The sequence below is a fragment of the Adiantum capillus-veneris genome, chromosome 5 (genome assembly GCF_014529385.1).
Source record: "Adiantum capillus-veneris isolate H3 chromosome 5, ASM1452938v2, whole genome shotgun sequence".
NCBI classification, from domain to species: Eukaryota; Viridiplantae; Streptophyta; class Polypodiopsida; order Polypodiales; family Pteridaceae; genus Adiantum; species Adiantum capillus-veneris.
The window spans coordinates 19850991-19923079 of record NC_140935.1 but is presented as its reverse complement, the minus strand read 5'-3'; the positions used below and the strand labels follow the sequence as shown (position 1 = coordinate 19923079).

At 42.7% G+C, this 72089-nt stretch overlaps 3 protein-coding genes across 3 annotated transcripts; all 3 read right to left on the bottom strand.

The window, feature by feature from the left end:
- Positions 1-25138: 25138 nt before the first annotated feature.
- LOC147456968 (uncharacterized) lies at positions 25139-25516 on the bottom strand. Its single transcript, XM_086513257.1, has one exon. It carries the CDS (start codon positions 25514-25516, stop codon positions 25139-25141), a length of 378 nt encoding a protein of 125 aa, XP_086369383.1.
- A 668-nt stretch (positions 25517-26184) lies between these two features.
- Positions 26185-26649, bottom strand: LOC147456967 (uncharacterized). Its single transcript, XM_086513256.1, has one exon. It carries the CDS (start codon positions 26647-26649, stop codon positions 26185-26187), a length of 465 nt encoding a protein of 154 aa, XP_086369382.1.
- Positions 26650-55893: 29244 nt separating this feature from the next.
- LOC147456966 (peroxidase 29-like) lies at positions 55894-59676 on the bottom strand. The gene is made up of 4 exons (XM_086512030.1): positions 59534-59676; positions 58982-59445; positions 58269-58623; positions 55894-56456 (listed from the first exon to the last, which is right to left on the bottom strand). Exons 2-4 carry the CDS (start codon positions 59204-59206, stop codon positions 56068-56070), a joined length of 969 nt encoding a protein of 322 aa, XP_086368156.1. The 5' UTR covers positions 59207-59445; positions 59534-59676; the 3' UTR covers positions 55894-56067.
- Between the last annotated feature and the right edge of the window lie 12413 nt (positions 59677-72089).

The following is a 72089-nucleotide window of genomic DNA, read 5'->3' as shown; positions in this document are numbered from 1 at the left end:
GAACCTGGTCTAAGATGGTCAGCACCAGGAGGGCTAAGGCAAAGTCAGTTGGGTCTATTAGTGCAAGAGGCATGAAGGATATCGTGCCAGTCTTTGATGCAGAGATTAAGAGTCAGCGAGTCTCCAATGTGTACGTAGATGGTGGAGCCGAGATTTGTGTTATGACAGAGAAATTAATGCACAGGTTGGGTTTGGAAGTAAACGAGCAAACTTCCTTACAAGCTAAGATGGCAAATAATGTAAGGGTGGCTTGTGTGGGAAAGGTTAATGGAGTGAAGGTTTCAGCTTTTGGTGTGGCAATCTCAATTGATGCTTATGTGATCCCAACTAAGGGGGAGGGCTATCCGCTAATCCTTGGAAGACCTTGGCTTATGGCTATGAAAGCTAGGCAAGATTGGGAGACAGGTTCCCTTGAGTTGCGACCAAATCATAAGGTAGGTGGCAAGCAACAAAAAATTGTGTATGACATGAAGCAGGGTAGACAACAAGACCTAGAGATGGAGACTTCTATGGATGAATGGAGCACAAGCAGTTGCTCTTCATCTGAGGATGAGTCATCTGAGGAGGATGCTAGCTCTTTGGAAGTCATGGGTATAATACTGCGAAACCCAGAAGGAGAAGGTGGTCAAGACTCTCTAAACAAGGAAGAAGCCACAGGCTTAGAGGAGATGCTAGCTAAGGACCTACTAGAAGAAGAGAGAGAACCCTATTTGCAGGTACTAAAGAAGCATGCTGGCCTCTTTATGACTGATTACGAGCACATTAAAGGAGTAACGGTAACCCAACACCATATCCAATTAAAGGAAGGTGCCAAACCACTGGTGCAAAGACTAAGGATATTAGGGCTAGTGCAACAAGATGCACTCTTAAAAGAAGTAAAAAGATTACTCAAGGCAGGATTTATCTACCCAGTGGAAGATTCTGAGTGGGTGTCTCCAGTTGTGGTAGCACCAAAGAAACATGGGAAGTGGAGGGTATGTGTGGATTACAAGCCTCTAAACGTAGCCACAAAAAGGGACCATTTTCCTTTTCCTTTTCAAGATGAAATACTAAATGAAGTGGCTGGTCATGAAAGGTACACAGTGTGTGATGGGTACTCAGGCTACTTCCAAATCAGAATTGCAGATGAAGACCAAAGAAAGACTACCTTCATAACACCTTGGGGGTGTTTTGCTTATAGAGTTATGCCTTTTGGTTTAACTAATGCCCCAGCTACTTTCCACAGGTTTATGAACTTGGTGTTTCAACCTTACTTTGGTAAGTCCATACAAGTCTTCATTGATTATTTTTGCATTTACAGATCTAGGGAAGTACATCTGTCCAAGGTTGATGAAGGTTTCACCCGTCTGGCCCAATTGGGTGGGCAATTGAATAAAGACAAGTGCCACATAGGTGAGAGCAAGGTCACTCTACTAGTCCATGTTGTGTCTCAAGATGGTATTGAGGTTGACCCTGAAAAGGTAAAGACATTGTTAGCTTTACCTACTCCTTCAAACGTGAAGCAACTAGTCTCCTTCATTCAAAAGGTTCGCTACATGGGACGATTCATACATCTCCTTTCTCAGGCAATCTATCCTTTGCAGCAGCTCACTAAACACACTACATTGACATGGAGTGAGGAGGGTGAAAGGTGCTTTCAAGAAGTTAAAACCATTTTGAGTTCATTGCCTGTCGTCCTACAACCCACATGGGGTGAATTATTCTATGTAAATCCTAGTGTAAGTCCAGAAGCTCTAGGAGCTGTCTTGATGCAAAAAGACCCAAAGACATCTCTCATGAGACCAGTCTACTTCTCTAGTAGAGTGATGACAGCTGTTGAAAAGGGTTTCAGTGCAACTGAGAAATTGGTGCTAGCTCTTAAGTTTGCAGTGGAGAAGTTTCGGGCTTACTTACTTCCGAGACAATTTGTGGTGATCACAACTGAGGAGGTTTTTCCATATGCCCTACAACACATGGAATTGTCTCAAAGAATAGCAAAGTGGGTGGTGCAGCTTCAAGAGTTTGACTACACACTACAAGTAGAGGATTCCACCCGTGCTTGTTTGGCAGATGTCCTCACACAAAGGTGTTATGAGAAGGCCAAGAAAGAGGCACCTAGTAAGGTATCGCCTATCCCGGAGCCTGAAGTTCTACTGGGAGCACACAGTCTGTATTTTGATGGGGCTTACAAGAGGACCAAAGACAAAGGACCAAAGACAAGGCATCAGCAGGCATAGTAATATTAGGTCCAGAGAAGGAGAAGATCTTTCCAAAAGGGTTTCATCTAAAAGAGGTTCATTCTAACAATGAGGCAGAGTACCATGCCCTTGTTTTAGGGTTGCAATGTTGTCTTTCTCAGGGCATCACAAAGCTAAATGTTTTTGGTGACTCCATGTTGATTGTTAAGCAAATGGTTGGTGTATGGGCCTGTAAAAATGACAAATTGTCTGTTAAGATGAGGGAAGCAAAGGCCTTGTTGAAGGGTTTTAAAGAAGTTCGAGTGCACTTTGTACCTAGAGATCAAAATCGAGAAGCAGATGCCTTAGCAAGTGAAGAACTACAAACTCTCATAGTAGGTGCTATCCTTGTGAAAAGTCCTTTATACCAGGGAAAGGAGGAGCTGCATGATTTACTTTACTTTCTTGAGCATTGTGAAGCACCCTCTAGTATGAGTAAAAGTGAACGTAGGTGGTTGGCAAAAAAGGCTACCAGCTATAGCTTAGTGAATGAGGACTTGTATTGTAGAGGGAAAGATGCTGTCTTAAGGAGAGTTCCTGCATCCCAAGAGATAAAGGATATTTTGTTTAGTTGTCATGAAGGTGTGTGTGGTGGCCACTTTGCACAAGAGATTACTAGCAGAAAGATTTTACAAGCAGGGTTCACGTGGCCAAGCCTCCATCGAGATGTACAACATTGGTGCCGCACATGTGAGGTTTGCCAAAAAGCTGGACCAAGGCGTCTTCCCCATGAAAATCAGCATCCAATCAAAACCTATGGGCCATTTGAAAAATGGGGGATAGATGCAATAGGGCCACTACCTTGCACTCAATCAGGGAAGGAATACATCATTATGGGGGTGGAGTACATGACCAGATGGGCAGAAGCTCGTCCCACAAAGCGCATCACAGCCAAGGACGTGAGTGATTTCATTTTTGAATGCCTTTGTTGCCTTTTTGGCACACCTTTGGAGATTCTCTCGGATAGGGGACCGGGATTTCGAGCTGATTTAGTCGGGCAATTGATGAGCAAGTTAAAAATCAAGCGCAGGCACTCTACACCATACTACCCTCAGTGCAATGGTCTTGTGGAAAAGGTAAATGGTCTTATATGTAAAATCATCACTAAGCAAGTGCATTTACATCCTAAGGCATGGGACAAACACCTAGATGCAGCACTTTGGGCCTACAGAACATCCTTTAAAACATCCTTGGGGTATACACCTTTTCACTTGGTTTACGGGCAAGAGGCAGTATTGCCTATAGAAGTGGAGCTAGCGAGCCTCCGAGTTCTAAAAGCACATCAAGAGGATAGTCAAGAGAAGCAGGTGGAAGGAAGAATCATCGATTTGGAGAGGTTAGGGCTAGATCGAGAGTCAGCAGTGAAGTACTATGCAGCCCAGGTAGAGAAGAAACGAAAGAAGTTCAATCGCAACCTTGTCAAGAAGGGTATCAAGGAAGGTTCTTTAGTGCTCAAATACGACAATCGCTTTGATCGCAGGAAGGATGGTAAGTTCTTGCTTAAGTGAGAAGGCCCTTTTGTAGTGATACAGAGGTTCTCAAATGGTAGTTACCAACTAGGTGACCTAGATGGTAAGGTACATCAGACCCCGGTAAATGGTTGGCGATTGAAGGCCTACCAATGTCGTCTTTCACAGCCATATGCTGGTGAAATCAATGCTAAGGATGGTTCGGAGGAGAGCTCATCATATTCGAGCTCCAACTAAGGTAACAATCATGTACATAGTCGTTTCAAAAAAAAAAAAAAAGAGAAGACAAAAAAAAGAAAAAGAAAAGAAAAAAAGAAAAAAAGAAAAAAAAAGAGAAGACAAAAAAAAAAGAGAAGAAAAAAAGAAAAAAAGAGAATGCTACCAGTGAAAGCGGATATTGACAATGGATGGGGTATGGCTTTCAAGGGTCTAGGAGACCAGTTGTTAGTCATGGATGGATACAATTATTCATCAGAAAGGACTTAACAGGGTGCATCAGCCAAGAAAGCAGTAACATGGCAAATTCAATTGGTACCAGGTGGGTAAGTATTCAAGAGAACCCTATTGTAGCACAACCTACAGCTAGAGGCATCAAATACCTCTAGCTTAAGGGGGAGGGCTATATGATGCATGGTTTTTAGGACCCCTTCTGAAGATGCAATAAAGGCACAGTCAGTTGTTGGGGAGATGAAGATACTCTAGTCCAAGGGATCTCGAAAGAGAAGAAAAATCTACTTCATAAGCACCAAAGAGTAAAAAGTGCCATGGACAGAAGATACGTGGGAACGAGCTCTTATGCATGCCTACAATCTATATCTTACAGAATAGCCCATTCTAGGTGTGAATTTCTAGTGAAATTTACACGAGGATGTTCGTGTGGACTCACAGCACAGCATACTCCGTTTTCACTTTTTTACCGATAGTAAATATTTTTTACCTACAGTAAATATTTTTCACCTACATGGTAAATACAAATCACTTTTTACCTACAGTAACTTTTTTTACTCATGGTAAATATTTTTTACTGCACCATAAGTATTTGGTAGGTAACAGTTCACTGTTACTAGAAGCAGTGATTGGGCATCAACAATGCAGTTACAGGAGGAGAAAAGGGGAAAATCTTATGGTAAAGGTGAGTCAACAGGGATAAAGACTTTTGAGTTGAAAAGAGACATGCTGATTTTTTCAAAGAACACATGTCAAAAGAAGCCATGGTTGAGGATTTTTCAAGAATTTGATATTCAGGAGGACCCAGCTGCCACCTCCCCCCCGCAAGTCCCCCCCTGACATGTGCAGAACCTCCAGTTTAACCAGCCACCTTACCTGCTCTTAAATGCTGGTCAAGGCCTTATCCCCATGTGTCACAATCAGAAAAATCATCATTTACCCTCCCCTCTCACATCACTCTAGAGAATATCTTGATGGTGACATATCAGGTGACCTCAATCTGTTGATCACCCTAAGCAAAAAGTAACCCCAATCAGCGGATTTAAGCATGTTTATCCCTAATCCTAAACCCTCTCAGAAACCTATATAAGGAGGCCTTCTCTCACTCAAAACCAACACTTCACCCACTTCACCAAGCAATGAAGCTATGACGACATTGCTCACAACGAGGAGCTATGGATGGAGCTCTACTCTCTCTCCCTCTCTCTCTCTCTCCCTCTAGTATGCTACATTACTAGCCCTAAAACCTAAATAAGGAGTCTTCTCTCATGCTCCATGGCCACCATCCTCGCCATCATTCTCTAAGGTATTGATGTGTTGCTAGTAGGATCATACCTACTTGCTGGGTTGATTGTTTTTGACAAGGGATTATGCCATCCTTGGCTTGCTTCTCTATATCCTTGTTATGTATGATCAGATACCGTTGTATTGTTAAGCTGATGTCTTGTGTATATATATGCTACATAAGGTCCCTAAGCTTCGTTTCTATGTGTTTTGCCATATGTTTTGATGCCATCATAATGCCAGAAGTCTCACTTGCCTATGTGCACTATGTGTGAGGTCCCTAAACCTCTTAATTTAGGGTGGTGCCCCCTTTGTTTTGTTCTTTGCTTGTTTGCATGAGGCGTGGTTTGTGGAGTGTGCACGAGTACAGAGGCCACCCGATTGCACTGCTCTTTTTACCGCTATCACTTTGGACATCAAATGGAGAGAACTGCTAGAGTGACTTAGGATGAACTACGGGAACTGGACCTGAACACCCAGAAGGAACCACAAACAGTGAAGTTATCAGACGATATGGATGAGGAATTTAAATTGAAACTGAAAGAATTGTTGTTAGAATTCAAAGATTTTTTTGCATGAAATACATACATATGAAAGGAGTAGATGCTAGCTTCTATCAACACTAAATAAATTTAAAAACAGGTAAATTCCAGTTGTACAACAAAGATACAAGATGAATCCTAGTGATAGCCGTTTTTCGGCTCTTTGTAATAGCCACAGTGAGTTACCTCACCCTACCAAAATCACCCAAACACTGTGGCTATCCCTACCATTTCACTGTACATAGGCGTCCGTGAGTCACGGGACTTTTCCCATATCTTCTTAAAAAAACCCTCAATTAGCTAGTCATTGGGCTAGTTGAGCCAAAAAAAAATTAAAAAAATAAAAATAAAAAATATAAGTATATTATGGCCCATGCGTATGTAAATATTTCTTTGTATATAGGGCTTAAATAAAAGATTTTTTCATAATTATTTTGGTATTTATTTAAATATTTCTACCGAGGTGTGTGTTATTTATGCTCTGTACATTGCCTCACTATTACCACAATTTTTCTTACCATTTTTCATACTCTTTATTCCATATAGAAATATTTTCATGTAAGCTTCTCTTATATTTGGTGTAACTCCACCCCAATCCAAAAAAACTAGTTTTTTTTATGTGTATATTTTTTCACTATTGTGATTTTTCCCTTCCTACTTCTACTTTGTTTTTTTTCTAAAAAATTAGAACACCAAGAATATTTATCTTTTTATGGTAGCCTCATAATGAGAGAGATATCTTTTGAACCCTTTATATTTTTTCCACTTATATTATTTATATTTGACATGTACATATTTTTTAGACCCCTCAATATTTGATTTCCTTAGTTGTACTATTCACTTATATCATAATCTCAACAATATCTTCAATTATAGACCTACCAAATAAGGTCAAGGGTAGGTGGCATGCATACATGCACTATGGAGGGCTCACTCTTGGAGGTATTCAAAAGAATCATCCAAAGAAGGACCCCACAAGGACCTTGTGCAGTGGAAAAAAACGGTCGGTTTTGCTGAATTTTTAAAGTTCACTTGCTCTCCGAATTTGAAAAGGTCATACAAACAAAAGTTGTAGCTCGTGGGCTGAACTTTTGCCTCAAATTTTTTCATATTTTTTTGAGCTACGAGCTGTGAGCTATGATTTTATTAGTGGACCCCAGTTTTCCCATGCTATGCAGCCACACTTTCTCTTCCACTTTATCATTTTCCTCTTTCACACACACTTCTCCACTCATCATCCCCACCTCTCTCACCACTCCTCTCTGCACCCTACTCACCTTCTCCTCAACCTTGAAGAATAAGAGAAACCATGGTGAACTCATACCTCCCACACACAATTTCATTCCAAAATTGACCACCTAGTCTCATTTTTCCTCCTCCAAATTACCCATATCTATCAAAAAAACCGCAAAATTCAGCCTCTTCTCTTAAAAGACAGCATCATGGTGGTTGATTACTCAGCTTCAATTACCTTGTCTCTCAAGGAAGGTCAAGAGTGGAGAAAAAATGTACCGTCAAAGCTAGTGGACCGTCAACAAGCGTCAAAATTGGCCCTACTCAAGACACTTGGAGCATCAACCTTGTAAGAAATCCACCTTTTCTTACCTCTTAAGAGTTTTTCTTCCTTATTTGTATCCTACATGGATACTCCCATTGTAAATATCCAATTCCATTTGTAAATTAATACTAACTATACTAACACTAACCCACTATGAAAAGTCCTATCACCTCCATTTCTCTCCTCTCTCTTTCCCCACCAACTTCTTGATAATTCCAAGCAAAAGAAATTAGATAAATTGCTGAAAATCTAACCCAACCATGGTTAGAGGAGTAACCCTAGCCTTCAAAATTGCTATAAAAGGAGGGTGTAGCTAGCACAAAAGGGGGGAGCCATAAGCAAGAGCACTATGCTATAGCTTGAGAAGCCAAGCTCAACCTCTCTAGAAGGAGCTCTTGAGTGGAAGCTCATTGTCTTATGCACGTGCATGTGTTGTAATAGGGGATGAGCAAGGGAACTCTATGCCATTGTAAGAGAGAGAGTGATCATTCAATTGAGAGTAGGAAATCTATCATTTCTCCTACTAGTGTAAGCCCAACATTTGCTGAATCAAGGAGGGTGGATTTGGACTAAGCTTGGATACTTTGTCTCCCTTCCAACGTGAAGTAATGGACAACAATGATGCGTAAGTGTCTTGGTGTTTTTTGTTAAGTTCTTGATAGCTTGTCTCTGGTGTTGTCATCAATCTAGCCATAAATCCCACATACTGTAAGAGGGCGACAGGGTGGAGAGGACTCCCCTGGCCTTAAGACAGTGATTGGGGTGGCTTTTCTTGTGATGTGTTGTGGTGAAATTTACGCAAGCTATGTTGAACAAATACTAATCTCACTTTGATTTGTCATAACAGATTTGTAAGAAGGTATTAATGCAACAAGCACCCCCTCCCCCTTTCTCTCTCTTTCTTAAATATATAGTTGTGTTTGCTTGATCATTGCCGATACGTTTCAAAGCAGCCCGAGCACTATCTCTCTCCCTCTCCCTCTCTCTCTCTCTCTCCCTCTCTCGTGTTTTAGTGTGTGAGAGTGTTCCATTGGTGTTAGGGTTAGTGTAAATTCCTTGCTTGTTTGTGGGTTGCTCTAACGATTCTCCTCTTTTGCGTCCTAGTTCGCTCTTAAACTAGGTGGTGCCCCTTGTGTAGTTGGGATTTGGCTGTGGGTTTGTTGTTTTGGTTTGTGTTGTGTTGTGCCCCAGCCCCATTGAGCAGCACGGGAGCCTTGAAGGGTGTCTAGAGGTTGCTCTTCTTGTTGCCCGCCCCGGACCGCCTCAAATTGGTGCCCCCACTGAGGACGGCTTGTGTATTTTTGTGTAGAATCAACCTTTAGCATAGTCAAGTAGTTTGCATGAATCACGAAAATTTGTATGATCCCTTCATTCCCATTGCAAGGCAAAAGGTACACATAATTGTTAGTACTAAGTTGCAATTTCAACGTGTCATTCGTAGAATTTTAGGTCCTCTTAGGTTGGCCGAGATAAACGCTTCAGTAAATCCTTCTATTTTGCCTCTCATTAGGTACGACCTTAGTTTGGACGTCTATATTTTTGTTTTGTTTTAAGCATTAGGTCATGCATAGACCATGGATAATGGCCCAGGAATAGAGGTTTTCCCCTTCCATTTCACTCCACACATTAGAATAAACATTGCAATTAGTAGGAAAATCCATTTTCAACAACGTATGGTGTTCATGTTTGGTGCCCAAAGAGTAGGAGAAATTCTTGCATCACCAAACCCTGTCATTCTACCTCTCATCAACTACCACACTTCTTTTGATGTACATGTGTTCATTTTATTTTAAAATGAAGTGCAGCCTGGCAAAATAGTGTGTATGTTTGTTTTTCTTTGTCCAAGTTGTTACAAGAAACAAAAAAACAATCATTTGTTCTAACTGGGAATGTGTGTGCAGTGAAAGTTCAATCCTTAGAGATCTAGCTCTATTACCAATTGAGTTGCAGGAGCAAGTAGTAAGGCGTCTCCCTCATAACAAGAGGGTGGTGAAGTTAAGACGAAAGGTCCTACGCGTGGATTCCATTTTCCTCTTGTTGTTGGGCACTAAGGAAGACCGCGCATTCATCCAACTAGTGTGTGCCCTAAGATTGGTAAATAGAGTGAAATTTGGCGTTTGGCGAGTGCATTTCACCATTGAGGAAGACTCTTCAGGAAACTTGCGGCCAAAGTTCATGCTTCATAGACTCACATTTGGTGAATTTTTCCCTCATTTGCGTCTTATTAATAGTCTTCCTTTCGCTTTCAACAAAGGAGATAGGGAGCTATTCAGAGCTTGTCTTAATAAAGAGAGCATAGAGAAGATTGCAAATTTGTATAAATTCTCATCCTTCTCTACTTTCTATGACACTTTGTTCATAGAGACATTGTAAATCTCTTTATGCTTTTGAATGATTTAACCATAATCCTAAGGAGTTTTTGTCCAGAAATTTTGTAGCACAAGTGGAGTCTTTAAATCTTGCAAACTTGATTGGACTTGATGAGGATGTTCTTTATGAAATTGTGAGAAGGTTGCCTCACTCCGACTGTGTGGAACTCGAAGGAAAGGAGCTCCTAGTCAATTGCTACTTTCTCACGGCCTTCGGCGAGCATGAAGATCTAGTTATTATACAAACCGCGCTTGTGCGTTGGGAATTGTAGAGCAAGTGCAATTTATCACTTGGGACGTGGTTGCTCTTTTGGATCTAGAAAATGAAGTTCTAGAGATTTCTGTTTATCGCCTTAGCTTTGAAGAATTTCAACCCTTCTTAGAGCTCATCAATAGTCTACCTTTTGTTTTGATCAAACAAATCGAGACCTTATTGAAGCTTGGATAGCTGAAGAAGAAAACCTAGAGTGGTATTTTCTTACTTCTTTATTTGCAGGCGAGTGGTTCTAAATCTCTATTGTATCCCTTATCGTAACTCGTGTTGTAATCTTTCATAATAATGGAGAGCCAATGCCAAATGTCTGGATATCCTCTTTTCTTTGGAGAGCCTGGAGAGGATGCAGAATTATTTTTAGCAAATTTCAAGATGTCTTGCCGTATCAAGAGGATAGTAACCGATCAAGAACGTGTAGAAATATTTGAGGTGGTCCTTAGGAAAGATGCTAGTACTTGGTTTGACTCTTTGCTTGAGGAAGTTAAGGGGAATTACACAGAAGTTTTGAATCGTTTTAAGAGATAATTCTTTTATCCCCAAAACACTCAAAACTATGGCAAGACATTGTTTCTCATAAGCAAAAAGACTTAGATGACTACTACTTGTACAAGCAAGAGTTTCTACGTCTTTGGGCTCTATGGATACGAAATGTTGCTAACCCTGGTGATGGTGCAGAGTTTTTAAAGAAGGAGAGGTTCATAGCCGGACTCTTTCCTGACCTTAAGGTAAAAGTTGAGGCGGGTGCACCTACTACTTTTGATGCAGCGGAAACTAGGGCTGCTGAGAAGTATAGGAAACTCAAGTGCTTAAGGGGAGAGGTTCCAATAGAAGGTCTTAGACCCAAAGGTAAGTCACAAGCATCAACATCTAGGGAGCTCCCTGAGGTAACGGCTGAAGTGATTGAGAAGTTAAATGAATCTTTAAGCAGCCTGTCAATTCACCTTGCACAAGCTGTAGGTCCAAAGGGACAAGCAAAGAAGTCAGAAGAGAGAGAGCCATGAACTAGGAGAGTCTTGCAATGTTGGAATTGCGGAGAGTCTGGACATGGGATGTATAATTGTCCTTGGCCCCGTGGAGAGCCAGGGAGACCTAACTTGAATTACCCAGTGATGAATGCAGGAGAAGGAGCTGGTCAACAACCAAGGCTTCTACAAAGGCCAAATGGACCAAGACCACCTCCACAAGGGGTAGAAGGAGTTCCACCTTTGCCAGATCCAAATGTGCATGTGGTAGAGGTGACAAATTCAAATGAGGTTGACATGGAAGCCAATGGCATTAAGGGTGGCCGAGGGAAAGGTAAAGAGAAAGAAGGAGTCACATCACAGAGTGACCATGGACAAGGCAAAAAGGCAAAGGAGACCAAGGAAACCAAGAGGACTCGACGTCGTATCAACCTCCAAGACTTCCCTCTTGGACATGGTATGGCTCCGTACAACTTGTTGGAAGACATGAGAGGTAAGGGTCCTGATATTTCATGGCCTCAATTTCTTGCATTATGTCCACAAGTAAGGAGGGATTTAACAAGGGCAGTTAGCACTAGGAGAAAGGTAAAAGAGAGTGTGCCTGTTGTAAAAATTGCACAAGCTGAAATGAATGAGGACATTACACCGGTGCTAGACTGTTACATCAAAGGAAGATTGGTTAGGAAAGGTCTAGTGGATGGGGGTGCACAAATTTGCATCATGACAGAGGGACTCATGCAAAGACTAGGCATGCACATCCATGAGACACCTGAAATCAAAGTCAAGATGGCAAACAATAGCAAGGCTAGGTGTGTAGGCATTTGTAAAAATGTCTTTGTAGAGGCCTTTGGCATTAAGAAAGCGGTGGATTTTTATGTTATGTCGACCAAGGGAAGTGGTTATCCATTTATCCTAGGAAGACCATGGCTAATGAAAATGCGAGCTTTGCAAGATTGGGAGAGTGGGAAATTAATTTGCAGGAATGACAATCATAAGAAGGTTGTCTTTGACATGAAGGAGCAACGCCAAGAGGAGCTCCATGAAGAATCATCTCAAAGTGAGACGGAAGAAGGTTGGACCGATAGCACTTCAGAAGAAGAAAGTAGCGGCAGCATTATTGAAGAGGAGTCTTCCATCGAAGTCATGGGGGTAAGGTTTAAGCAAAGCAACCAAGAGACCTCTTGTCAAGGCTTGGAGGAGGTAGGTCCTCAAGAGAACGAAGGTGTTCAAGATGAAGGGATGCTGGAAGGTATTCTATCAACAACACTTACAAAGGATGAAAGAGAGGAGTTCAAATGTGTACTAAGGAAATTTCCTAGGATTTTTGCTAAAGACTACACCGATGTGCGTGGAGTAGATGCTGTTCAACACAAAATTGAGTTGAATCCAAAGGCCACACCTAAGGCTCAGAAGCTACGAAGGCTAGGAGTCATCAAGGAGCAGGCTTTACTCAAGGAGGTAAGAAAGCTTCTAGCAGCAGGTTTCATTTATCCAGTGGAGAATTCAGAGTGGGTCTCTCCTGTTGTTGTCACTCCTAAGAAAAATGGCAACTAGAGGGTGTGTGTGGATTACCGTCCCCTCAATGAGGCAACAAAAAGAGATCACTTTCCCCTCCCATTCCAGGATGAGATACTAAATGAGGTAGATGGTCATGAGAAGTACACTGTGTGCGATGGTTACTCAGGTTACTTTCAAATAGGGATTGCATTGGAGGATCAATTGAAAACAACCTTTATCACTCCTTGGGGTTGTTATGCTTTTAGAGTCATGCCATTTGGTCTGACAAATGCTCCTGCAACATTCCAACGTTTCATGAATATGGTGTTTCAAGCATTCTTTGGAAAGTCAATTAGGGTGTTCATTGATGATTTCTGTATTTATAGATCAAAATCATTGCATCTACAAAGGGTAGAAGAAGGTTTAAAGAAGCTCTACGACATGGGAGGTCAACTCAACCCCGATAAGTGCCATATAGGTGAGGATGAAGTAATCTTGCTTGGTCATAAAGTTTCTTATAAAGGCATTGAAGTGGATCCTTCAAAGGCAAAGGCTCTTATTGAGCTACCATCACCCAAGAGTCTTAAGGAGGTCATCTCATTCATTCAAAAGGTGAAGTATATGTCACGCTTCATTCACTTAGCCTCGGAGTTGCTTCATCCTTTGCAAAAGTTGACACAACAAGTAGAATTTGCATGGTCTAATGAGCTTGAAGAGTATTTTTGTAACATTAAAGTCATTTTGTCAGAGCTACCAACACTCATGCCTCCTTGTTGGGAGTACACATTCTTTGTTAGCTCTAGTGTTGGAAGGGAAACAATTGGTGTTGTGTTGCTACAACAAGATCCCCACAGTACAAGGATGCGACCCATCTACTTTGCTAGTAGGGTCATGAATGCTTTGGAGAGAGACTACACAGAAGCAGAACTCATGATGCTTTCTCTCATGTTTGCGGTGAGAAAGTTTAGATCCTACCTGCTACCAAAACCTTTTGTAATTCTCACTGCAGAAAATTTGTTCCCTTGGGTGTCATCTCAAATGAATCTTAGTACTAGGATCTCAAAGTGGATTATGGAGTTGCAAGAGTTCCAATACTCTTTCAAGGTAGAAGATAGTGTGCGTGCACAATTGGTAGGGATTCTCACTTATAGGGTACATGAGAAGGAAATTAAGGTGCCTCAAGTAAAGACCCTACCATTGCCACCACCAAAAAGTATTCCTAATGCTTTGACCTTGTTCTTTGATGGAGCTTTTCGTCGAGCCACAGGGAAAGCAGGGGGAGGGCTAGTGTTGCTCAACCCAAGTGGAGAGGTGGTCATGAAAGAGAAGTTCAATCTACCAAGTTCAGCTAGCAACAATGAAGCAGAATACGACACACTAATTCATGGTTTGAAGATGTGCATTGGCCAAGGGATAAAACGTCTCATGGTAAAGGGAGATGCACTTCTCATTGTTAAACAGATTTTAGGCATTTGGGCATGCAAGAATGAAAGCTTAAGGACAAAAGTTCATGCCATTCGTAAGATGTTTAATCAGTTTGAAGAAGTGCAACTATATCATATTCCGAGGAAACAAAATGAAAATGCCGATTTACTTGCACAACAAGCAGTTACATGTGTTGAGAGAGAAGTGCAGGTCATCATGGTGGCAGCAGCTGTCAAGCAACCGAGATACCAGGGATTGGAGTCATTGGCTCCCATTATTGGCTACATTTTGGAGGGTGAGTTTCCACAAGACTTCACGAAGGCTCAGAAGAGGAGACTCACGAAGAAGGCAAGCGCATATCTCTTCCTAGAAGGCTCCCTCTATCAAAGAGGGAGGGATCAAGTATGCAGAAGAGTACCAACTATTGAGGAAATTCCAGCCATTCTAAAAGGATTGCATGAAGAAGCATGTGGTGGTCATTTTGCCCAAGAATTAACTGTGAAGAAGATTTTGCTTGCGGGGTATGTTTGGCCAAGTCTGCATGTGGATGTCCAACATTGGTGTAAAAGTTGTCACAATTGTCAGGTAAATGAGAATAGAAGATTGGTTTATGGTCCAAGGCAAATCGTGCTTGCAAATGGACCGTTTGAAAAGTGGGGCATTGATGCTATGGGTCCTCTGCCTAGGACAAAAAATGGTAAACTCTACATTCTAGTGGCTGTAGACTATATGACTAGGTGGGTGGAAGCACAAAGTGTGGCAAAGGTAAATGAGAAGACAGTGAGCAAATTCGTCTACACTCACATTTGTTGTAGATTTGGCACACCTTTGGAGATTGTTTCTGATAATGGTCCAAGGTTTAGAAAGGGATTGCTCACAGAAGTCTGTGAAGAACTTCACATTCTACATCGTCACAGTACACCCTACTATCCCCAATCAAATGGTTTGGTAGAAAAGGCTAATGGTGTCATTGCAGGCATCATTAGAAAGATGGTGAAAAACAAGACAAAGTTGTGGGATGACTTCTTGGATGGTGCCTTGTGGGCGTATCGAACCACATATAGGGAAGCCACGGAGTTCACACCATTTCACTTGGTCTATGGTCAAGAGGCTTTACAGCCAATTGAGCTAAACATTCCAACAATGCGACTTCATGGCAAATCAGCACAAGATGATCAAGAAGCATGGATGGATCGACTTCTTACCTTAGCTGAGCTTGAGTGGAAAAGAGAAGCAGCATACGAGTGCTATAAGAGGAAAGCCACACAGACAAAGGACAAGCTTGACAAGAAACTGAAGGACAAAGGCATCAATGAAGGAGATCTTGTGCTAAGGTATGACAATCGACTCGATAATCGTTTTGATGCCAAATTTGAAACAAGATGGCAGGGGCCATACATAGTCAAGAAGGCTTTCAATTCAAGTTACTATCAACTTATGGACTTGAATGGGAAAGAGCACTCCAGGAAGGTAAACGGCTATCGCTTGAAGCCTTACTTGAGTCGCCTTCTACCAAAGGATCTACCAGAGAAAAAGGCAACTATCCCATGTAAGTATTGTTACATGAAGCATGAGTGTAACTCTAGCTAAAATTCTGAGGGGCCAAAAAATAAAAATCTCGTCAAGGACTCTGAAGCACTCTATTTGGAAAAGATGCTCTATGATGGTACATGAATATACCATCATCCAGGGGGAGGGCTAATGATAGCCGTTTTTCGGCTCTTTGTAATTGCCACAGTGAGTTATCTCACCCTACCAAAATCACCCAAACACTGTGGCTATCCCTACCATTTCACTGTACATAGGCGTGCGTGAGTCACGGGACTTTTCCCATATCTTCTTTAAAAAACCCTCAATTAGCTAGTCATTGGGCTAGTTGAGCGAAAAATAAATAAATAAATAAATAAAAATAAAAATTATAAGTATATTATGGCCCATGCGTATGTAAATATTGCTTTGTATATAGGGCCTAAATAAAAGATTTTTTCATAATTATTTTGGTATTTATTTAAATATTTCTACCTAGGTGTGTGTTATTTATGCTCTGTACATTGCCTCACCATTACCACAATTTTTCTTACCATTTTTCATACTCTTTATTCCATATAGAAATATTTTCATGTAAGCTTCTCTTATATTTGGTGTAACTCCACCCCAATCCAAAAAAACTAGTTTTATTTATGTGTATATTTTTTCACTATTGTGATTTTTCCCTTCCTACATCTACTTTGTTTTTTTTCTAAAAAATTAGAACACCAAGAATATTTATCTTTTTATGGTAGCCTCATAATGAGAGAGATTTCTTTTGACCCCTTTATATTTTTTCCACTTATATTATTTATATTTGACATGTACATATTTTTTAGACCCCTCAATATTTGATTTTCTTAGTTGTACTATTCACTTATATCATAATCTCAACAATATCTTCAATTATAGACCTACCAAATAAGGTCAAGGGTAGGTGGCATGCATACATGCGCTATGGAGGGCTCACTCTTGGAGGTATTCAAAAGAATCATCCAAAGAAGGACCCCACAAGGACCTTGTGCAGTGGAAAAAAACGGTCGGTTTTGCTGAATTTTTAAAGTTCACTTGCTCTCCGAATTTGAAAAGGTCATACAAACAAAAGTTGTAGCTCGTGGGCTGAACTTTTGCCTCAAATTTTTTCATATTGTTTTGAGCTACGAGCTGTGAGCTATGATTTTATTAGTGGACCCCAGTTTTCCCATGCTATGCGGCCACACTTTCTCTTTCACTTTATCATTTTCCTCTTTCACACACACTTCTCCACTCATCATCCCCACCTCTCTCACCACTCCTCTCTGCACCCTACTCACCTTCTCCTCAACCTTGAAGAATAAGAGAAACCATGGTGAACTCATACCTCCCACACACAATTTCATTCCAAAATTGACCACCTAGTCTCATTTTTCCTCCTCCAAATTACCCATATCTATCAAAAAAACCGCAAAATTCAGCCTCTTCTCTTAAAAGACAGCATCATGGTGGTTGATTACTCAGCTTCAATTACCTTGTCTCTCAAGGAAGGTCAAGAGTGGAGAAAAAATGTACCGTCAAAGCTAGTGGACCGTCAACAAGCGTCAAAATTGGCCCTACTCAAGACACTTGGAGCATCAACCTTGTAAGAAATCCACCTTTTCTTACCTCTTAAGAGTTTTTCTTCCTTATTTGTATCCTACATGGATACTCCCATTGTAAATATCCAATTCCATTTGTAAATTAATACTAACTATACTAACACTAACCCACTATGAAAAGTCCTATCACCTCCATTTCTCTCCTCTCTCTTTCCCCACCAACTTCTTGATAATTCCAAGCAAAAGAAATTAGATAAATTGCTGAAAATCTAACCCAACCATGGTTAGAGGAGTAACCCTAGCCTTCAAAATTGCTATAAAAGGAGGGTGTAGCTAGCACAAAAGGGGGGAGCCATAAGCAAGAGCACTATGCTATAGCTTGAGAAGCCAAGCTCAACCTCTCTAGAAGGAGCTCTTGAGTGGAAGCTCATTGTCTTATGCACGTGCATGTGTTGTAATAGGGGATGAGCAAGGGAACTCTATGCCATTGTAAGAGAGAGAGTGATCATTCAATTGAGAGTAGGAAATCTATCATTTCTCCTACTAGTGTAAGCCCAACATTTGCTGAATCAAGGAGGGTGGATTTGGACTAAGCTTGGATACTTTGTCTCCCTTCCAACGTGAAGTAATGGACAACAATGATGCGTAAGTGTCTTGGTGTTTTTTGTTAAGTTCTTGATAGCTTGTCTCTGGTGTTGTCATCAATCTAGCCATAAATCCCACATACTGTAAGAGGGCGACAGGGTGGAGAGGACTCCCCTGGCCTTAAGACAGTGATTGGGGTGGCTTTTCTTGTGATGTGTTGTGGTGAAATTTACGCAAGCTATGTTGAACAAATACTAATCTCACTTTGATTTGTCATAACAGATTTGTAAGAAGGTATTAATGCAACAAGCACCCCCTCCCCCTTTCTCTCTCTTTCTTAAATATATAGTTGTGTTTGCTTGATCATTGCCGATTCGTTTCAAAGCAACCCGAGCACTATCTCTCTCCCTCTCCCTCTCTCTCTCTCTCTCCCTCTCTCGTGTTTTAGTGTGTGAGAGTGTTCCATTGGTGTTAGGGTTAGTGTAAATTCCTTGCTTGTTTGTGGGTTGCTCTAACGATTCTCCTCTTTTGCGTCCTAGTTCGCTCTTAAACTAGGTGGTGCCCCTTGTGTAGTTGGGATTTGGCTGTGGGTTTGTTGTTTTGGTTTGTGTTGTGTTGTGCCCCAGCCCCATTGAGCAGCACGGGAGACTTGAAGGGTGTCTAGAGGTTGCTCTTCTTGTTGCCCGCCCCGGACCGCCTCACTAGTTATTCCAAACAGGTTAAAGAAGAGATTGACAAATTGCTGGTTTCATTTATCCTTTGGAGGAAGTTACTTGGTATCACCAATTGTTGTAGTTCCAAAGAAGAATGGAAAGATCAAGGTGTTTGTGGATTACAAGAAACTAAATGCTGCTACAGTAACTCATCCATTTCCCTTACCTTTTTGTGATACACTACTGGATGCAGTAGCTAGACATGAGATTTATAGTTTTTTGGATGGTTTTAGTGGTTACAACCAAATTTCAATGGCATTTGAAGACAGGGAAAAAATCGCTTTTGGGATTGAATGGGGGAGTTTATGATAGCAATGTGATGACATTTGGCTTGAAGATGCTCCACCAACATTTTAGAAAGCAATACATCATGTGTTTTTTGAATTCCTTACAACATTTATGAGGGTTTTCTTGGATGATTTTAGTGTTTTTGGAAAGAAGCAAGAGCATCTTGAACACTTGAGGTTGTGTTTTCATAAATGGAGGGAACTCAAATTGTCATTAAATCCATCCAAATGTGCTTTTGTAGTGAAAAGAGGAGTTCTTTTAGGGCTTGTGATTTCTGAAGAAGGGGTTTCTATTGATCCAAGAAAGGTGGAAGCTAAGAGAAAGGCACCAGAACCGCAAACAATTAAACAATTGAGCAGATTTTTGGGGCAAGTCAAGTGGCATAATAGATTCTTGAGGTACTTGGATCATGTGTGCACCCCATTAACAAAGCTTACAAAGAAGAATATTGTATTTGAATTGGGAGAAGAGCAGAGCAAGACATTCAAGATTTTGAAGAACATGTTGATTGTAGCACTAGTGTTGATTGTTCCTGATTGGAAGTTACCATTTCACATCTTTATGGATGCATCTCATGTAGCAGTGGGTGCAACATTAATGCAAGAAACCCGTAAAGGTTTGTTCAGACCTATTTACTATGCAAGCAGGGTATTTACACCTATAGAGAAGAATTACAGAGTTACAGAGAGGGAGTGCTTGGGAATGGTTTGTATACTGCAAAAGTTTAGACATTACCTATTGACAAATAGGGTAACTTTTCATGTGGATCACCAGGAATTGATCTACTTGGTGAATAAACCACACCTTTTAAGGAGGTTGGCAAGATGGATACTATTATTGCAGGAATTTAATTATGTAGTGATACATACTCCAGGCAGACTTCATGTATTAGCTAATTATTTGAGTAGATTGGAAACAAGAGAGGAAGATTCTGGAGGTGTATCTGATCAATTGCCTGATGCAGAGTTGTTTCTAGTTCAGGTGACTGGCCAGTCAGGGGACTCCTATGAAGGCATGCTTCAGATTTGACTGAAGGGGGGTTACCTGGAGCAATGACTAAAGATCAAAGAAAGAGATTAGCACTAAGAAGAAAGCCTTTTGCAGTTATTGCAGGGGTTCCATACAAAAGAACTGTTTGTTATGTCAAAGAGAGGGTAGACCATTGAATGTAGAGATGATGCCCTTGCAACTCATATTAACTTAGGAACCATTTCAAAGTGCGGATTAGATTTTTTTGGTCCTATCAATCCACTTGCAAGGTTTACACAGAGCGTGTACATCTTGGTTGCAACTAATTATTGCACAAAATGGGTAAAAATTGTGGCTTTGAGAGAGAACACAGCAAGGAGTGTGGCAAATGTTTTGTATAAAAATATTATGACTAGGTTTGGATGTCCTATTGGGTTGGTTTCTGATTAGGGATGACATTTTATTAACAAAGTGATCAGTAAACTGACTGAACTGCATATGATCTTGCATAAGAAATCAACGGTGTACTATCCTTAGGCAAATGGACAAGCAGAAAGTAACAATAAGATCTTGATCAAGATAATCAGGAAGTTGGTGATTTAGAACATGATAGATTGGGATGAGAAGTTGGATTCAGCACTTTGGGCTTTTAGAACTGCATTGAAGGTGACAGCAGGCATGACACCATTATAGTTGGTGTATGGATTTTAGTACCAATCCTCAGGGGTGCAGTTGAAGGGTCAATTAACTGCAGAGGAGAAGCATTGCTTAAACTTGAAGAGGATAGAATTTAGAGCATGTATATTGCAGAGGTTATTCAACAAAGAAGGCAAACTTGGATCAACAGGAACATAAAGTTCAAAATTTTCTCTACAGGAGATTGGGTGAAGGTTTACAATAGCAAGCTGGGACACAAACCTAGAAAATTGAAACTCGGGTTTGTAGGACCATTCCAAATAGTTAGGCTTGTGGGACCTAATACATTTATTTTGGCCGATGAGTCAAGACAGGTAACTGCTAAGCCAATAAATGGTTTTTGACTTAAACCATTTTTCGGAGAAATAAATGGTACTCAAGTTGAGCATCAAAGTAATAATGTTAGTGGGATAGAGATGTCTTATGCATGTGAGGCAGTGGACAAAGGCATCATTTCAAGGGATGCGGAAAATTCTACTTCATGGCTTTTTTCTTCCTTGCTGCACTTTCTTGCTTGTTTCAGTATGTCGAGTCTTCGCAACACACCTGTGGGGCTATGGGGTTTGACTCGAGGATAGAGGAAAAAGAGCCCTTTGTCACGTTGAGACCTCTACGCAAAACTCGTTACGAGAGGATGGTGGTGGATGACTCCAATGAGGAGGATGAGTCAGAGATGCTTACACCCATCAAGGCTTTACCACCTCCAAAAGAGGAAGTAGTCCCAGAGTACATTTTCTTGGACTTCATGTATGATTTAGTGGCAAATAGGGAAAATATTTTATGGTTGAAGAAGATAGGGTTACTAAATTTTGCAAGGTTACCCTGGATGAGTTGGAGGCAAAATAAAATGCCATTGGTATACTTAAAGCATATGCAGGAAAATGATGGACATATCTTTGCAGAAGATTATTTGATTGAAGAATTGATTGCACAGGTCTTTGATATAGCTACTACAGATGACAATGATGTCAACAAAGCAGCTGAAAAGGAAATGAAAAAGGCTTTTGGATAGTCTCAAGGTGGGAGGCAATACTATCAGCTATCAGGAATGAAGAACCTCTCCCTACTTGATTTGCTACAGAGCAACCCCCTCAAAGAAACTCCCTCTCTCTCTGTTGCTTCGACCTCTTGTAGAGAAGTGATGATGATAATGTTAAAAACAATCTTGATGGGAGTAACAGTGTCCCTTTTTCAAGGAAGAGACGACACACTTTAATCAATGGGACTCAAAAGCGAGAGTAGCATCAACTTCTACCTTTAATCTATCAACTGATTCAATTCAAAGGGTTTCATTCATTGATTGATGTGGACAAAAAATTTGTGAGTTTGCAGATTGTGATATGGTGACAGGGTTACGAAAATAATTTCGGGGATAGTCTCAAAAAGCACATACTAATTATGTTTATGATGTTCTTTCTATTTGCTTTCAGCACGATGAGAAGATTTGATACCAATTCAGGCTAAATGGTTGTATTGTTTATTGTAGAGCATGGTATGAGCTACATGGAATACCAAAGACATCATTTTACCACTACAAGGAAAATTTTGAAAATGGTGTGCACCAATATGTGCATAGGAACACATGTACATTGAGAGGAAGACTTAGACATACTAGTTTATCAAGAGCATTGCTAAATGAGTTTGTGTAGAACAACTTTGAGAAGATGCCACATAGAAGTAGAACGCTTCTAGATGGCTCAAGAGAGACTCAATTAGTAACTCCATCAACATACAAACAAGTAGATATTCTAAGCAAAATCAACACGACACTTGACCAAATGGGCTATGAGAAGAAGTTATCCCACTCTTCTTTTGGTAAAATTTAGAGCAAAGACTACCCACATGTCATTTTCACAAAGATGAGTGAGTTCTCTAAGTGTAATATTTGTAGTTCAATCAAACCAAGGTTAGAAGATAAACCTTCTCTTGAAGAGAGAGCTTCTCTCTAGAGAGAGAGAGAGAGAGAGAGAGAGAGAGAGAGAGAGAGAGAGAGAGAGAGAGAAATTCACATGCACAACAAAAGAGATGTAGGAGCTTATATTGTGCATGGCGCACATATTCATACTCATCCACAACAATATGTGTCATGATAAGATGGATCAAAAGAAGAGTGCCAATCCTCAATTACGTATTGTTCCTAAGGGTGTGGATTCAGGATACAATTTTTTGGTGGCATTGATAGGTATGATAACTCATGGATATGGAGAAGCTCATTGCGGATACTTTGCCTTGAATGGTTTGTGCGCATATCCAAATATTACAATTGAAGAAGGTTATTACAGACAAATTGTCTTGAATAGTTTGTGGGTACATCCAAATATTACAATTGGCTCCGTTATTAATTGTTTACATAACCTAGAGAGGATAGATACACATCCTCTTGGTGGTCTAGTAGCAAATGAACTTCCAAGGAGTAGTGTTTCACTACTACATGATTTGAACTCCAGGGATGCTTTGGACTACCACAACTTGTGTGATGGAACAGAGCCCATTGTGCAATGATCAAAAACTGCAAAAGAGGAATTAAGGTCAACATTTCAAAATTTATCGGAGGACTTGATACTACAGCTAGATAATTGTGCAATGGAAAACAAAAATCGATATCTATTTGCCTAATTGTCAGTGCTTGTTTCAAGAAGGGTTTCCAAAACCATCCATCTAGGATTTTTGATGGTTGTGCATACACATGAGAACATAGATGCCATGTTCGATAGGTTTCAAAGAAGTTTAGAGTAACCCAAACATATAATTTTCCGCATTTGATGGATACATTACAAAAAAAGCTCATCTTCATCTCCAGCTCCATTTTTGCTTACAAAGGTCCCTGATTTCAAGCAATATTGTGATGGATAAGACATACTTGTTGGCCATTACAAACCACTTCAATTTAGGTTTTTTATGCAAGATGAGACACCATTGATGCAATATAAATCACATGCAGTTGTGTCAAGTTGGAGTGGAAGTATTTGTCTTTGGAAAATAGAAACAGAAGGCAAACCAATGTTACCACATGGAGATCCACCTTTGGTACCAATGGTGGAGTATGGCAAGGCTCATGAAGAAGTGATTTCAGGATTGAATAATGATATAAGGTTCTAGAAAATTTAGGGAATGGTTCAAGTGTGCCACAATATTATAGACCTGTGATAGATTATTGGAGTAAGGTAATTGATGAGATTGAAAAAGCAATTATATCAGAGGGAGTCTTATATGGAATTTTTTGGCCAAAAACTCAAGAATCTTATCTCTTACAAAGCACTACAGCAAATTTACAATAGGAAGCAGAAATATTCCTTTTCCCTTGAATGATCATTGTTGTGGTTCTCAATGAGATAGACCAAGGGAAGATTTTGACACTATGACTGATGTTCATCAAGGTGACTTTGTTATGTTAGTTCCAAGTGACACAAAAATCTATCCTGTTTGGCTTGCAATGGCTTTATCGAACATTGATAATGATCCTACATCACCAAACTAAAGAAAAAATTTGATTCAATATTGGGTACCTTGCGCCAGAAGAGTGGGATGACAGATGCTCAAGCTTACACTAACTAATAGAAAGGTTTTTGGGTTGTCAACTATAAGGACCCACAAGTGTGGGAAACTGTAGGTGCAATTATTTGGTCCTAGAGACCCAGCAAAGAAGGACCATTTGTCCTCATTCTTGGCTAAGGAAGGCACCAAGTTCTCACCTTATCTCTCGCTTTGAAGGAGCTCTCAAAGGTAATTTTTGGAAGCTCAATCAGAGAAGTTTTAGAGAGTTGTGAAGGAATTTAAGGCGGTCAAAAGCAAATAGAGGAGGAAGTTTGAAGACTTCTTGATGAGAATTGAAACATGAATAATGACACAAAGACCAAGAATTAAGTTTGTAGAGTTCAAGGGAAATTGAAGCGATTAGAGCGACATGGACGAGATCTCGATCATCATCAGCTTAAACTTGATTAATCATCTTGATAAGTCTCGGAGCCGTTAACAACCCACTTAATCTTTGTAAAGGGAGCTTAAACTCCTAGTTATTAGTTATCCCAAGTGACAATGTCATTAACAACCCACCTTGGCTATTGATTAAGTTGTACTTAAAACTTTACTCAATTTATTGATGATTATGGTGATTGTCGGAGATGTTTATGTCTACTATTCTCTCTCACGCACACCTCTCGCAGCCAAAGACCTTGCACCTTCCCTGCTCACATTTCAAAAACATATCCTTCAACAATGGCACAACATCCACCCCTCTAAACTTTCACATTCTCTAGCATGTGCCAACATTTTGGTTATGTAGGTTTAATCTTCATCAATATCCACAGATATTTGGATGTCGTTTTCATATTTTGTAAAGTTTGGGCAATCATCCTCTGCTTTGTCATCCTCATCCATTGCACGGTCACTGGATTCTTCATCTTAATTTTGTTGTGAATCAAAAGGATCATCATCATGTCTCCTCTTGAACATATCAATTCTTTTTCTTGTTATAGGATCTTTTACCTTTGTTCCATCAAGCTCGCTCAAGGTATATGTAGCATTTCCATGCACATGTTTGACAACATATGGCCCAAATCACCTTGTTGCAAACATTCTTTGTGTGGTGTGCTGGTTGTCAAGGATATTATCATACATCAGGACCCAATCACCCCTTCAATAGGCTTTGGTTGAAGCCTATGTATTTTATCAAACCTATTTTTATTCTTTAATCTTGCATCCTTTAGTCGAGCTTTTGCAATCTCCATGTCTTATTTCCAATTTCTATATGTGCAATGCATGTAGATTTTCCCTTCCTATACCATCTTCCCAAGGTAACATGTTCCAAGTAGGAACGGCATCCTCAATTTGCATGAATAGCTTCTGACCATACATCAATGCAGCAGGCATGTAACCAGTTATTGAGCTCTGAGTTGTACGGTCAGCCCATAAAGCATATGGTAGCAATCTTGGGAATTCACGCATTTTACCTTTGCATGCCTTAGACAAAGCTTTGATAATAGGAGGATGTCCTCTTTCACTTTTTCCATTTCCCTCTAGATTATAAGCACTAGTTAAAGCTATCTTGATACCAATTCTTTTGAAGAATTCCCTTGTTTCATTTGCATCTAACTCACCTCTATCAGCAACTATCTTTCCCATATAGCCATAGCGGCAAATTAAATCTTCAAGAAAAAATTTATAAATAGCTTCTGTAGTTTTTGTCCTCAATGCACACCCTTCCACTTGATCTATCAAGTCTTCTCATGCAAGTTCCAAGTATCTCATTAGCCAAAGTCCTAAAGGCATTTTGATTAGATCAACAACCCATTTATAGTGCATGGATAATGGGTAGGTAAGATGCAATCCATCATGATGGTGTACATTAGAATACATTTGGCATGTGACACAAGACTCCACAAAATATGCTACATCCTTATACATGCTTTTCCACCAATATCTTTCTTTCGCTACGGCAAAATCAGCCCATATACCTTGATATTTGGTATATAGACTTTCATGATAATTTTGAGCTGAATAGGCTTACCACATACTACTCGTAATGGAGTATCATATCTTCTTTTAGGATGTTTCCATAAGTATCCATCCCTCAATAAGTATCCATAGGTTTTCTTTATGATCCTTTTGAATTTTGCTTCAGTCCAATCGGCCTTCTTTTGCAAAGTACTCCGGTAGCAACCTATGAGTAGCCATTCATCCTCGTAAAATTCCTTTGAGAAGGACTCAAGTGAAGATACAATGCATATATCATCACATTTCTCATGCGAAGTTGTGTAGAATTTTTGTGTACACATCTTCTCCTTCATCAATCATGTATCATCCTCATTTCCATACCTTGCCCTTGAAAGCATATCTTCCATTGGATTATCTTTTCTTGCAATGTGACTAAATTTTGGGTTCAAGGACTTTATATAAGCAATCCACCTAAGCATAGCAATTTCAAGAGTAGAATTACTTGTAATCATCCCTAGAAGTGGTAAGCAATCAATCTCTACAACTATAGATGTTGCAATCAAGTAGTGTTTCTCACACTTTAATGCTATAACCCCTCCCCATAACTCCCTTTTTACATGAAGATATGCTCTTTGGCAAGATCTCAAAACCTTGGCCCCAAACCTCACAACATACCTGTGTTCCTCTTCATTGTCTTGCCTTATTGCCCATCCTATCCCTGTTGGATTGGTGTCCATTGTCACAATCACTAGTCTTCCATACTCATAGTTGAACTTCCTCAAAGTTGGTGAAGACAATAGCAATTGCTTCAACTTTCTCATAGCTTTTACACGTACGACATTCCATTGAAACCTTTTGTTTTTCCTTAGCAATTGATAAAGAGGATCTATGACATGTGCATAATGTGGAATCCATATGAGATAGAAGACACATACATCTAAAAATATTCCCACCTCCATGATATTTATGCATTATTCTTTCATCCTTTGTATTGCATCCACTTTTAGTTGAACAAGGTTGGCAGCCAAGAGGACTACAAAGATGACCCACAATCAATGTTTCTTCAATATCAAACAATGACTTTTGCCCTAAAATAAGGTAAGGTTCACTTCTTTAAGCCTTGTTAAAATTCCATCACAATCATTGATGTGGTTTGCCACATATTTGCAGCACCCCCTCAAATCTATAGCCTCATCATTTTGGCAATGTCTCATCCTTTGATTGGCATGTTGCCCTTTGATCTGCTTTGCACACACATCTACCGCATCTCCACTCGCATGCATAAGGTCAAACTCCTCATACATTGAGTAGGACAAATCCGTTTCCCATCTCGTATCTCTATCCAGAGAGTTGTTACACCTTGACTCGTGCCCTCCCTTTGTCTCGAGATCTGTTGGGAGAAGAGGGGGAGATCTACCGCTTAAACTATTCAACACAAGCTTCCAAGCAATCACCATCAACCTGTCCACCTCTTCTTCCAATTTCCAAGCACACACACTCACACCTAGACTATGAGACACACACACACACAGTAAACATAAAATTGACATAGACATGATTGTAAGAGAGTGTAAGAGATGTGTAAGAGATGGAGACTAGATTAGAGAGTACACAACAAATAACCATAGCATAAGAGAGTAGAGTTGAGAATCTGCAAGAGAAAGGCCTAAATCTAGCCCCAAACTCCACGGCACCTCTCTTGTGGAGTTGGTATTTAATATATTATTTTTGAGTTTAAGGTGCCAAAATTTGAGGCCCCTCTTTTACAACCACTTCACTTTTGTGAATGAGTGAAGCTCATTAGTTCTTGCATGACCCATAAGGGGAGTTCCCACTACAACTATTTACAGAGCCATAGTGACTTATTGAAATGATGTTCTAAGATACTGTGCAAATATAAAATGGCCAAGAGTAATTGCCGTCGCCTCTTCATGAACTCCCCGCATTCCACTCTACAAAATCATCATCAACTCAATTAGTAAAATAAATAGACAACACATAATTACCCATTACGCCAGCTATCCCAATTGCAGCTAACCACTACAACAGGAGGGTGCCCAGTCTCGTAACATCCCTCCCACCAGGGATAGCAACTGTCCTCAGTCGCTCAATAGAGAAATCAACTGGACCGTGAGTGATGGAAAGTGTGGAGAAGGTCGGGGAAATTGCGAAAAAACTTTTCACGCATCCATTTGGCATCCTCTCTAGGGTGGCCCTTGAAAGTCAAAAGGTAACGGTTATAAACCATTCCAGTGCGTGTAGTGGTGGTCTCATGGTCAACTATTTTATCATGGATGAGTTGCTCTTCTTGGTCTACAAGTGAAGGTGGGTCTTCATAAATGTGGTGTGTAGGTAGGGGTCCTTGGAATGGGCGTAAAAGGCTAATGTGAAAGGCATTGTGAATGTGCCAATGTGCAGGTTGTTCTAAACGGAAAGAAACATCATTAATGACAACTGAAATTTTGAAAGGTCCATAAAAACGAGGAGCAAGCTTAACAAAGACATTAGTATCAACGCTTTTGATCCTGCGTTTTTCGATGCGAAATCTCATTCACCTCTATCGCTTCAATCTCATCAGCAAACCTCACCTACCGGCCATGAGCACACTCCCAAGAAATTCGACTATCCACAACTGAATTTTCCAACACATCTCCTTGGTCTGGAACCATCGACAATTCTTCAACAACTGGAACTTTTTTGCCTGGAACGACCCCATCGCTTTGCAGCTAGATCAGCCTGGGTCTTCTTGCACATGTAGACCCTCTAGCATTGGCCCTGTCTTTATTTCCACCACTTCAACCGGCTTTAACACCATCAGGGTCAACCATCCTTGTCTCGCTTGACGTTTCTTTAAAAGCTTCTTAGTGAAACTCTTTGCAAAGGCCACCACCTCCATGTATGACATAAACCCATCTATCTCCACTTTATCACGAGCATCCTCATGGAAGCACTCCACAAACTTTCTTAACTTCAAAAAAATTTACATTCTCTCCAGCACTTACCTTTATGAGTTGCCCCCAAAGAGCCTCGAACTCCCACTCGAATGCTTGGAAATCCCCATACAGGCTTTTCTTCAATCCATCTAGCGTTTGCTTCACCTCATTCAATTGCACATCCATCACAAATTTTCTTTCAAAGGCCGTTTCTAAGGCCATTCAATCCATCTTTTCTTCTTCATGCAATCCATTGAATCACTTTGTCATGAACCAGGAGTGGGAAAGCTTGAACCACTCCTTCTTCTCTAGGCACGCTACTCTCCAGTAGAAACAAACCATAATCTTGGAGCCAGGTTTCCACATCTTCAACCCAGTGAACATCAAAAATCCTAACCACGCCATCTCTAGTAGCACCTACCCTTCAAAGCTCGTGCATCTTGCAGTGTCAAAACCACCTTTTCACTTTCAAATTGGAGCAATCAGCCGCTCCTCAATAGGGGCACCAGAAGATGGAGAGGGGGGATGGGGAACACACGTGACACACATACAGTTGCCCCTATATAGTGACGGGAGCAAAGCGAACCCCAAACCCCGACGGCCTCTAAAACACCGGGGACCGAATGGCACGCCTCGAGCCTGTCATGGTAAAGCAAACAGGGGGGGCACCACCTAGCTTCAGCGGCTAGGACGCAAACAACACACCACCATAACAAAGTTTTCATCCAAGAGAGATGGATGCTTGGGAGTAATGATGAAGAGGAAAGGGAATGAGATCAAGTGAGAGAGAGAGAGAGAGTGAGGGAGGGGGTATAGCGGCTTAGTACTTAGGCACCACAAAAGGATGGCGAATCTGCACACCCTTCACACATACACTAGCTCACTCCAAAACACAAGACTAGGTGGCGATTCCGCACACCTCACATGGGCAAAACATTGCAAGAAAACATACTCACAAAACCTCAAGCTTTATTTAGAGAACTAGGCGATGAAATGGGGAGCATAGGGTAGGGGAATGAGAAGGGAGAGAGTGGTAGAGCACATGGCGGATAGGTGGGAGTTGATGGCGAAGACTCGCACGAGGATTATGGCCATCATCCTTCATTTAGTTGCCCTTCATCTTCCATAGCCAAGGGTGTAGAGGTCATGCTCAAGACAAGCATGGTGATTGCGGTGATGGTGATGGTGTGGGTGTGTGTGTGTACACTAGGCACACACAGTGCATAGTGTGTTCTTTGGTGATGTTGTCTGTTTTTGTGTGATGGTGACCCCTCTTTATATAGGGGAGGAGGGGGGAGAAATTCTAGAATTTAGAAATGAAGAAATCATTATCTACATAGGCCATGTGACTGTGGGCCCCACTTGTCTGGCTGTGTGTATATGTGCCAGAACAGCAGTCTCATGAGAGAGAGACCAAGAGAGAGAGATGGGTTGATGAAAAAAAGTGAGAGGTGACATGGAGAATAAAGTAATTACAAGAGGGGAGAGAGGGGAGTGTGTTCAGAGGTGAATCTGTGTGCAGATGTGTGTGAACACAGGAAAAATCAGGTAACCACCGGGTGGGGATGGGTCTCTGGGCACTTTTTTTAGTGAAACTGAGTGTGTGTGAGTGTGGGGGAGGTTATTTAGCTACAAGACAAGAGACATGGCGCCCTTTAGAGAGAGGGGGGGGTATTTGGGTCATGGGATATGATAGGAGAGAGAAAGGGGGGGTGGGGTATACTATTTTGGAAGATAGGGTAAGTTGCATGTGAGTTAGGGTGCATTATTGGTGAGTTAGAATGCATTATTGGTGAGAGGTGGGGTAGCTTGAGGGGAGAGAGAAAGGAGAAAGGACAAGGGGAAGAGAGAGGGGGTTGACCTTTTGAGTGGAGGCGAGGAAAAGGGACACACGGCGGGGCAACAGTGAAGAAAAAGGAGGCAAGGTGGGGATGGGCTGCCCCGCAGGCATGAAGTGGCCTATTTTACCTTTCTCATATATTACATAATCATACTTTATTTTTTTTCTTACTTTTTCCAATGTCTTTTATCACTCCCTCCCTAAGAGGGGGTTTTCATGGGGTGGGGACGAGAGAAGAGGGGTATGGGAGCTTGGCTTGTGAAAAGCCCCCATCATTAGCCCTCCCCTTTTGGCTAGAGGCATTCATGTCTCTAGCTCATCTGTTTGATCATTATCGTCGGAGGTGGCGGCTGATGGTGTGTCCTCATCTGGAATGTCAATAGGTGGAGCCTGGTCAAATCGAAGAAAATAAGGTTTAAGTTGCCAACCATTTACCCTGGTTTTATGAAGTTTTCCATCAGCCTCCATAAGTTGGTAGCTTCCATTGGCATACTTTTTCCTGACGATGAAAGGACCTTCCCATCGGAGTAGGAGTTTCTTATCCTTGCGCGTGTCGAAACGATTGTCGTAGCGGGGCACCAACATTCCTTTCTTCAATTCTTTTTTCCGGAGATGCTCGTTAAAGCTAAGCCGTCTATGCTCTGCTTGTGCTGCATAATAATTTATTGCTTCTTCTCTGTCCAGCTGCAGTCTTTCCAAGTTGATGATGTGATCTCTCAAATGCATGTTGGGCTGTTGAAGCTGGCTTGCCATTACTCTGAGACTTTGTAGTTGCACTTCAATGGGCAAGATTGCTTCCTTACCAAATACTAGATGATACGGTGTGAATCCCAAGGATGTACGAAATGAAGTTCTGTAGGCCCAAAAAGGTGGTAGTAGATACTTATCCCAGTCTCCAGGATGATTGTTTACCTACTTGGTAATAATTTTAGAAACCATTCCATTTACCTTTTCAACTAGGCCATTACATTGAGGGTAATATGGTGAAGAGTGCCTTATTGTAATGCCCAGTTTCTGCATTAATTCTCCTACCAAGTCTGCTCTGAAACCTGGCCCTTTATCAGAGATGATCTCTAAAGGTGTGCCAAACCTACAGCATATGTGCTCGTAGATAAAGTTAGCTACCTCTACCGCTGTGATTCTAGTGGTGGCTGTAGCCTCTGCCTATCTAGTCATGTAATCGACCCCCATGATAATGTAGAATTTTCCTGAGTTGGCCCTAGGTAATGGCCCAATGGCATCGATCCCCCATTTTTCAAATGGGCCATATGAGAGAATAGGTGTCTGTGGTTCAGGCATAAGTGACCTAGTGCCGGCCTTTTGACACAACTTACATGTTTTGCACCAGTGGTGTACATCACGGTTGAGGCTAGGCCATATGAAGCCTGCCTGCAAGATTTTCCTACTTGTTATGTCTAGGGCAAAGTGACCACCACAAACCCCGTCGTGACAGCTAGCAATTACTCCTGTGATTTCCTAAGAGAGAGGGACCTTCCTGAGTATTTGGTCCTTACCCTTACAGTACAAACCGTCATTGATGAGTCGATACCTTGTGGCCTTCCGTGTCAGCCATTGCTTCTGTCCCTTTGTTAAATCTGATGGGCATTCCCCTGTTTCCAAAAAATGCATGATGTCATGCAAGGCATCACTTCCTTGAAATAGAGGGAGCTTTAGTTTTATTGCTCCAACCACCACTTCCTGTAGTCTTTCACTTGCTAGGGCATCTGCTTCTTGGTTTTGAGCCCTTGGGATATGGTGTATTTGAACTTCTTCAAACTTACCCAACAAGGTTTTTACACCACTTAAGTGAGTCCTTAAACTAGGATTCTTGCATGTCCATGCTCCATTTACTTGCCTTACCAGAAGTAGAGCATCCCCAAATACATTAAGGCGTTGTACACCTTGCGAGACGCACCATTGTAGACCCTTGGTTAGTGCTGCATACTCAGCTTCATTGTTAGAATGTGAATCTAACAATTGGCCCAACGAAAATACCTTTGTCCCTTTGTCATCAAAGACCACTATGCCTGCAGCTGCTTTGTCGGACGCTCGCTTGTAGGCTCCATCAAAGTAGAGAGAGTATGGTCCTTCTACCATTGGTGGTACTGGAGGTAATCGGACTTCTCCTTCCTTAGATTGCTTCTCCTTCCCTTCAAAGACTTGGTAGGTCATGAGTCCCCCCAAACTTGCCCTTGTCGTGCTTTCTACCTGTACCGTGTAGTCAAACTCTTGCAGACGAACTAGCCATTTGGTAATTCTAGCAAACACATCCATGTGTTGTACAACATAGGGAAATATTTCATCCGTGGTTAGAATCACAAATTGCTTAGGAAGCAAATATGCCCTAAACTTTGTAGTTGCAAATCTAAGAGCTAGGACTAAGTGTTCCACATGGGTGAAACCTTTCTCTCCTTCTGTCATCATTCGACTAGAGAAGTAGATTGGCCTCATGAAAGATGTCGTCGTATCCTTTTGGAGTAGCACAGCCCCCAATGAGTCATCACCAACACGTGAGGTGACATAGAATTTTTCATCCCACTTAGGTGGTGAGATAGTTGGCAGAGTGGCTAAGACCTCCTTTACCTTGTTGTAGTGATGTTCACTTTCCTCATTCCAAGTGAAAGTTGATCTTTGAGTGAGTTGTTGCAGTGGTAGAACAAGTTGTGATAGTAGATGTATGAATCTACTTAAGTACCTCACCTTCTGTAGAAAAGAGACCAGTTGACGTGCAGTCGTTGGTGAAGGTAGGGCTATGAGTGCGGACACCTTACCTGGGTCGGCGTTAATACCTTTTGCTGAAATTTCATGGCCTAGTAGAATGACTTTACTCTCCCCAATGTGGCATTTATCCACATTTAATTGCCCACCTAGTCTCTGCAACCTGGCCAAACCTTCAGTTACCTTTTCTAAATGTGAAATACGGGAGCTATATATACAAAAATCATCAATGAACACTCTTATGGATGTTCCAAAGAACGGTTGAAAAACATATGTGACATATCTTTGGAATGTGGCAGGTGCATTTGTAAGACCAAATGGCATAACCCTGTATGCAAAACAACCCCATGGCGTGATAAAAGTGGTTTTTAGCTGATCTTCCAAGGCTATGCGTATTTGAAAGTATCCAGAATAACCATCACAGACGGTATAGCATTCAAAACCCGCTACTTCATTCAGAATTTCATCCAAGAAAGGGAGAGGAAAGTGGTCTCTCTTTGTAGCTGCATTTAGTGGTTTGTAGTCAACACAGACCCTCCACTTACCATTCTTTTTAGGCATCACCACTACAGGTGACACCCATTCTGAGTTTTCTACAGGATAGATGAATCCCGCCTCGAGCAGTTTCCTTACCTCGGCCAAGAGTGCCTTTTCTTGTATGACCCCCAATCGTCGTAGCTTTTGCACAACTGGTTTTACCCCTTCCTTCAGCTTAATATGATGTTCCACCACTGTAATGCCTGTGATTCTTTCATAGTTGTCAATGAACAGGTTAGGAAATCCCATCAACATTTGCAAAAAACTATCTTTCTCCTCAAGTGTTAATTTCGTAGACAACATACCCTTCAACCTACTTCCTCCTAGGCCAGGTGATTTTCTCTCCTCTTCATTGGGTTGCCCTTTTGGTGATGGATCACCAGTTGTGCTTACCCTTTGTGGATCCTTCATAATGATACCCATTACATCAATGGAACTGTCACTTTCGTCGGTGGATGTGGTCTCCTCCTCAGAACTGGAAGATTCGCTAGTGGTTTCATCTACCGATGTTTCCAGATTCATTTGCTTCTGCTTGCCAATCCTCATGTCGTAGTAGATTGTCTCCCCTTTCTTACCGGTCATGCGTAGAAGGCCAGTACCCCAGTCCTGTTTTGCCTTCATGGCCATCAACCATGGCCTTCCCAAAATTAGTGGATAGCCCTCCCCCTTAGTAGGCATTACAAAAACATCTACCTCTACCTCAGTGTTGAAAGCTTTGATTTTCACGGCACTTACCACACCCACACACTTTACTTTTGCGTTGTTTGCCATCTTTGCCTTGCATGGAGAAGGCCTGTCAACCTCGAGCCCTAATCAAAGCATCATAGCTTCGCTCATTACACAGATTTGTGCACCTCCATCAATGTAGGTGTTTCCAACCCTCTTTCCTTTTATGTTTACGTCGACAATTGGAAGGATGTCATCCATGTTGCATCCCGAAATTGCTCCGGCTACCTTTGTTTTGGAGCGTCTTGTACTTACCATTTTAGACCATTGTCGCCTTACTTTTGGTGCAAGATGTAGCAGCTGTGGCCATGTAATCTTCGGTCCTTGCTCTGCCACATCCAATGTTAGATCATAGGGCTTAGAACTTTCCCCTAGCTGGAAGTCGGTGATGCCCAATTTCCGTCGTGGCCTGGATGGCCTCTTGCTAGTTTCTCCTCTCATGCTTCTCTCATCATCTGATTGTGTAGCTTTCTCTCTCCTAGCTCTTTTCACAGTCATGGCTTCAAGTGGTTCTAAAAAGGTTACCTTCTCCTTACCCTTGTCCCTCTCCTTTGCTCTGGGTGGATCCACTACTACGGCTTTTCCTTTCTCTTCTAGCCTTATGATGTTTACAGGGCGATCAGGTGGTGGGGCTGGTGGAAGAGGTGGAATGGATGCTTGTAGTGGTGTCTGGGGTGGACGTAGAATTTGTGTTGGTGGGGGTGGTGCTCGGGGTGGGGGTGTTCTTTCTCTAGGGGGTGACAGTTGGTTCCTTCTACCTCCTCTATTATAGTTTTGTCGTGGTTTGGGACAGTAGTACATATCGTGACCGTCTTCTCCGCAGTTGTAGCAATGATACTCCCTGTTTTGTCATCGTGCTCTTCCAGGGTCTTGATCTCTTTCTTGACTCCTCCCTTGCTGTATTAAGTGGACAGACAAATTTTGCAGTTGGTCAGTAATATGGGCCAACATATCTTGTTGGTCATCTCTTACCCCAAGAGCCGGTGGTGGTGGTATGGTGGTTGTTGTAGTTGCTGGTCGACGCGATGTTCCTGCTTCTGTTGACTCGGTTTCTTTGGCTTTCATTCGCAGCTTCTTGTCCTTAAGGCGAGCAATCTCAACGGCTAACTCGTACGTAGCCGGGAATCTACCTTTCACCTTCTCCTTGAGAAGCGGCCATAATCCATGCATGAACCGATCGTTTTTTAGGAAATCGGGTGCGGCTTCCCCCCTTGCCAGTGACTCAACCCACCGTTCCCACAAATCCACAAATTTGGACTCATAGGTGGCATATTCTAAAAGACCCTCCTGCTTCAAGTCTCTCAACTTGTCCCACAACTTTTCTGAAGTGGTACCTCCCCCAAAGCGCCTCTTAAAAGCGGTTTTTAAGGGTTCCCAATCATCCTTGGTTGCTTGTGGAAGTGCATTGTACCATGATCTAGCTTCTAGCTTCATGAGATGCTTAAAGATTCTAACCCGGGATTCATCCGTATCTTTGTTGCTCACTACACATGCTACTTAAAAGTCATCTAGGAAGTCTGTTACCAAATCCTCCCCCTTCTTTCCTTTAAATGTTGGAAATGCTACACTTGCCATGATTACTGAGAGAGAGCTAAAAAGACACACTGCTTAACTTGCAAAAGTTTTTTTCTTCTTTACAAGGAGGCGTGTATACCCTCTTATACTAGGACATAGATTAAAACTTCAAACGGTACATTGCCTTGTACCAAAGGTAAGACAAATGGTTGATCTGATGCCAGAACCTCAAAAAATCGCTCCCCACCCAGCATGGTGTCAATGACGTGCTAGTAGTGAGCCTTCAAATCCAGTATTACCTTGATTGAGCGTACACGTGTTGGTATGTGTGATCTGTCTTGAGGTAGGTTGTACTGATTCATGTGAAGCTTAGAGGTGCTTAGTCACTGTCCAAGCTTGTGGGAGAGGGTGGTGTTCTTTCCTGAAACAAACTCAGTAGATCCCTAGTTTCTCTAGTGAGAGTGTGAGCCAATGATTCCGTTATCTGTGCTGCAGCATCAGGTGCGACTTGAAAACTGACTGTGATAATTACCTCGGCGACTTGAGTTACCCGATTCTCAAAGTAGAATAGTGTTGATCCTCTATTGTGTAGAGCTCCTTCCATTTTGTTGTTGTGGGTTGGTTGTAGGTTGCGGACATGGTTTCGACCTTCTCCTTCTTCTTCTTGGCACTTGGCCTATGTATATCCACTGGGTTTGGCGTGTTGGTTGACTCTCCCGCTGCAAATCAATTACCGTTACGCCTGGCACTCGAGCTTCGATGGAGATGCGGAGTTCGTCTAGTTGTGCTTGGAGCTCTTCTTCTTCTGTCGTCCAATTAGCAAATCCTGCTAGCCATTCATCCATTCACAATAGTATAGGGGTTTCAGTCTTGTAAACTGAAGGGTTTCATGAAAAGATCCTCAGTGGGGGCACCAAATGACGGGAGAAAAGCGAACCCCGAACCCCGACGGCCTCTAAAACACCGGGGACCAAATGGCGCGCCTCGAGCCTGTCATGATAAAGCAAACAGGGGGGGCACCACCTAGCTTCAGTGGCTAGGACGCAAACAACACACCACCATAACAAAGTTTTCATCCAAGAGAGATGGATGCTTGGGAGTAATGATGAAGAGGAAAGGGAATGAGATCAAGTGAGAGAGAGAGAGAGAGAGAGGGAGGGGGTATAGCGGCTTAGGACTTAGGCACCACAAAAGGATGGCGAATCCGCACACCCTTCACACATACACCAGCTCACTCCAAAACACAAGACTAGGTGGCGATTCCGCACACCTCACAGGGGCAAAACATTGCAAGAAAACATACTCACAAAACCTCAAGCTTTATTTAGAGAATTAGGCGATGAAATGGGGAGCATAGGGTAGGGGAATGAGAAGGGAGAGAGTGGTAGAGCACATGGCGGATAGGTGGGAGTTGATGGCGAAGACTCACACGAGGATTATGGCCATCATCCTTCATTTAGTTGCCCTTCATCTTCCATAGCCAAGGCTGTAGAGGTCATGCTCAAGACAAGCATGGTGATTGCGGTGATGGTGATGGTGTGGGTGTGTGTGTGTGCACTAGGCACGCATAGTGTGTTCTTTGGTGATGTTGTCTGTTTTTGTGCGATGGTGACCCCTCTTTATATAGGGGAGGAGGGGGGAGAAATTCTAGAATTTAGAAATGAAGAAACCATTATCTACATAGGCCATGTGACTGTGGGCCCCACTTGTCTGGCTGTGTGTATATGTGCCAGAACAGCAGTCTCATGAGAGAGAGACCAAGAGAGAGAGATATGGGTTGATGAAAAAAAGTGAGAGGTGACATGGAGAATAAAGTAATTACAAGAGGGGACAGAGGGGAGTGTGTTCAAAGGTGAATCTGTGTGCAGATGTGTGTGAACACAAGAAAAATCAGGTAACCACCGAGTGGGGATGGGTCTGTGGGCACCTTTTTTAGTGAAACTGAGTATGTGTGAGTGTGGGGGAGGTTATTTAGTTACAAGACAAGAGACATGGTGCCCTTTAGAGAGAGGGGGGGGTATTTGGGTCATGGGATATGATAGGAGAGAGAAAGGGGGGGTGGGGTATACTATTTTGGAAGATAGGGTAAGTTGCATGTGAGTTAGGGTGCATTATTGGTGAGTTAAAATGCATTATTGGTGAGAGGTGGGGTAGCTTGAGGGGAGAGAGAAAGGAGAAAGGACAAGGGGAAGAGAGAGGGGGTTGACCTTTTGAGTGGAGGAGAGGAAAAGGGACACACGTGGGGGCAACAGTGAAGAAAAAGGAGGCAAGGTGGGGATGGGCTGCCCCGTAGGCATGAGGTGGCCTATTTTACCTTTCTCATATATTTACATAATCATACTTTATTTTTTTTCTTACTTTTTCCAATGTCTTTTATCACTCCCTCCCTAAGAGGGGGTTTTCATGGGGTGGGGACGAGAGAAGAGGGGGATGGGAGCTTGGCTTGTGAAAAGCCCCCATCAATAGCTCACGGTATTCACAGCACCCCTATCCTCTCAAAAACATCTTTGAAAAAGACAACTCGCACTAGAAGGGCCTCGTGTGCACTTCACCCAACGCACACACTCTGCACAATCCTCAGACAGTCATCACCCCGATTTTTCTCGCTTCTCGTACTTCCACAACTCAACACCTCTCTCTCTTTCTCTCTCTCTCTCACACACACACAAGGCCCAGAGGACGCACAAGCTCACACACACCGGCACCACACACCCTGGAGATGAGCGAAGAAGAAAGGGGAGAAGGGGGGAGAGACGATGCCAAAATCAGCAATGATAGCTTCTCCTTCAAGGAAAAACACCGTGTACAAAATCCATATAGTCTGCTCTAGGCCGCACCATGGCCATCACCAATTCATACAAAGGGGACACACACCTCCCTTGCAACTCGAATCCGTCGCACACACCTTGACGGGCATCCACTATTGGCTTCACTCTGGCAGAAACTCCTCTTCTTAGTCGCCCTCATTGGCTCCCTCTTCTGCAAAGTGCTTGCCCTTCCGAGCCGCTACACGGTGCTCCACTATCTTGTGCAGCTTCGATGGCTCCCTTTGTACGGCTTTCACCACCAAGCGCATGAGGCACTCCGCTTTTCCTCCTCAATTCACCTCTTCTTTTTCAAGAAAACCCCTCCCTTTCTCTTCAAAAATGTTGCCCTCCTCCTTTTCGCCTTCTCTCTTTTTTTTCAACTTTCTAAAAAGGGAAAATTACCAAATTACCCCTCTAATTTGTGGCAATTCTCAAAATACCCCTCAAATTTCAAAAATTCCCAAAGTACCCTTGTAACTATTTTGGTTGGATTGTTCACGATTTTCTAATCTTATAGTTCACACACTTGGGAAGGGTAGCTTCTCTGAGCTACTCTACAACAATAGGGTTGTGGAATGTTTGAAGCCAAGAGATCTGTTAAGTAAGGTTGCCTTGTTGCCCCATTGCTCTTTGCAATTGGCTCACATTCTCTTGTAACTTTGCTCGAGGACAGTGCATCAAAAGGAGAAATCCAAAGTCTCTCATTACCACGGGAAAACAATTGCTAGAAAAATTATTTGGAGACTATTTGTTGCTCTTTATAAAAGCCTACTCACAAATTCAAAGAAGAGCCCTTGAGATCGTGCCATTATTTGCTACAACTTTTGAATCTAGTGGGAGAGTAAATCGTTGAAATCCATGAAGGTATTTACATGGAAGGTGTTATGGGACGCATCCCTACCGGGAGTGAGATTCTCGTTGGAGGGATTGGCTCATTTTATTTGGATGTAGATTAACTTCGGAGGATCCCAGAGATTTGTTCAAAAACTGTCCTTCCTTGTAGGGTCTGGCCGCACAAATTTGCAAATGCATGCGAAAGACTTGCAAGATTTTTTTCTTTTCCAAAGAACTGATTTTGAGGGGGTGTAGATCGAAGAACCAAGCTATGCTGGTATGCACCCAAATTACCAGCTATTGTTATTTGAAATAGATATGGAAAGCTTAGAACCTTCGTGTCTTTGAGGGAAGATAAGTCGTGGTTCAATTCAATGAGGTTTTGAGTGAGCATTGAGCTCATATTTGTATTAGGGTCAAAGAAAGGGACAATTGCTAATGCCGAAGAATGGAGACATGCATTACGTTGCATCGGCTACTCGAGTAGTAATATCTAGCAGCTCTTTCTCATTTTGTGTCGTGTATTTGGACAACCCCATTTTGGAAATGATGCCCCCTCAAGGCACATGTGGTGCTTGAGGTTGATTGTACATTCTTTTCTAAGTCAATATAACATCTCCACTCAGAATTGTGAGTTTGGGGTCAAAAAGGAAGAAAAAAACTTATCATCATTTGAAGCTTAGAAAAAATCCCCCCCCCCCCCCCCCCGGTGTCACGAAGTTGTGTGCGCAGGCTAGGAAGACGTCGGGTCTCTGGCTGTGGGGATTCGTAGCAAAACGTGTCAAGAAGTGCGCAGTGCGACTAGGAAAGCGTCGGGCCTCTGACTGTGAGGATTCGTAGCAAAATCAAGCAAGGTGTAGACAATTTGAAGCCAAAAACACACTAGAAAAGAACAAAACTCCAGCCATGAAAGCTCCACTTTGAAAAAGAACCAATACTAACTATAAAAAACCGAATGCAATCTCCAGCTTCATGTAAAACCTCTGTAGTCATTTTACCCTTCATAGCAGACTCTATAGCGCATGGCCATAGCTCTCCAATACCATTAGATTCCTCTTCTCCGACGTTGATTGATCCTTTTTTCTTAATAGGATCCACCTTCAACCCATAGGCGGCTGCCTCAACCATCGAGATGGCATGGCTAGTAGCCATGTCCTCAACTAGTTTCTTCATCCTGCCTTTGCCAAAGTTTGTTCCCAAGAGCTTACCTGTTTCACTTAAGTGAATTTTTCCATCTTTAAAGAAAACGAGCTCCTTTGTCAAAGCGTCTTTAAAACTTTCACAATCCCTCCTTCCATGGTCAGTACTATCACACCATATGCATCTATTGACAAAGCCTTCTCTGGTTTGCGGTCGTTGCCCTGTAGATTGACTTGGTGGTTGCCCCTTTTCTTCTAGCCTTTTAAGCTTTAACTTGAGCTGTTGCATTCCTTTGACAATATCATCTAGGATGGACTTATCACTCTTTGGAACCACAATAACAGGCTTCATAGGACTCTCGGGAACACTTGGGACTTGAGAAGGGTTAACTATCATTTTGTCTCTTTGTCGTTGTCGCTTAGTTAGCAGCAAAATGGCGTCTTCAACTTCATTCCAATCATTCTTCAAACCCTGTTCTGCATCCTTATCCTCAAGTAGTAGCTCTAACTTCTCTTCAATCTCTTTACATGCGGCTTGCAAAAAGAGCTTTGTCTTCTCCGAGTTTAGGGTAGCCTTTTCAGTTCTTGAAACTTGATCATAACGGCGTTCAAATTCCCTTAGCAGTTCGGTAGGCGAGAGCCCCTCTTTTGGCCGAACTACCCACTCTAAGAAAGTCCGCTTTGTTACCCTTTCGGAGTCCTCCATGAAATAATCTTCCTTCAAGGCTAATTTGAATGCTTCCCAAGTTGCCCCATGCTCATTTCTAATTCCCCTTACATGCTCTCTGATCTCGGGAACCACAGCAAGTTCAAAACTTTGCACCATCTCTGCTTCGGGCACTCGATGAAGCTCCATCTCCTTTACATATCCACAAATATACTTTGTTACATCTTTACCTTTAAATTGGTCCAATTTCTTCACCACAGATTGAAGTGCTTTGGTTGAGGAGAGCACCCTCCTTTCTGCAGCTTGTTGCTGCTGCATAAACACTGCAAAAGCTTGAAACATTTGCATTGTGACTGGATCAAACCGAACCCCCTGTTGCTCTTGTTGCTCCGTAGCTTTAAACCTTTCTTTTGAGACCTTCAATAAAGCTTTTGAACCCTCACCCTAGCCTACTTTGCGTCGGGTTCACCAAGAATGTCACGAAGTTGTCTGCGCAGGCTAGGAAGACGCCGGGTCTCTGGCTGTGGGGATTCGTAGCAAAACGTGTCAAGAAGTGCGCAGTGCGACTAGGAAAGCGTCGGGCCTCTGACTGTGAGGATTCGTAGCAAAATCAAGCAAGGCGTAGACGATTTGAAGCCAAAAACACACTAGAAAAGAACAAAACTCCAGCCACGAAAGCTCCACTTTGAAAAAGAACCAATACTAACTCAAAACTCTTGTGTGTGCGAAGATTACGTGTAGCTCGCTCCCAATTGCACAGATGCAGTGCTCATTCGACCTGTTAAAAACCCTAAATTTACGCATCGATTTTTCGTCGTGACCATTTCATGGAAGCTTCAGTACTTCATTGGAGAAGCCCAAGTAGTTATTTGAGGAGGGGAAACCCTAATTGGAGGCCTCACAGCCTCAACCATGTAGTGGAAGCAGCACGGGACTGCACTAGCACCCTGTAGAGGAATGGCTGTATCTCCTTGCTCATGTGCCCCAAATGATCTCATTCTTGGCTCTAAAAATTCCCACACAACTTGAGCAACAACGCCAGTGTCGTTGATGTGGCATTTTGAGCTATTTTGGGCATTTTTAAGGCTATGTTTGACCACTTTTAGCCCAAAAATGTCACTTTTTGTCCGTAAAAAGCCCAAACGAGGTGAAAAAATCCCTAAAATTGTGGAAAAGTTCCATTGGGCTCAAATTTCATGTTGAACCTCATTTTTCCACTTGGTAAGCACTTTGGACACATCTTTCACGCCAACGCACGAAACCTGCTATTTTTGGCCGAGATTGTCCGCATTGAACTTTCTAAGCAAAACGAGCGTGCCACTTCGAAACACTTGACATTTGTACATTCTTAAATCAAATTAGGCATATATTTATGTGAGAAAGCATTCCATGGTGCCTAGTGTAAGGCCTCGCCCGTCCGACCAGATATGTACACAGCTGCAACCGTGGCATTCATTTGCGCATATATCACACTATGTACATTATAACATTTAGTCCCACACATCATAAACATTAAAAATGACGTAGATACTTTAATTTCACATTATGAACGTGCCATGGCACGACACCGCCCCCCCCCCCCCCCCAAAAAGAAAAAAAGCCCACAAACCATAAAAAGTCTTTCCTTCGACCGGTCATTAAAGAAAGTACAAACTAGGTGAGATTCTTCAGCCGGATATTAAAGGAAGCACAAACTAGGTGAGATTCGCTGATGGAAACATGAAAGTTTTTCAAAATTAATAAGTTTGCTGAAATTTACCCTTATGCTTTAACTTAGGTAAGAAAGTACAATATATTCTACATAAGTTTAGTGGGTTTCAAAAGAAAGTATGAGGGTAGATTTTGTCAAAGTAAGATTCTGATGTTTAACAATAGTAGAAGTGAGTGAAAATAGTTAAAGGATGGCAAAGAGACAAGAGGAGGTGAAGCAAAAGAGGCTATGATTTGTGAAAAACAAGACACCAAAGAGCAGGAGAAGGCGGTGGAGAAGGAGAGCTTTGCTTTTCAAATCCCTAAAGGTCCAAGCAATGAAAATGCTTTTGTTTTTCTTGCTTCTACACCTAAGCTTCTGACAATAACAACTACATCGATGGTGCAAGTCCCATGACTGAAAAGGGTCAAAAGGGTGAAGGCAGTGGTTAGAGAAGCCTTGTCATTGGAGGGTTTTGGAGACTTAAAATAAAAAGGCACCTCCCCCCCTCCCCCTCGCCCGTCCCCACCGCCTAGCTAAAATGTGGGACTAGTGGCAACCCCCTTCACAATCTCTTTGACGTGCTACAAGAAAAGAGATCCCCTGACTCTTCAAATCCTTTGGATTCTCTTGGGTTAGGAGATGCGGAGACGGGGCAAGGTTCAGATGTCAAGGAATTCGTCTCTCTCCCCCAATGATGGAAGTTCTAGCTATCCAATCGTGGAATGTGAAAGGATTGAAGACCCAAAAGAAGCACGTCCTCTTCTGGGAGGAAGTTAGAAAGGATAAGGAAGTTAATCGCTTGGCTATTCAAGAACATCATTTGGATGCTTGCAGCACAAGAAAACAAGCATTGGTGGGGAAGAATGTAGTATTCTATGGAGAGGGAGTGGACGGGTTTAGTGTCGTCCTCTCTATTGTGGACAAGGACCTGGATCCTAGAGTGGTCCTAAATCACCCCTCTGGGAAAGTCTTAGGAGTGAGAATCATATGTTAAACATATATGGCCCTTGCAATGCCAAGGATAGCGCCAAATTGTGGATGCACCTTAAAGATTCTCCTATTGAAGGAGAGTGGCTACTGATATGTGACTTTAATATGGTGGAGAAGAGTAAGGATAGAATAGGTTCAGCCAGTCTGTTGACAGGATCTGAAAAACCTAAATGGTTGGGTCTCTATGAGAAATGGGCTATAATGGACGTGTGGGAGGTGGTTCTCTGGAACAGCATGTCAGGCTTCACATACACAAGCCTACAATATGTTCGCACGGCTTTTCGACTTGACAGGTGCTATTGCTCTCACCATGCTGACTGGATCTTGTCGCTACTAGAGATGAAGGTGCTGACATGGCATGAAGACCTTGTGAGTTCATCTACCTTTACACATGAAACTAAGGAAAGCCAAAGGGGAGGGGTAGACCCCCATAGGGAGTACGAAGCTGCTTGTTGCTGGGGCACACCTATTGAAAGACCCTATGTTTAGAAGGCTTACCAAGAGAGCTTTTAGTAAACTCAATAAAGATACTAATCTGGAATGGCCAAAGCTTGGGACCTCTTTTCTAGGAGTATACAAAAAGAGATCAAAAGCTCGATCCCTTGGATGAAAAAGGCCCGGGAAGAGCATGAGAAGCAGCTCAAAGAGGAGATTGTTTGTTTTTCCAAAAAAGCTACTGGGCTGGCCTTCAAAGAGGAACATAAAAGGTGGCTGGAAGCTAAAGTCAACCTGGTCGAGCAGTAGCTCAAGGAGGTTAGGAGGGTGAGATTAATATCCAGAAGCTGGGGCTTCGTACACTCGCTCATGGATGAGTATGGGAATGTTAAGCAAGACCAAGTTAAAATGGCTAGGATGATGCTTGATCATCTAAGCCAAATCATTGGCCAACCTGGGATCTGGTCGCAAGAAGTAGATGAAGCCAGAGCGACCTTGCTCGAGATTGTCAATAGGAAAATTCCCCAACCTATTCAAAGGCACTCCACTCCCTTGATCGCTCTCTCTCTCTCTCTCTCTCTCTCTCTCTCTCTCTCTCTCTCTCTCTCTCTCTCTCTCTCTTCAGATCCCTTCCTTCTACGTGGGCTCACTCCTTAATGCTTCCATTCACATGGTCCCTATGCCTTAAGGCTTAGCTTAGCACCTTTATTCTCAATGTGAAAAGGGAAGCATTGAAGCTGATTTGCCTGTTTTTAACACTAGGCCTAAACAATGCTAAAATTTGCCAATATTTCCTTGGTGAGCCAAAGGCTCTTTTTCCTTAGCAAAAAAAAAAAAATCCTCAAGGCGAGCACTCCGACCGCTCCCATGAACATAACCGTGCGTTTGGAAAGACCCCTAGAGTTCCTGAGGACATACCCTATGTGTGATAGCATCCTACTGCATGGTCAACAAATTGCATAATTGAGAAGAAGCCCTGCTTTGTCTACAAGGAGAAAGCACACCGCAAATAGAAAGCTGGCTACAACATAAGGCAGGACAAGAAGTTGATGGTCGAGAAGAGGGAGATAGTGCAATTTTAGCAAGGAATAGTCTACCAAAAATCACCAGTAACTCTTACTGTCCTAGACCTTCGACATAGAACATAAAATTATACCTATTTCTCTTTATGCTTAATCAATATGCTACATCTCCTTTATTTATCTTAATACGTGTTTTGTGTATGGCAGGGAGAACATATATTCACAACACTGGACATTTCAATTGCACAAGCGCAACTCCAACTGCAAGGTTCGTTATCTACATCCCACTCCCCATGACTAAGCATTTGCTTGGCGCAACACATGAACGCTACGGGATAGGGCACAACTTTTGTTTCTTATAATTTTTGGAGAGACTACAGTGCCAACTCTCCACCATACTTTTGTATGGCACTTTTGCATAACATGCACTAAATAGTTTGGAATTTCAATTTGTGACGTTTCATTGCATGACATAATGTTTAACTATTCACATTCCTTTCTTGTAGCTTGACTCAAATATCGGCTTGTAGAGTGGACAATTAAAAAGCGTTAGTACAACATTGCAGGTCAGTAAAGCACTTCATTTCATGTTGCAATTCATTAACACTTTATCCATTTGATTTTTTTGAATTTTGTACATTACTTTGTTTGATTCAGTTTACTTGGACGTTGTTTTTAGAACTATGTATTCGATGTCGATCAATATCTGCACATGTTAGCTACACACACAACTCTTTGCATACAATTACTAGCCAATGCGTGTGGTATATTAAAATAGTAAATGTACAAGTACTATAACCTCACATATAGTGACAAACAAGGTCGTGGGACAAATTTAATAGACACTCCTGCTGCACTCACTTCGCTATTATTGTTGGGTGCTTTGGAACACGCAGAAGTCAAATACTCATGGACGACTTATATTTCTTGTAAAAAAACCAATTTTTATAAAAAATATGTTGTCATCCATGCACCTGGCTATATAAAGTGTATTCTATGTGCACGACAACTACATACACAATTTCTTAGCATTATAGTTATATCAATCAGTGTGACAAAAACTACACTTGCAATAGCACAAGGATTACTAGAGTGGAGATCGTTGCTAGATAACCCACTGATATCTTGGTCAAGTGATGTTAGTCTACACTCTACAAGTCACGAATTGTCCACCTCAACCATTCAGACATCCTAGCTTTCAACATTAAGAACAATCCCATATTTCATAGATCAATCCCATATTGAGATGTCCACCTCAACCATTTCAAATATCCTAGCTTTCAACATCAAGAACAATCCCATATTGCAGAGATGTACGTGCATGGCCAAACAACCACACAAAAGAATAGGATTGTGCATAGAAGTTCTAAGTATCCCCTCTCTATTCACAAGACCGATGAGCGATATTTGGACATAAAAGAGGCATATATTATAATCACAGATGAGTTGTCCATGTTAACCCAGACAAATTTTGGCCTTATCGTAAGAAAAATTATCAATGTAACATGCAGTACATTGACAGACCCCTTCAACAACAAATGTGTTCTCTTGCTCGGTAAACTTGCATAGCTACCTCTAGTTTGTAATCACGCATGAGAGATTTGTAACACATGCCATATCACAAGCTCGATCCACTGGCTACATGCAACTTTCTACAACATGTCATGCTATGTACGACATGCAAGGGACCCTAAATTGCTTCAATTCTTGACCATTATTTGTGAAAGAAAACCAATCATAGATGAGATCAATTGTACCTTGGGTGCATGCTTATAGATGAAGCTCATGTGCATGACTACATCAATGACTCCACTACAATAATCTGCACTCAAAGATTAGACGTCCACCACTACAACAACCTTGCCTTGCATAAGTTGTACAATCAAACTAACATTACAAAAATTGACATGAAGATGAACGTGCGTAACATAAATGTACTTCAAACATGACTCGTAGACCCTAAGCTCAATAAGCTGGATTCGCTCGCAATTGGTGCTCATTGCATAATCATTGAAAACATATACTTGACAATTGGTGTAGCAAACGGTGCAACATGCATTGCTGATGCCATAACACAAAACACAAAAGGTCATGTTACATATATCACTGTTCTCATTCATTGTACCAGGAAAAAGATGGCGCTTTGTTGAACAAAGCATAAACGATCTTCGGTCAATAGGACATGGTTCCTCAAATCCACATTCCCCTTGACACTTGCATATTCCATGACTGGACACAAGGCATAGGAAGCAACAAACTTTCATCAGATTTCTTCTTATCTTCAGAGATGCGTTTGCATTGGAGCTTGCATATGTCATGTTGTCATGAATCATAGACCGTCGAAATCTTTGAATTCTCAACCTACCAACTCCTGATATATTTTGACCTGTTCGACTTCATATTGTACACATAATTCATTAGGAACATTTCAGTAGCCATTTGATTATGTATTTGATTATGACTTTGTTTTGCAGCATCTGTGCAATAATTACTCTATAACCAACTAATGTCTCAAGAGTTCTATGTTGATTTATTGGAATCGTCATTAACTTACACTACACTCTTTATAACATTGTCTTGCTCTGATTTCATCTCCATTCTTATGACCACTTTCTCAGCGGTTCTACATAATTCTACTATTGATTTCCTTAGTACAAAATCTAACCATTTCAAAATTGCAAGCAACATAGACAACCAACAAAAAAAAAGAGCAATTTGAAGGTATATTGGTCTATAAAACATAACACATTATGTTTCTTCAATGCACACAAATGTACATACTGATAACATTTGTATAACCTTGCAGAGACTTGTTACCCTTTTCAAGAAAAACATTGCCTCAAAGAAACACCCCCAACTCGAGCCACATCAATATCCAATGGAGAAGCAAATGCATCTGCTTAACCTAGCAGGTTGCCGCTCGGATGCTTATGTCAAGGGTTTTGCAAACTATACAGAGTTGTGATTAATAATAGACAGATTCATAAAACACCTCGAACAAAACAAAAGCATGTGTTAGTTCTACATACACATCAACATGAGTGTAATTTTCTTTTTTTTCCGTTTCCTGTCATTGATTTGCTATCCACAATAAACACGCTTTAAAAAGAAGTTATTTCTTTGTTTATGCTTTTCATTACTCTTTTTTTTTCTAGGTCTAATCAAAAAGATCATTGACAAACTAAAAATAGCGATCGATGTGCCCAAGGATCTCATGACTGTCAAGTATGGTATTTGTTTGTTTCAAATAAAGACACCAACAAAGCCCTACATTCTCAAGATGTTGCACTATGGTTATGATGTCGTTCTTGAGAACCTATTAGATACAAAGAACAGTGATGCAAGTGAGATCCTAGCAAGCTTTAGGAAATAGTGCAATGACAAGCCACCATCAATCACAAAGAAAAAGCTGACATAGCAACATGCCAAGGATGTTTACAAAGCGCGATTTGGAAGTTCTAATCCGTATTGCTTCATCAACATCGAAAACCAACCCATAAGTTGTACCACCTTCAAAAAATTTCCACCAAATACCTCACTCAAATATATACTCTAATATTCTCAAGTTATAGCATGCAAGCTTGTGCAAATCTTGTTTTCTTTTTTGTGATTTTGATGTGCATATCATGAAAACCAGAGTCAAGTTCTGCTACTCGAGCAGGACAATCAAGCCAGCAAAAAACAACGAATATTGGATATACTGTCTACTCCATCACATGATTCCTAGGTGATTGATATCAATCTATGTATGAAAGCATAGATTGATCTATGTGAGGCCATCCCACCTTGTACATGTGTGCCTCTTTAAGGAATTCAAACATAACATGTGAGTGGTTAGACATAAGCGTAGACTTTTCTTTCCAACAATCTACCTGCTAAAAGTCTTGTGGAATATTAGAGTTCATGTAAATTCTATCCAATCTTGCAGCTCTGAAGCGGTTAGCTTATTGTTTATTGGTCCATGTAAATCTTGTGTCTTGAAAGATGTTAAGGAGGTTCTATTTCTCAACCATACAATCCCGTTGGATTTTTTTTTATCCTCCTATACTTTGTCCCGTATTATTACACTGCAACTTTAATATTCTTATTTGTCGATTGTTGAGCTATCCATGCCTTTAGAGTTTCCATAGAGGGTCTAATGCCATGGCATAACCCAATAACTACTCTGCCCTACAACTGTGCATGCCACATTTTCAGCTCTTTAGTGGGGATAGTAATTCCATTATCATCAAGGTAAGGGTCCTCATCATCCTTGCTCACCTGTTGGGTGACCCTCAAGAGCTAGCACCTACTCTGAATCTACCCTAGCTCTAGGATTACCACTAAAGAAAATGATGTCTGTCTCCCTCCTCAAGTTGGCATTATGCCCCTTTTCTCGGGTTCCTTTTCTCACCCACTCCTACCTATTCTACCCTTCCCTTCAGCTTTTGTCTTTGCAATACTACTGAATGTACATCAAAAGCCTCCAAAGTTGATGGCCGACAGTCTCGTGCAATCCCCTCAATCAGCAATGGAAGATGCTTCTTCGGCTACCTTCGACACCCCTCAAGGTATGCCTACAATCAATCTCCCTTCAATTACCATTAAGAAGCATGAAGATGAGTATGCTTTAAGAGCTGTCGTTGGCTATTTCTTTGGTCCGCCCCCCAAAAAAAAAACAAAAAACAAAAGTGTTGAGGGCATGATAGAGCTTCCCAATGGGACCAAAAGAGTATAAGTGAGTAGCACTCAGGTGCTACCAAAAGAACCTCTATGTCTTCCTCTTGAAGGATGCAAGCATGACCATCAAGCTTTTGGGAGCAGGGAAATGGATTTTTTGTAACTCTCCAGTGTACCTTGCAAGGTGGAAGACTAACTTCTCCATTGACATCAAACCCTCCCTCTTCTTGGTTTGGGTAGAGCCTCCCACCCTTCCTTTCCACTACCAACTACTCATCAAGCTCATAGTTGCCCCTCTTGGTAATTTCCTCGAATAGTGACCTCACCAAGAGTTCAACCGAAGATGGCACCCCTAAATTCTCATGGAGATGGACTTCTCCAAGGACCCTCTTGAGAGTATACTCATCCAAAGATATGACGACCCAAGCTCTATTTAAGCACTCTCTACAAACACAAACCGGATGCATGATTTCATTGTGGTCTCCAAGGGTACCTCCTCAAGGAGTTCTCGCAGAGGAAGGGAACCAAATTCCACTCCTCTCCTCATGTGCATAAGAGGCATCACCACAAGCCATCAACCCACCTCCCTTGCAACCCACAAAGGTAGCTCCTCTGACACGTTGGTGCATCCAAAATTGGCTCGTGCTAGGAGCGGGCAAAGGCATGGGTATGTATGCTGATACATGCAAGCCAGGGTGCTAAAGCATGTATAAAGGACGAGGGCAGCGAGGGGTATTGGGACGTGTATGTCTAAGGTGGTTTTCCACGTCAAAGGGGCCCTATATGGGGCTAAACAAGTTGGTGACCCAAGGTTTCCAAGGTGCCAAAAATATGTGGCCAAATGTAGTGTTTGGGATGCTTTCCAAGCTGGTCTAGATGGCTCCTCCAATGGAGCTAGAGGGAAATTTATGGCGGTTAGAAAGTGGGATGCCTCGCAGATCCATGTTTATACATTTACATTGGAAAAATAAACAATACTGAACATGGTCTAACGTGGTCATCCTGTTGTAACCAGTTGTTTTGAGACGTCGGAAGAAAAACTCGCTCAAATGTAGATCATAACCATCTCCGTTGCGCTAGAGAAAGTTGGCCTGAAATATCCTGCTAGCATATGGAGAAATTCCCCAAAAGAGTGTGCTCATAGCCTACCCCAAACGGAAAAAATCTCAATGCAAGAGTCGTAAATTGATGCCTTGTGTTTGTGTGGAGAGCCAACGGATGTGGCTGCAGATATCATGACAAAATTAATCGACCGTGTCGGGCAATTCCAATTGAAATTAACCAGTACTATGTGGTAAGCCTCCTCCGTCAGTGTATAGAAACCGTTACAAGGAGTCGGCCATGCCAAGCAACTTGCTTCCTTCAACAAGTCCAGGAAGAGGCCATGCATGTCTCCTTGAGATATTAAAACATTGCAAATTTGCTATGTTTTATCATCAAATTAAACCGCTGATGAGCCGTGCTTCAGATCAAGGCGGTAGGTACTCAAGCCATGCTTGAGTCGAATGAGTAATTGAATCATTTGTCCTTGGTATACAATAAATTGTAATGCTTAAAATAACCTGTCACAAGTCGTGCTTGTGCTCGGAGTGCCTTAAGTGTACTCCCCTTGATTGCATGCGAGCCTTGTGAGAAGGCAATGCAAGCCTTGCTTACCCGAAATGTTATGTAAATTTCAAAGTAACAATGCAACATACACATAATTTAGTTGCATGTGCAAATGATGATCATGCATGCTAGCAAAACCATGCAAATGAATGGATATTGATAACCTGTGCAACAGCCTTGCTGGGACAAGAATCATTCATCATGTTCATCATGTTCTAACAAATTTGCCAACAATTTCAAAAACAAATACATACCTCAGTACTGACTTGTGCCGACTGACCTTGCTAGCCGCATGTTGAAACTTGAAGTTTGTCTTGCCCTCATGTACTCGCATGGAGGTTGGTTGCGAGGCTTCTCTTGGAATGCCTTGCCTTACGTGAACATCGATAATGGATCGTAAAGATATCCTTGCTATCTTTCTTCATTATTAAAGTACTCCACCAGAATAAATTTGCGGTTTTTCGTGTGCATATGCTTTTGTAGCCAAATTTAATGCTTCAGATAACTGTCACAATCCGTGCTTGTGCTTGGAGTGCATAAGATGCACTTTCTCTGATGCATGCTAGAGCTATGCAATAGAGGTGATACTTCCTCTATCTTAAGAATACGCTTCCTAAGCAATACACATCCTTGCTGTTACAGAATCAAGTCGTACTTGCCTATGGAAAATTGCTGTAATAATTGTGTTACAATGGATACGAACATTAACCATTTAGAAACATCATAACCATGTCATACTCAAGCCATGCTTGATGCTAAAATTTCATCAACACAATCAGTGGTCTTTGGGCAATCAAAGTTTGCTAAACCCATACCTTGCTGGGTGTAGACGCCTTGGACAACCCATACGTGCACGCAAGTACGAGAATCACACGATTGGCACAAGCCTTACATCGGGCGGGATGCAACATGTGCTTGAGGAAAATAACAAAGAAAAATGAAATGTATTACTTACCGCATAAATGTCCTCATGCAACTGGCCTTGGCGACCGCATGTCGGAAATATTCGAGCTTGTGTGATCATGCCAGAGCCATTGTTCCGCCTTTCTTGTTTGTGGATGCAACCATGCAACATGGCCCTTTGGTCACGATTACCGCTCATTCACAGGAGGCTACCTCACATGCATAGCATATCCACCATGGGCCGCCGCCCTTAGCAAGAGTGGGAGCCCAAAATAGGGCACCCAAAAGACCTTTTTAAAAAAATAAAAAACAAAAAAATGTGAACTGAATATATCCCTGGCTATGGCGGACTCTTGCAGTCGACTGCGCGTAGGAGATAAAGAGATGACCATGGCATGCGTTGCTCGGCTCAGCGCGCTCATGAATCGAGTCTTTCTCCTCAGCCCGACGTGCATCTACCGAGCCTGTCTCCTCACCGATTTGCTGAGGTCGAAAAACTTCTCCCTCCTGACACAAGGTCCTCTTGCTTGCAGGCTCCATGCAAACAAGTGAAATTTCTGCTCGACCCTAGCCTCTAAATCCGAGAGAGCTAGAGATTCCGAGGGAGAGGGAGAAAGAGAGAGAGATCCCTACCTAGAGGGAGAGAGAGCTCCATGCCTTCTCCTCCTCCATGACTCCACCTTGCTCTGATACCAATGTTAGACAAGGGGAATTAGAACTTAGGAGTCCACCTCCCAACCACCCACTATATAGCATGGCCCCTGGCCCTTTTTCCTAGTTGGACTCCCTTTCCACACTGCCTAGCCCGGCCTTGCCCTTGTCTAGTCCGGCCTTGCCGTTGTCCTGACATTGAGGTGGACTCATAGGTTCTAGTTCCCCTTGTCTAGCATCAGAACTAAGGTTAACATATGGACTTGACGGGCTCAAATTGTGGTGCATGCCAATCTTTTCGGATCGTTAATCGAAGCTCAAACGAGGAAGTTATGGGCCAACGAAGTTTTCGAGGGGACCAATTGTATGGCAACCTGACCACATTGGTAGGCGTGCTAGCAGGGATCGTTTTGAGCTTGCCAAGGTTCTCAAAGATTGCATGCAATGTGAAGAGTCAACCAAAATTTGCGGTTCATCGATCAAAGTCATGGGCACTGAGATACGCCCAGTTCAAGGTGGCAGACGATCGCGACGGAGGTGAATCGGTTGTTTTTTTCTAGCTTTATGGATCATTGTTCAAGGGCGTAAGATGGTCGGAATTCGGTAAAGTCCTCGGTATTTGTAATCAGCAAGATGATTTCGGTATGGTAGAGACGAATGGGAACCTGGAAAATGTGTGTGGTTGCGAGTAACGACGGCGTGGGAATCGAATGCTAGAATACTTCCTTGGTTATGAATCCAAAAGGAAACGGTGGCTAGAACTGTGAATAAGCAAAAGGAAAGCTCAAGTTAAAGGGGGAAAAAAGAAGAGAGGTTGGAGTGAGAAAGAAAGTAGCTCCCCGCGCTATTGCTCACAGAGGTACCAAAATACCCCTCTAATTTGTGGAAAATCCCAAAATACCCCTCAAATTTCAGAAATTCTAAGTTACCCCCAATATTTTGTCATAAAGTCCAAAAATGTCCTCTAAATTTTCCAAAATTCCCAAAATACCCCTGGTTGTGAGATTAAATATCTCCGAAGATTAAAAAATTTGCAGCATTTCATAAGAAGACTAATTGTCTATCAATACAAGATGCTAAAACTAACATTTCAATTGGTGTAGGCTTTGGAGATGAATTGCTTCATTGTTTTCAGATATACATTGCCTTTCTTATGCGAGATAATTTGTGACAACTCAAAAACGGATCTCAATTGTCAAAAATCCAAAGCCCATTGCCTACATAACATCAACAATGTATGACCACGAGATATTGTCATAAGCCTTGTCTAGGCCAGGTTGAAAGAGGATATTTTCTTTCCGGATGAAATTAGCATACCCATTGTCGATCATTGTTGCTAGAATGTTGTCATAAATAATCTTCGTAATGATCTTGTAAGCTATTATCATCATTGAAATAGATTACTAGTGTCTTAAGAGGGAGCAACAAATTAATTTGGGAATTTGGGAATCAGCTTGGTCGACCCTTTTTACAAGTTAACATCCATCTATTCCATTGAAAGATTCCTGTTCACTAATTTTTGAAGCCAACATAGATCTATTCCTATAAGAGAGCACTATCCGCTAATTTGCATTAGCAAGATTTCAAGGTTCTCCTGAAGAATTCTGTTTTTTTTATCCATCCCACTCAAGTGACCTTTTCTTTCCCCATTTATCGTTTGCTATGGACATCATCAAGGCTTTCAGAGTTTTTATCTGGAGCTTTCGCTCACAAAAATGTAAACGGATCTTGTGCTTGAAATTTTCTCTTTCTTCAGATCTTTACTTTTGGGACTACATAAGTAGTCCTTAGCAAAGGGATGGATTTTGGGTGCATCTCTGGAGCATTGGATGAAGCTTGCGGATCAGTGCCACATGGCAAGCTAATAATACAACTTTCTTATTATTATTTCTTTTAGCCTCTTGTGAGAGGGTGTTGCCATGTGTTTACCTCTCTTTAAAGCAGGGCATTGAGTATTCTGTCAAACACAATCTTTCCCATCCTCTTTTCACTTTTGCTTTTTTTCAATTTCGTACAAGCTTCCAAGCGTTTTTCAATCAATTATATTTTATGCTTTTGGAGTCATTTGTTACCCTTTTTTTTCTAAAAAAAACATGATATCACATGTTCTAAATACTAGTGTCACTTCCTATTTTTCTCTCTCAAAGAACCTCTTATTATGAAATTCTTCTCAATAGCCTTATGTAGGCTAGGCCATAGTGAATGGTAACCAACAATGGGTCCTTTAAGAGCTGAGAGAAGTAAAAACTCCCCCCCCCCCCCCCCCCCCAACCCATGGCCCTTGCAAGTTGCGATGTGATTTTTGTCAGACCAGATAAAGCAAAAAAAAAAGACTTTTACTGAGCCTACATTATATAGCACGCCTCAACAAAAAGTGACAAAACAATGAGTCAGACAAGGGAGTACCAATTGCAATTTATAAAGTTATGTAGTTGCAAAAATAATGGAGGGATGCAACACTTTCAAATGGGGGAGAAGAGTAGAGAGAGAGTGAGTGAGTGAGAGAGAGAGAGAGATAGCATGAAGGGGGCCAAAATACAAATCAGAGGAAGGGAGCTCTCATTAATTGGAGCTGCCGCACCGCAGACGCACTTCGCCCTGGCTGGAGGAGAGCACATTGCTGCTGGTGAGCTTGATGAAAGCCGAGCTGAAGAAGTTGAAGAAGGCAGACGGATTGCTGGCAAAATTCGCCACGATCGGACCAGTTACCGGGTGAAGGCCCAGCTCGGAGTCAATCGAGAGCAGACCACGCCCATTGAGCACGTTGCGGAAGTACGCATTGTCGAACCGGAAGTTGGACGTGTCCAATGCCGCAAATGCATTGCTCGGGAAGATTCTTGGGCAGCGTGCCTTGAGCGAGTTCGCAAAAATCAACCTCAGGTTTCGATCCCTCGCAGGATACAGCCTGTTTGCAAAATTGGCACAATGTGCTACTCCCATTGTGTGCGAGCCTGGCATACAAAAATCAGGCTCTTGCATCAGTTGCTGTAGGTAGAAGATAAAAGCAAAATTCGAAGCTTGAAATAGACCCAAGGAACTTACTCTGTTTCAAAAAAACTACCAAAGATGATGCTTCAAAAGAGACAATTATCACCACACATAATCTCCTCTTGTTCCTTGCATCTTGACATAGTGTTAGAGCAGTTTTACACAGTACGGCAGAGACCCCGCCTCTCGTCAAATATCTTGGCTCAACATAATTAACAGCAAGCAATGTTCGTCATGCCTGGATTGGGCTGCATTTCAAAAAACAGGGGTGGAAGACAGGATACTCTGCCAAAATCCACAGTTGAAAAATGGAGGCAAGTTTGCTGATGTGAGCATGTTGGGGTTGAACAAAGCCCGTGCAGATGTGCCCTTAGCTTTGAGAAGAAAGCCAACCACCAAGATCACAATATCACTCAGGAAGAAGTGATGCCGACGCCTATCTGTCAGTAAGGGTTAAACCCTTCTTGGGAAAAGGGCCAGTATCCTTTAGCCATTTAGGTTGCCTTCACTTTCAAGAGCTTAACAGGTACAGGGGAATAGATTTAGGACACACCTAGCAATAATGTGTCACATGTTCTAACACAAGACCTATTTGTTAGAACTAAGCTAAAAACTAAACCCATGTGAATAAACCCTTGACCGCATTTTGTAGCGGGCTGAGTCTGAAAAGCATGTAAATCTACCCAATGGGATAAAACAACCCAAGATGTATAGAGCCACTCAAGTTGTTATGCATGAGCTTTCGAGCATGAAAAAAAGACCATTAGTGGACACCCATGTGGTATAGCAACAAGCCTAGCCTAAGTCTATAAAAGCATGTAAATCTGGTGGCAATGATACCCCCTTGGCAAGGTGGCACCTCCTTTGAGAGGAACCTGTACATTGTAGAGGCATGCGAAGAGTAATGTTATCTTCATTTTAGGCAGCGGTCACGCAAAGATGGATATCAAATAACTATGCCTCAGGCATGGTCACAAGCACCCACTATTCAATGTCCCTCCTTAAAGAAACAGGAAAACAATTGTCAGCATGGTACCCACACTTAATTACTTTTAAGGATGATTGTGTCTCCCGCATGGTCACACGAGAATTAGTTATTTGTTTTTTGAGTAACTATGCGAGTCTTTTGCAGCTAACTGATGTTTGGCATAGGTGCATCAGTTATATCTAATCAGTAGCTGTGCTTCGAGTGACGTACCACATCCTTAGAACTACTCTCTTACAAGGAAAGGAAAGAAGAAAAATGGTTTGTCATCATTAACTCTCCTTTTGGCACTGATCAAGAAGCTTTATCCAACTATCAGGAATTGCTTCCAAGAGTCATGTTTTGATAGGGCCTTAGGTGATGCCCACACAGAGGGGGGATTACCGTTATGGATTACCCTCTCTCCCTCCACTAATTGCACCTCGGAAGGGTGCAAATAGAAATGGGCAAGTCACTCCCTCCGTTGTTCACATGTGTGTGAGTCTAGCTTGTAACAAAATATCTTGTCAATCAAATCCTACAAAATACCATCTCCCCCTCTATAGCAATGATCACATGAAAAGTAATAATCAGTTGCTTATGCGTCATGCATGATCATATGGGCATCAGTTGTTTGTCTTTTATGTAACTATGCAAGTCTTTTGCAACTATGCCGATTTTAGCATTATTGCACCAGTTATATGTAGCTGATACATACGCTTCAGCGAGACTGCATCCTTATATATGCCAAAACAAGTTGCAACTTCAAACACAGAAGAAAAATGGAATAGTCAGAAGAGGAGTGACACACCAAGAATGGCCACACTCTCAGCTGTGCTCATCCCCATCCCTCCAAAGAGGCTGAGCATGTTATCAACACTGATTGTAGCAGGTGGCAATGCAGAGGTTGCAGCAGCTTCACTGGCCTGAAAACCGTCAAAACGGCCCAGACCGATGGGGATGTTGGGGCCTCCGCTGAACGCTATCGCATCCCGCGCCGCCATTGCTATAATATCTGCACAAGACACCGTCTCCGGACATGAAGCCTCAACTCGAGCCTTGAGAGTGTCGATTATGTCCAGCCTTCTCACTCCCAAGTTTCCTCCTGACTGCATTTCACTTGTCCCATCTGGCCCAGTCTTGAGCAGAATAGAGGCATCACAGCCCTGGGTGCACAAAGGCAAATCAATATGTTAGAATCTGCATAGACAGACAACACACTCATACACACATAGGACAACATAAATGCACACATACACATACAAGCATAAATATGCTTGCTAATGATCCCATGCACACACATGTATACACACAAGCATAGACATGTAGAAAATACTCTATGTTGACTCCATGTGCACACATATACAAGCATACACATAGTAGGAACTGCTTGCTATTGACTCCATGCACACACACACATACAAGCATATACACAGTAGGAACTGCTTGCTATTGGCTCCATGGCTATTGGCAATGAGCTTTCAAGCAAAGTATTTGCAACATACTGCCACAAAAAAAACTCACAAAGACTTGGCAGTCGTGGAAGGCTAAGCGAATCATAGAAGCACGGGCCGTGGGATCACGGGCGACAATGCCACGGAGTCCGCTACGTACAATGTTTTCCACATTTGGGCAGCTAGAGCTATAGAACCCCCTGTTTAGTTGAGCCTGCACATGGGACAGACAAGAGGCCGCAATGCACCAGAAAGTGAACATCCAAACCCGGGAACAGAAGCTCGCCGCTGCCATCGTCAGAATGCACGAATTCAGTCTCCTGGCACAGGGGGGCACATGAAATGCACCTCAAAATCCAAGGCTGTCAGGACCAGCTCTAACAATGCAAGAGAAGCCTTGCTCAAATTGCAATGCAGAGGTTTGAAAGAATCAGGCTGCAGCAAGGCTCTTCTGAGAGGTTAGTGTGCTGGTGGAGGATACCCTAGACTCAATGTGGGTACTTTTAGCTTAGCAGAGGAGTGGGCACTATAAGGCTGCAATCAACACACATCACATTAGAATCATGACCACATTCTCTTATGGGTCACCGTGAGTGTGTGCGCGCGCATGTGGGTGACGAACCTGTGGGAGTATGCATACACACAGCAAAAGCTCCTTGGTTGTGGCCCCAGGGTTCAAGATTCAACGCTTTTTCAGCAGCTCAGCTGGGTTTATCACAATGGCACCTATATCTGCGAAGAAAAAGCTGTGTGTGTGTGTCATATTCTTCACTTCCCAATGGACAATAATAATGGGGAGGTCAGTTAATGGCTATATAGCCTATACACTCTCAGAGTCTTTTCAATTTAAAATTACATTATCTCTTCTCCATGGACCATAGAAATGGAGACATGGAGTGAGATGAACCATGGAAAATGGAGAGATGGAGTCAGATGCAGTCATATGGTCCATCGCGCTCACCCATGCATGCAGATATACAATATACTCAACAACAAAAATTTATTGAATTTCAATTTCTGCGGTTGGTGGGTGGGTAAATAGCCGAATTCATTTTGATTGAATTATTGGAAAGAATGCATCATGCTGCTCCATGCATGCCATGATCTCTCTCTCTCTCTCTCTCTCTCAACACAAGCGGCAATGGGAGCACTCAGCACATTTATTAGCCGATCGTGAGTGAAGCGGCTTCCCTCTCTCTCTCTCTTCTCTCTCATGCACATTTGAAGAGAGAGCTTGGTGTCATTAATGAGGCATGTGCCTACTCCCTTCCGAGGCAAGGCCGCATTTTGCCTGGTTTATTAGCCACTTTCAAATTTGCTACCAAACCCCACGCTCCACTATGGAGTCTGGACCTTACACACGGGACACACTCAAAGTCACCTAGCCTTAGCCTCTTGGCACTTGCTTTCTTTCTTTACAAATGGTGCTCCATGAGCTCATGTTGAACCACATATTAGGAGACCTCTCCAATGCTAGCATACCTCAGGCTGTTTACACACTGGCTGCCAAAAATTGGGCACGCAAACGTGGAGCTCAGTTGGCATAAAACTATTGGTTCCGAAAAAGTGACGCTAGACATAGTTTTAGACAGCCTCGACCCCCTGCTGTCCAAGGATGGGCGGGCATCGAACTGCTGACAACTCAGCGAGGCGCATGCGTCAAACCAATAGTGTAAGGGGTGGAGCTGACACCTCCCTCGCGTTTTTGAAATGAAGAGCACTTAGTCTGTAACGCGTGCCTGCCCACCCCCAAAAATGACGGGCAGGCATGGCGGCAGTCTGTAAACGCCCTCAGTTTGCAATGTAAATTTCCCGATTGAAATTGAAAATCTTGACTATAAATCCATTGGACCTTGGTTTTCAAGGTCAAAAGTTTGGTATTTTAGTTATAAATTTGGACGAATATTATAGATTTTGGTGTAGATCCCAATTGTCTAGCTACTTTGCCCTTAGTAAAGATGCCCAAGAGGCCGGTTTTGTTTTAGCATTGGACTCTTCAATCGACTATGTTGCCCCCATACTAAAGTTAGGTCTTGCTACGTAGACCTCGCTTCCACTTAGGGATACCGGACCAATAACTTGTCATCTTCGTCGCTTTCTTGGTTCACACTTGTATTATTTTTTATTTTTTTGACAAAACACTGAATTGATCAAAAGAAAAAAAGAGAAGGTACAAATACCCCTAAGGAAGGATAGGGGCTATTTTGACCAAAAGAAGAAAGTTAGCCAAAGTACGTGGAAACGATCAAGAGTGGCTACCAAGAGCAGCAATATAGTTCAAGGTTACAAATAATCTAGAAGGCTCATACAAAGCTAGAATGATTGGCCTCCATCTTCACCATCTTAGGATTTTCGAATTTCCTTTACATCACCTTGGGAAGGATCAGTACTCAAGCAATAGAGCTCTTTCATAATTTTTGCAATCAAGGTGGTGTGCCTATTACCCCGATCGAATGTGCCACAGGCATCCGACCACCCATCACTTGTACACACGCTCTCTCTCACATATTGTGGTGAGTTGCTCCACCCACATCCTTCTCTCTCTCTCTCTCTCTCTCTCTCTCTCTCTCTCTCTCTCTCTCTCTCTCTCTCTCACACACACACACACACACACACACACACACACACACACACACACACAAGCACCGCATTTGCACACTCACAATTGGTATCAGAGCTACGTCTTGGCGATGGCGGAGAGCACGACGGTGTCAAAAGTTTCGAGGCGATAGCTTACTCGATCTCGACGATGCAGAGATCTAGGAAGCTTGAAAGCTTTGTGAGAATGCAAAGGGAGCTTTTGAGCTCAGCTGAGAGTAATGTATGCTCTTGTGGAAGCTCAAAAGACAATGTGAAAGATAATGTGTGGGTGAAGGTGCTACCCTAAGAATTGTATGCACAACTGCACTATTTTCAAATTTGTTTTTCGCCTCATACAATGCAGATCTGAAAATTATGTCCATCATTCCCCGATGTGGTCTACAAATTTGCAAGAGAAACATTTTATAAATTCCTCACCGTATTGCTGATATTCAGCTCAGACTAACTGTAAACAAAAAATTCTAGGTTTTCTATTTTCACACAATGTGCGAGTTTGATGCACTTTTGGAAGCACGGTAGGTGCATAAATTCTGAGGTCAAAGAAGCAATTTCAACTTATGGAGAACTTGAGGTTTGAGGATTTTTTGGTGGGCAGCTTGGGTAAGGAATCACGGAGGCATGTGCACACACCATTAAAACAGTCTCTTGAGAGACACGATTTTTCAAGTACACGTGTGGAGCTTCTTTCACATGTTTTCATAGGACACTTTGGTAGCAATTTTGTGCTTTATCTATGATCTTTGTGGACAGATTTGTATATGGTTATAACGCATGGTTGTTGCCCATTGTACATGCATTTTGGCGAGCACTTTTGAGTGCATTGATCAATTATTCGGATTGCAACTCTTTTGGTGCCTGTTTATGCGTGGTCACTCCATTTATATACGTTGAGTACAGATTCCCATTGTATGCACATTGTGGAGCCATTTCAGCATTTTGGATGAGGTTTATGGTTGAGAGTTTGCATTAAGATTTTGCTCATTTTGTAAGGGAGACTTTGCCCGATTTTCTCTACATTTCTCGCCATAGTTTTGGCTTGATTGCCATACACTCTTTTGATGTATTTGCGGTCATTGGATTGAGATGGTGATTCTGTTTTGTTGTGGTCAACTTTGCTCCTACATTGACAAGCATATGGTTGTTTTTGGACACAAATTTTTGTTTTTGTATCCACTCTTCAAGCAAGGATTTCATTCACGTCTTCACGTGAAGTGTGAAGTGGTAAACTCATGTTATTGACACCCCATGGGAGAGTTAATAACATCAAATTCACATTGACCTACTAAAACCTGTAACATTGAATGGCCTAAAAAGCTTGTAAATAGCGGAAAATAACTTAACATAGTGAGCATTTCATTAAGAGTAAGTTCTTAATGAGCATAGAAGAGTGCTTGGTTAGAGATAGAAACATTAGCATAACACCTAATTAGTTTAGCATAACAATACTTGAAAGAGGGAGAGAAATAGAACAATTGACAACTATTGATGACCGGATTTACATGGACCGGTCCCCCCTCCATTAAGCATTTGTATTATAGCTTCTCCCATTAAGAGAGACTTTGTACAATACAATTCTTTGTGTTCCTTGGTAAAAACTCATTGGTGCAATGAAGATGGAAGCTTCATGCACCAAACTTACACGTGATAACACGTAACATCAATTCCTTGTTGGTCTCAAACCCAAGACCTCAGACACCTTCGAAGATGGTGAGAGCTAGTGGGGTATGAGAGTAGATCAAGAGGAAGAAGGAGTATTCTTACTAGAAAGAAGTATTTCCTCACTTAATTACTCTTGCAGCTTAGCTTAGTTTAGTAATTAGATAATAGAGGAGAGAAGCATGGCATTGAAGCTTGGCTCTTGGTTGGATTTGCATTCCATATCCAAGAGTTGTTGGTGTAGGCTTCCATTCTCAAAACTTGGAGAAGAAGATGAGCTTTCCATTAAAGCTTAGAGAAGGAGATGACTTTCTTGCTCTACACATGAGTTGTGTGAGTGTGTGTGGAATAATGCCTTCACAAATCAGCCCTCTCTCTCATCTTGGTCGACCCTTATTGCAATTTACTCATGTTGGCTTCCTATTGGCCCTTGAAAAGCTTAGCCAATAGCATTTGAGCAAGCTTTTTACTCTTGCTGGCTTCTTATTGGCATGTGCAAAGTTTAGCCAATAGCATTTGAGAGGCCCAGTCAAGAGCCTTGTGACAAGTGTCCATCCTTTTCCCCTTTCGTAAAAGCTCAGATAATTAATTTAATTATCTGAATTCCTATTGGACCTTTTAGTCTCCTGGCCAATAGGAATTAAGCAAATTTATGGACTGCTTAATTCTCATTGGGTCTTTTGATTGTCCAATAGTATTTTAGGGAGACTAATACTTATTGGCTGTTTTTTTAAGCATTTATAAAATAAGAAATTTTGTTTACACTAGTTGAGCCCTCATTGGTCCACCTCCATGTCCATCCAATAGGATTCATGCAAGAATTGGGGGTTTTCTTGCATGCCTGACATGTGTCCTATTTGCTTTGTGGAAAGGGTAAACTGATGAGTGTGTGTGTGTGTGCTGTCTCTTTCCCAGCTTGTTGTCTCTTTCCCAACTCGCCCACTCTTCTGTCCTTTCCATGTAGCCACTTTGTTGACTTTAGCATTCAACACTTTAGTCACTAAGAACAGTTCCCATAGCCAAGCACTTTTACAGTAAAAATTTAGAACTTTTGCCTTTGGAAGTCTTGATGGGGTTAAACCTAGAGGTCTTTGCAACTCCATTGATGTAATTTTCTCTTTAGCAGACCATCCTCATCTGGATCCCAAATTCCCGTCTTTTGGATCCCCTGTTGAGACTGGTCCGGCAGCCTTTCCAATATTCACCTTTACTTCCCCTGGTATTTTCCTATATTAAATGATCAGTTTAATATGAGAAAATCATTTGGGAAAAGTAGATATTAGGTTTTTATGACAAAAACCACTACAAGACGTTACTTCAATTCCGGCGCCAAATTAACAGCGTTGGTACAGCTAAAGTTGGTCGAAGCTATCAAGTGGTCTATGCTAGGCAAAGGGTGTAGTCGAGTGCAGTGCAGCAGGCTAGGGTAGGCACCAAGGCCCTTGGCAGCCAAAGGGTAGCGGGAAAGTATGCCTGATGTGGTTTTTTAGGCCAAAAGTGCAGCGGAATGGTCCAGTTGGGATGGCAGGTCAAGATGTCCAAAGTGCCAAGTCCAAGCTCTAGAATGTAGAGGACAGCGTGCTCTAGAAGCCGATCCAGACGGCTCGTCAAACGGAGCACCGGTGCTCAAGATATTGCAGTTTAAAGAAAGAGTGTGTAGCAGATCCCCGACGGACAGGGCAGTTGGGGACGGGTAGCCCGGGCTGATGTCAGTGTATATGTGTGTAGTGCTCGAGTTGTGGAGCATGCTTGTCTTCTCGGATTGCGAATCGGAGCTCTGGATGGCAAGTTATGGCCATTAGAAGATTTTGAGGGGGCCAGGTCTGTGCTCATTTGACTGCACAGGGAAATGTGCCATCTGGCGTCATTTTAGCCTCGCCAAGGTTCTCGGTGGAAGTGTTCACCATGTGGAGCTAGCACAAATCAACGGTGCCTCAATCAGACACTCGGTCAAATAGGTGTGGCAGGACGAAGTCGGAGGTAAAGCAGAGAGGAAAGTGGCAGATGCCTTTTGGCATTTTTTACGGCCTCGGATGTCAACCTTGGGAATCTCAAAGTGGGACCAGAGGCAGGTATTTTGAAGATAAACACGGTGGATTTCGGTAGGGTTTGACGGGCGGTGCATAGGCCAATTGAGTGTGGCATAGCAGAGTACCCAGTGCAAGCAAAAGAGGGAAGTTTTTTAGTTTAAAAAAAAAAAGAAGAAGAATGGTTTTTGAAGGCCTTGGCGGCCATTGTAGGGAGGCTCTCCCGGGGACCGCCACGTGGCAGAGTAAAATTCCCACATGCGGGCACGTGTATGCAAAGTCCGGGCTATAAGAGCTGGGGCGAGCACATCCTAAGAGTATCACAAGGCATGAGCTCCTTGAGCTCGTAGCTATGGCGAGCGCGCTGGCGGCGCTGTTGTGGCGCTACGCGGGCCGATTTTGGCGGCGGCAGTTGGCGAATGTGTTGGCGCGCCCCCGGAGCGGCGGTGGAGTCCGACATTGTACATAGTGACGTGGCGTCCCAATGGGGGGATGGTCCAGCGGCCAAACTTTTGAGGAGGAGGAGGAGAGCAATAGCGACATCGCTATTGCCTCCCCCCCTCAGGTAAGGGGAAGGTCCCACAGCCAGGGTAGGCGAGCCAAGGCGAGAGAGATAAGGCCCGAGAGCAGCCAGATGGACAAGGCCAAGTGGCCGGACTATGAAAGGCATGGGCGTCCAGGCCAAGCAAATGCAAAAGGTAAGAGGGCAAAGGGGAAGACCAAAGGAGCAAGGCCAAATGGGCCAAGCTAGGGAATGTCGGGACAAAGTGGATGCCAAGGGCAAAAGAGGAGTCCGATAGAGGAAAGGGAGAGTCAAAGTAAAAAATGGAGCAGTGTAAGGTTGAGGCCAATAGGGGTAAAAAATGAAAAGATAAAAATAAAAAAATAATAAGCCTAGGGGGCAATAGCGACGTCGCTAATGCCCCCCCCCCCCCAAAGTGCAAAGAGTGAAGAAGAGAGAGATAAAGCAAAGCGGAGCCCTCTTTCCCAAAAGATGCCAATTCAAGGTGCCAGGTGGACCTATTAAATTGTAAATTCTCAAATTAAAGCCAACCCCTATAAAAGTCAAAAATTAATCAAATTGGGGGCTTTTTTCTTGGCCTTTGGAGGTGCCATTTGAAGCCTGCAAAGTGGAGTTCTCTAGCAAGCTAGCCCCTTTGTAACTTTTGCTTGAAAATGGCCATGGTGATGGCATTGCAAGCCGGTGTATGTGTTTTTTGAAGTGCAATCAAGCCACAGTTGCCTCCCGTGCTGTTGTTTCCCCTTCCCCCTTTCTCTTTCTCCTGCTTTCATGTCCCTCCTCGGTGCCGGCTGTGTGGAAGTGTGTGCCCCCCCAGACCGATAGTGTTTTGAGTGAGAGAGTGAGATTGAGTGGTTGTGTGCATGTGTAAGGGTGGAGACAGGCCATGGTAACAAGTGTGCATCGTGTGGTGGGTTTGTAGAGTGTGTGAGCAGTAGCAATGGAGCAGGCGGTGGTCTGCTAGTGTTAAGTGTTTCTTTGAAGGTGTTTTCTGAGAGGATAGGGGTGCTGTGAATACCCTGAGCTATAGAGAGGCCCGTTTGTTTGTGTTGGGCTTGTTCCCCCATTCCCCCTCTCCATCTTCTGGTGCCCCCACTGAGGAGCACACTGATTGCTCCTAGTTGGTAAAAAAGAAACGGTTTTTTGTGTTGGAAGTCATGGCAGGTAGAAGGTATAGACCGATTTTCACAGGAGAAGAGAGCCCTGACGAGTGGGTGTCAGATTTCGAGCTGTATATGCTATCGTTGCGTATGCCGAACGAGGATAGCAAAATGCAAACTTTTCCTTTGGTGATGCGTAGTAGAGCTAAAGCATGGTACGACGCGTTGGAAGGTGAGCCGAAGCAAGCATGGCCGGCTCTATGGGCGAGGTTTCTTCACGACTTTCACAAGGAGACTTCCCCAGTCGAAGTGGATGCAAAGCTGAAGATGCTTAAGCAAGACGTAAGTGAAGAGTTCAATTTGTTTTTGGGTCATTTTGAAGAGTGTTGGGTAGAGTTAGCGGCAGCCATGCAATTGGCTAATGGAGATTACTTCAAGCTAGACAAATTCATGGCGTGTCTACATCCCAAGGTGAGAGAGAAAGTCGATTTCGAGAGCCCAGAGAATTATAATGGTGCGGTAGCCATTGCACGGTCGAAGAGCAGAAAGATAAAGAAGAAGATAGAGCAGGGCGTGTCAGGCTACGAGACGATGGCCCATGTTCAATCGCAAAGTTCGAGAGAAGCTGGACATGAAGAAAATCAGGGAATTCGAGGTGTAGCTGTTGTGCCGCAAAATTGGGTGCGCACAGTGCAAGATTTGTCCGAGCAGATGCAGGAGTTGCGGCTCAGTGTCATGGATAGAGGACAACCAAGAGGAGCAAGGGGCAGGGCACGGCCACTACCTGGTAGGTGTTACAATTGTGGAGAAGAAGGGCATTATGCGCCTGATTGTCCTCAACCGCAGAGAGAAAGAGGAGGTATGTACCCGCTTTTTGGTAGAGGTCGAGGTCAAGGGCAGTACAATGGTCCAAGAGAGTAAGCGGTGGAGAATCCTGTGCAACCAGCTCCGCAAAACGGAGGTGAAGTTCCAAGAGTAAACATCATAGGGGTGGACAAGCAGGATGTCGAAATTTTGGCCAATAAGAGGGCAAGAGTTGAGAGGGAGACAGAGGTAGAGCGGGAAACTAGAGCTCGCAAGGGTAAAGAGAAGGTGTACGAAGGCAGAGAGCAACCTGAACCTAGCAAGAGAAGGAGGCGTCACAAAATCAAACAAGCGGATTTCCAGCTAGGACGTGGCTATCCCGAGTACAATTTGGTGAGTGATGTTCAGAATCAAAAGGCAAATATTACGTTTGGTCAATTGTTAGCCTTAAATCCAAAGCTAAGAAGGCAGTGGTCCACAAGTGTTAGCACCAGGCTGCCAAGAGCTAAGGGAAATATCCAAGCAGTGCAAAACATGGCTTTGAGGGTAGGTATCCCCATTGATGTTCTTCCGTTGGTGGATGCGATTATAGAGAAGAGGATGCAGGTACAAGCCTACATAGACGGTGGAGCGCAGGTTTGTGTCATGACGGAAGCAGCCATGAAAGAGACAGGAGTCAAGGCAGTAGTCAGGTCAAATGTGCGCATGAGGATGGCCAACCATACTAAAGCCAGGTGTTTGGGAGTGGCGCAGGATGTAAAGGTCAAGGTCATGGGCATAGAGTGCCTAATTGACTTCTTTGTGATGAAAGCAGGGGATAATGCTTACCCTATCCTTTTGGGTAGGCCATGGCTTTTGGCAATAGGTGCAAAGCAAGATTCGGAGAGCAAAGTGTTCACTTTGCCTGACAAAGAGAGAGGCAGGCAAATTGTGCTTGATTTGAAGACCAAGGAGAGCAGTTCTCGTCCTATGGTAGTTAAAGATGAGGGCGACACGACGAGCTATGAGTACGAGACCGAGACGGGCTATGATGAAGGCTATACTAGCACAGAGGAAGAGGAGAGCGAGGATGACATGTTGAAGATAGATGCAGACTTGTTCGGAGTCACCATAGACGACTCTCCACCTAAAGAAGAAGGTATGCAGCCTCAAGCTCATGGTTTAAGCATAGAGGAGGTTTCGAGTATGATAAGTGAAGACCTTACCAAAGGGGAAAAGGAGGGCTATGTTCAACTGTGTGAGTCATATCCAAATCTATTTGCGACAGAGTACAAGCATTTGCGAGGTGCAAAAGGGGTGGAGCACAAAATTGTTCTTAAGGAGGGACATAAGCCTAAAGCACAGAAGCTGAGAAGACTAGGAGAAATTCAAAAAGAAGCCCTTTGGCAGGAGATCAATAAGCTATTGGATGCAGGCATCATATATCCTGTGAAGGAGTCAGAGTGGGTCTCGCCAGTGGTCATAACCCCTAAGAAGAATGGGAAATGGAGAGTGTGTGTCGACTACAAGCCATTGAATGCCGCGACTAAGAGGAATCACTACCCCTTGCCGTTTCAAGATGAAATCCTAAACCGGGTGGCTGGGCATGAGAGGTACTCGATTATGGATGGCTTTTCAGGGTATTTTCAGATAGGGATTGCACTTGAAGACCAGCTGAAGACCACATTCATATCTCCATGGGATTGTTTCGCTTACCGCAGGATGCCATTTGGATTAGTGAATGCATATGCCACGTTCCAAGGTTGGATGAAAAGGGTATTTGGTCCATACTTGGGCCGTTTTATTAGGGTCTTCATGGATGATATCGGCTGCTACAGTTCAAGGTTAGAGCACCTATCAAAGCTCCAATTATGCTTTCAAAGGCTTGATGAAGAAGGAGGTCAGTTGAACCCCAAGAAAGTGCAAGCTAGCACAGCCTCGAGCGCAGCTGTTAGGTCATATGGTGTCGCAAAACGGTATAGAGGCGGATCCCGAAAAGGTGAAGGCATTGGTGTTGATGGAGCCGCCATCAGATGCTCAAGGTTTGGCTTCATTTGTTCATAAGTTGAAATATTTGTCACGTTTCTTTTGGATGCTGTCGCAATATGTGCATCCTCTTCAAAAGAGGGCTCAGCAAGTGCATGACTATGAGTGGGATGAGGAAGCTCAGGAGGCTTTTGATAGGGTCAAAGAGATTTTGTGTCAGTTTCCAGCGGTGTGTCCTCCCAATCCAGAGGACGACTTCTATGTGTCTATGACAGTGGGCACAGTTGCTATTGGAGCGGTTCTATTGCAAAAGGTAGGGAGAAGCTACAAGCCGATATACTTCGAGAGCAGGGTGATTAGCCCAGGAGAGGCTACCTACACCGAGGCGGAGCAGTGGGTGATGGCTCTAGTCTTCGCTTGCAGGAAGTTCAAAGTCCATTTGATTGTGCGTAAGTTTTTTGTGTTGACGGCTAATAATCTATTGCCAGAGGTAGTGCTACATTTGAGGCCAGGAAGGAGGATTATGAAGTGGGTGTTGGAGCTACAGGAGTTCGAGTTCGAGTTCAAGGTGGATCACACGAGTCGGTCTCACCTGGCAGACATTCTTGTCAGTAAGGCTATCGATTTGCTGGCCTATCTGAGGGTGGTGCGAGATGAAGCCAAGGAGGAAACCGACTTGGAAGATGCTTTTACTATGTGGTTCGATGGAGCATATCGAAGGGTAGTGCAAAAACCAGGAGGAGGTGTGGTGATACATGACCCACATGGCAAAACTATATTCTCGAAGGCATATGATCTGGAGGATGTCCACACCAATAATGAGGCGGAGTATCTCACTCTGCATTTGGGTTTAAAGCAGTGTATAGAGTTCGGCATTTCAAGGTTGGTGGTGAAGGGAGATGCATTGCTAGTGATCAAGCAACTACTAGGCCAATGGCAGGTAAAGCGCGATTCTTTGAAACATTGGTTCTTTTCCATCAAAAAGATGTTGAAGTCTTTTGAAGAAATCCAATTCAAGCATGTGAGGAGAGAGCAGAATCAAGAGGCGGATCAACTAGCTAGTAGCAAAGTACAGGTACATGTTGTAGGTCTATATGTGGCCCCAGCCACTTATGCAGGTAGAGAGGCTCTAAAGGAGATTCAAGGCTTTTTGAGTACAGGGCAATGTTCAGAGGATTTGTCCAAGCTGCAAAAGAGAAGAGTGGTGCAAAAGGCCCGCAAATTCACACTGGTAGGTGAAGATCTCATGAACTACGGGCGTGATGGAGTGCTTAGAAGGGTGCTGTATAAAGAAGAGATAGGGATGGTGCTAGAGCAATGCCATGAAGAGAGCGGACATCAGGGCAAAGATCAGGTTCTGTTTCGAGTGCTTAGAGCAGGCTTTTGGTGGCCTTCCATTGTAAAGGACGTGCATTACTGGTGTAAGACGTGCCACGAGTGTCGGACTATAGGTGAAAGACGGCTGGTAGCAGAGTCACACGGTGTCATCATCGCACAAAGTGCCTTTGAGAAGTGGGGTCTCGATGCTATAGGCCCTCTCCCAAAGTCTACTAGTGGTAAGAAGTACGTGGTGGTAGCCATTGACTACCTTACCAGGTGGGTCGAGGCCAAAGCAGTGAAAGAAGTAAATGCTAATGTTGTGGCTCAGTTTGTGTTTGATAACATATGTTGCCGTTTTGGTGTTCCATGGGTGTTAGTTTCTGATAGGGGTCAGGGGTTTAGAAGCAAGCTCATGAGTTCATTAGTGGAAAAGTTAAAGATTCAGCACAGGTTTTCCTCACCCTATCACCCCCAATGCAATGGTCTAGTCGAGAGTGCTAATGGTCAAATTGTCAAAATGTTAACAAAGTATGTGTATAAGCAAGAAGCTGAGTGGGAAGCAAATCTAGAGAAGTGTTTGTGGGCATATAGAACATCTTATAAGGTGGCTACAAATTTCACCCCATTCGAGCTTGTCTATGGTAAGGAGGCTGTGTTAGCAGTGCATGCACAGCTAGGTGCTTTAAAGGGTATGTGGCATGTCAATGCCACTCAACAAGGAGTTCTACAGGATTGGATAGCCAGCTTGGAGGCTTTGCAGATGGACAGAGAAGCTGCAGCAGACTATTATGTGAAGCAAAGAGAGAAGCGGATTGCCAAGTTCAATCAGAACCTGCCGGACAAGAAGATAGAGGAAGGAGACATGGTCATGAAGTATGAGAGCTACCTGGATTTCACATTCCAGAAGAAGTTCAAGAAGAAGTGGACGGGTCCATATAAAGTGAAGAAGGCCTTTCCGAATGGGACGTATCAATTGGTAAGAGCGAATGGCAAGCTTCTTAGAAACAAGGTGAATGGTGTGTGGCTCAAACTGTATTTCGAGAGGGATTTAGTACCTGAAGTGCAGCAGATTATAGTCAAGGGGGGTGGGCAACCCACCTAAAGCATGCAGTGTGCGAAAGAAAGAAGATGAAGCTTTTGTACAAGCCTGTACATATAGTTGTGCTTTTGTCAATGCTTTTAATC

Excerpts from the sequence above, each read along its gene's own strand:
- LOC147456968 (XM_086513257.1), bottom strand. The coding sequence starts at position 25,516 with ATGGGAAAGATAGTTGCTGATAGAGGTGAGTTAGATGCAAATGAAACA.
- LOC147456966 (XM_086512030.1), bottom strand. The coding sequence starts at position 59,206 with ATGGCAGCGGCGAGCTTCTGTTCCCGGGTTTGGATGTTCACTTTCTGG. Across the intron at positions 58,624-58,981 it reads TCCACGACTGCCAAGTCTTT|GGCTGTGATGCCTCTATTCT; the intron begins GTGAGTTTTTTT and ends TTGTGCACCCAG. Across the intron at positions 56,457-58,268 it reads TGAGAGTGTGGCCATTCTTG|GCTCGCACACAATGGGAGTA; the intron begins GTGTGTCACTCC and ends TTTGTATGCCAG.
- LOC147456967 (XM_086513256.1), bottom strand. The coding sequence starts at position 26,649 with ATGAGAAAGTTGAAGCAATTGCTATTGTCTTCACCAACTTTGAGGAAG.